Source organism: Antechinus flavipes, chromosome 5, assembly GCF_016432865.1.
Source record: "Antechinus flavipes isolate AdamAnt ecotype Samford, QLD, Australia chromosome 5, AdamAnt_v2, whole genome shotgun sequence".
Taxonomy (NCBI): Eukaryota; Metazoa; Chordata; class Mammalia; order Dasyuromorphia; family Dasyuridae; genus Antechinus; species Antechinus flavipes.
The window spans coordinates 283128711-283200799 of record NC_067402.1 but is presented as its reverse complement, the minus strand read 5'-3'; the positions used below and the strand labels follow the sequence as shown (position 1 = coordinate 283200799).

The 72089-nt window shown below is 38.8% G+C and overlaps 1 protein-coding gene across 2 annotated transcripts; it reads right to left on the bottom strand.

The window, feature by feature from the left end:
• Window positions 1-25862: 25862 nt before the first annotated feature.
• Window positions 25863-53009, bottom strand: ISX (intestine specific homeobox). Of its 2 annotated transcripts, XM_051961608.1 has the most exons (6): window positions 52924-53009; window positions 50126-51642; window positions 46961-47194; window positions 32360-32511; window positions 30696-30812; window positions 25863-27788 (listed from the first exon to the last, which is right to left on the bottom strand). In XM_051961608.1, the coding sequence occupies exons 2-6, from the start codon at window positions 50307-50309 to the stop codon at window positions 27588-27590; spliced, it is 888 nt and encodes a 295-aa protein (XP_051817568.1). In that variant the 5' UTR covers window positions 50310-51642; window positions 52924-53009; the 3' UTR covers window positions 25863-27587. The 2 variants fall into 2 exon arrangements, with proteins under 2 accessions (XP_051817568.1, XP_051817567.1); XM_051961607.1 differs by lacking the exon at window positions 52924-53009 and having other exon boundaries at window positions 50126-51924.
• Window positions 53010-72089: the final 19080 nt, after the last annotated feature.

Sequence of the window (72089 nt, the reverse complement as noted above, 5' to 3'; positions counted from 1 at the left end):
GATTGCACATTTCATTTAGAATTACCATGGTTCATTGTATTACTGAGAATAGCAAAGTCATTCACAATTGAGCATCATATGGACTGCTATTATTGTGTACAATGTCCTCCTGGTTTTGCTCACTTCACTTTGAATCAGTTCATATAAGTATTCCCAGGTTTTTTTCTTTAAAGCATTCAATACTTGAGTTCCATTGCAAGCCCACTGGTCAGCATGTACAGCCCTGGCAGTATAGTGGGTTATGGGAGAAAGAGTGCTGAGTGAACATGTTAAAAGCTAGAAGTTCACCTTCTCTACTGTGAGTTCATCAAGTTTTATTTTGTTGAGTTTCTTGGTGTCTTAGACCATGGAGATAGTTGAAATTGCTTTATCTCTGGTTAATAAATTCTATTTTGGAAAAGTTTGGGAAATTGTGAAAATCAGAGAAAATATCTAGTCTTCCAAATCATTGTTTATGTTTTGTCAGGCTTTAGCTTTTAGTATGGCCCATTCTCTGATCCCAAAGGGGGGAAAAACTTGGAATTTCTAGAAAATCAATCTATTATAAAATGTGAATCCCTTCTTTCCATGGGGGTCTATATAAGCTATCAGTCTTATAATAATATCTTAAGGCTTTGAATTCTGATTTAGAAAAAATATTGAAATTTTAGTTGCTTTTGAATCATTGGAATAATATTCTAGAGTAGGAGAAGTCCAGATCTACTCCCTTAATTGTGGCTGGGTCCCTTTCTACTCAGCTCCAGACCACAAACTTGTTTCTCTAGTTTTTCTAGTACAAATGATCCAGAATCTATTTGCTGTGGCTCACCACTGTTTTTACCTATTACCCTTCCATGCCCCCCAAAGCCAACCCACTGAAGTGCTAATTAAAATGATATAAATCCTAGTTGAAATATGAGTCTCCCCTGAAGCTCTAATCTTAGTTTCTTAAAAACACACCATCATCACCACCAACATAGCAGCAACTACAGCTATCACTATTACCCCCACCATCACATCTTCTTCCTCTTCTTCCTCCTCCTCTCTCTTATAGCACCTTCTACAAAAGGAACCCCATAAACACTAAAGTAAGAATGACGTCTTAAAGATGTCTCCCTGTGGCCACAATGAATAATGGATAGAGAATTGAATTGTAATCAAAAGGATCTAGTATTCTTTTGCAGAATTACATCTTCCATACTGAGCAGGCCTAGAAAGCTACTGCCAGTTAACTCTCTGGACCTCAGTTTACCCATTTGTAAAATGACACTATATAATTAAGACTCTATGCCATGTAAAGTCCCAAATCCAATCCAAGGGGATGAATTCTCTTTCTCTCCTTTTATTACTCTTTTGCACTAATGCTGGGAGAGCAGAAAATGTCAGAATTAGGAGGGCCAGTGGCCTAGAAGACAGAATGTTAAATTTGAGATGAACTTTGAGATCATGGAGTCCATCTCTCCAATTTGAAATATTTATTTTTGTTTGTTTTATCTAAAGAGAGACAAAATGGCATGGTGACTAGCTCCTTGTTTCTAAATTGCAGAGAGAGTGTCAGCCTACATTGGTTGGGAGAGTGTCATCATTTGAGAGTTCCTGATATCAAGAAAATCACACATCCAATGTCTTTAGTCATTAGAAAATGAGATCAGCTCCTTTCCTCTTTGGGTTCCTCACCTGAAGAAGCAGAATCCCTGGCCCATAAGAACCAAATTTGGTTCCTGAGATTTCTGGGTTTCAGAAAGTGCTTCAAAGCCAGAATAAGCTACAACAGGAACCCATAAGGCTGAACCTTAACCTGTGGGTTGGAAGGAGGCCTGTGGACTGGAAGATGTGTTCTCTAGGGTGCCGTATATGGAAGTCTGGCTGTTTCGGGGAAAGGAAATGTACTGATCCTGGTTCAACAGATAATAATTAATAGTCATGATGGTCCAACCTGGAACTTTGGACTCTGGTGCAACAAAAGGGAAAGATGTTGATTAAATAGCCCAAGAGATTCTCCTTAGCCTTGATATACTTAAGGCAAGCCCTTTCCTCTCTCTGAGCCCAAGTTACCTCATTTGTAAAATGGGAAGTTGGACTAGGTGAAAGGTTCTATTCAATCATGCCATTTTATGTGATATCATAGAAAAAACACTGGATTTAACATCAAGAGATTTGGGCTTAAATCGTGGTTTTGACTTTTACTACCTGTACATCTGTTTACGAGCAATTTAACCTGCATGAGCCTGAGTTTCTTCCTTCATTAAATGGAGATAATATACTTTGTACTATCTATTTTTTGTATGTGAGATAAGTGCCCTTGTAAATCTGAAGGTGCTATAAAAGGTGAGTTACTCTTGTTATAAGATTCTATAGTCTTTTTATTAGACAATTACAAGAGAATTGGTTAATTTTACCATTGTATGCAAATTTTGATCTATGTTATCTCTAGTCACCAAAGGGAAAAATGCTAAATTTTCAAGGAAAAGTATGTTTTAATCTTCTTTCACCAAGGCACACTGGGTGGGAAGTCTATGATTATAGAAATTAATTTTCAGTAATCTGCTGTCAGGATTTATAAAACACTAACAGAAATCCTGTTCTAATATTATGTCTACTAGATTTTCTCTCTTTTCATGTGGAGATTTCTGGGAATGTGTCACTGGGATAATTCTATTTGTCACTTTAATTGTCCGGATTTCACTATCACTTTCTACTAAATGCTGAATGACATAGTCCTTACTCACAAGGAGTTTACATGTAGTGGGTGAATGAGATAGGGCAGATACTCAAATAACTGTCAATTGAACTCTTCTAAAGGAAGAGTAGGGAACTAAGCAATGACTAGAGGAAAACCTGAGAAAGAAAGATGGTGGTCATGTTGGGATATCGGGGAAGGCTCCACAGAGGAGGTGGTATCTGAGGAATGAGAAATATTTTGAAGTAATATTTTGAAGAAATATTTGAAGTAATAAAGAGGGGCAAGAAATGAAACTGGTTATCACCATTGTCTGCAAAATGCATCCATTCTGTGGTGATTCAGTGCATCAGTCAGTAAGCCAACATTAATTAGTAGAATATGAGAGTTTTCTGCGAGGGTAAAATATATATAAAGAAGAGATAGATCCTAAAGTAGTGAACTATTGATAAATATTGGATCAAAGTGATCCCACTGAGTTGTGGGGGATGCAAGGATGATGATTACTTTTGATCCTTCTGTCCCAGAGACATACTGTTACAACTCCCATAGTTCCAGTGGTTTCTGAAGGGCTTGTGAATGGTTCTATCTCCCTACAGTGACTGATTGAGTCCATGCTGGACATGTTCCCTTCCTTGGTAGGAGGCCAGGTGTCATTCAACCACTTAGTATCAATTACCTTCTACAAAGAGCTATTTTCTCCAAAGATACAGAAAGAACAAACATACAATAATCCTTTCCCTCAACATCCGGGGTATACACTTCCCTATTCTAACTCCGTCTCTGAAGGAAATACTTTTGAAACTGAGTTCAATTCCTACATTATATCAGTCCCATCAAATTCATATCTAGATATGGCACAACGGTCAGAAGAACCTGAACCTGCATCCCAGATAGTGGTAGGCTGAGGTCTTGAAGGTCACTGCCAAAGGTTGCTTTTTGTTCTTCAGGTCTTGGTTGCTGAGCTGGCTTCAAAAGTCAGTCTGAACTCTGACTTCTAGATTACTCTAGTTCTTTCTCCCAATCTTGTGAAACTCTCAAGATCAAAATGGTCTCATCAAATAGAAATAAGGCAAAAGAGGAGGTAGCTGAAGTTTCTAGGAATTTTTATGAAAGTCTCCAAAGCCAATCGAAAAGTCTCTTCTTTAAAACATGGTTAGCTGACCAGACCCAGTTATAGAATACACATCCTCCATTATCCTCCCAAACTGTTTCTGGGCAGCCTAACCATGTGTATTGAAGAGGAAGCCACTTGATTGGCTTCTGAGTCATTCAAAAAGGATTAGAAGTTTTAGGTACTTCCTCTCTACTTCATTGGGTGACTCTTAGACTCACCAACATTGGATTGAGAGAAGAAGCCAGGAGCCTTCTATCCAGGGGGTACCCCAATGTTCCAGAAAGAGTTTTGTGGCCAGCTCAGTACTGAAACCCCAAGGAATGAGGAGTGACCCTCTAGACCCAAGTCACTTGAAAGTGAAAACTTACCCAGCATTCCTGCTGTATCTGAACATGAATTTGGTAGAATCAATACTCTTTAGGAGCCAAGCTAAATTTTGAGCCTGTTTCTCAAGTCTGGAATGGCATAGGGAAGAGTATATTCCTGAGGTCTTTTTTTTTTTTTTTTGAGAGGTGGAGAAGAATATTATTACATTTGCTCTTTCCATATCTTTGAAGTACATATTTCTTTGTAAAAATGAATTGATATTAAGAATAGGATTGGAGCACAAATTATTGTGCTCCAGTGGGGAAAACACAAATGGTGGGGGCTTGAGTTGATGGCAGTTGAAAAAAGATACTCACTAAATCCTTGGGGGATACTTAGAACCCTGAGGGGGAGATTACTAACCTGGCTCTGGGAGAAAGGACTAGAGTATATTTGCTACTTTTTTATTGTTCAGTCACTTTAGTCATGTCTGATTATCCATGACCCCATTTTGAGGGTTTCTTGGACAAAGCTACTGTATGGTTTGTCGTTTCCTTATCCAGCTCCTTTTACAGATGAGGAAACTGAGGCAAACAGGGTTAAGTGACTTGGAGTCACACAATTAGTAAGCATCTGAAGCCATACTTGATCTCATGGAGATGAGACTTCCTGATTCCAAGTCTAGCCCTCTATCCACTGTACTCTCTGTCTTTATTACCATATATAAAAAACAACATTGAGGGGAAAGGTGGTAACATTTCAAAAGATCATGAAAGACTTGATGTGAATCTTTATTTATTGATTTATTTTTGATGTGATAAACTTGGATCAAATGAGAGATTTTAAGAAGGGGTGAGGAGGATGATAATTCTAGGTACTGGAGAGAACTCATGCAGACCTTTTATTTCTCCGTTAAGCCTAGGGTTATGGGATGAGTCAGTGTTGCCTTCAGGGATTCCAATGTGGGGAGTTTTCTACAATGAGGGAAGGGGAGGGAGGTGGTGCAGTAGACAGTAGAATCAGGTTCTACTTAGTTCAAGCCTGTTATTTCCTGTGTGACTTCAGATAACTTTTATATCTCCAGGACTCAGTTTCTTTCTCTGTCAAGTAAAAGATTTAGTTAGATACCCTTTGCAATCCTTTCTGGCTCCTTTAATTACTGTGAACCAGAGGAGGAACATGCTTCTGAGAGTGGTGATTGAGGATGATGTTGATGGCCCTTTAACATATTCCCCTTGATGAAGCCTTGGACTGCCATATTTCTTCACTTGACTCCTCCTTTCCTCCCCACCCAATCACCCTTCTTCCCTATTCCCTCAACACCCCTTCTAGTTTTATGATCTCCTTCAAATAACATCTTAGGACTCTAGGAGAGATAAGAGCCACTGTGTAATTACCTGGGAGCTATAAGCAATTTAAATTGGTTAGAATTCTAATTACCCGAAATCACTTTATTGCCTCCTGGAGATAGTGGGGCTGTTCTCACTCACTCACTCACACGGGGTGTACCTTCCCCCTTCTTTCCAAACAGCCCCTCCCTCCAGCTACCCAAGGGGTCACAGAAAGGCTATGGCCAAATGCCAAGACATTGGAGGTAGGTTACCAGATTGGGCAAAATGATGATTCATAGAGCATCTTGGAGACAGCCACGGCTGGGGATGGAAGCACTTCAGGGACTGTCAAATCTTCCAGGATCAAAGACTTTGGAAATGGAAGGGGGCCTTTGTATTTCTTCCCACCCAATCTAGCTGATCAAATAAACTCTTGCCATTGTTGTTTCCAAAGCTGGAATATCCTCCTTCCCACATGTGGTCCTGGCTCTCATCGATGGCTCTCAAAGCTTAGCTCAAGAAATATCTACTCCACAAAGCCTTTTCTAATTGTCCTCCCCTCGTTAATTGGGCATATGCTGTCTCTCCAAGTAAAGTAGATACTCTTTGAAGGCAGGGACTGTTTAATTTCTCTTTGTATTCACAGTCTACAATAGACATCCAGTAACTGTATGTTGACTGATCAAGGATGTTGGATCATGTCAAAGATTGTATATCTGGAAATGATCATAGATTTTACCTGATCTGAGCATTTATAACATAGATAGATGTCAGGAAGTCCATGAGGAGTAGGAAGAAAAATTCATCTTTATTTTCACACACCCTTTATTTCTTTTAGAATTCTATTTTATTTTATTTATTTAAAAACATTATTCTGAGAATGATGCCCATAGATTTCACTGGAGTGCCCAAGGGGTCCAGTGCATACAGTTTTGGTTGAGGACTTCTGCTATATCCGATTATTTTATACCTCTCAGTTTTATGGATAAGGAAATTGAGAAATGTAGAGGTCAAGTAGCTTGCCTGTGATTTCACGGGTAATATATGGCAGAGCTAGAATATGTAGCAGAGGTGATAATTGAACTCAATTCCTTTGGTTCCAAATCCTGTCATCTTTCCACTTAGTAGGTCTTCCAGTAGGAAACCAATGACCATATTTTACATAATTTCAACTTCAATGCATAAAATTAAATATATGGGAGCAAAAAGGGAACTAAATATATTGAAATAGTTATTAAAATGTTAAAGAAAATAAGGGAATTGTGGGAAGATGGTGAAATAAGGGAGGAAACTATCTGGCTCTCCCATTTACCTTTCCCCTATCTTCAAATACCTTAAAATAATGCCTCTAAAATAAATTTTAGAGTGGCAAAAAATTGAAAGTCCGAGAAAAGTAGCTGTCCAGCCTAATACAATGTGGGAAGATGTTAGGAAAGCTCTGACCTAGGGGGAGGAGTCAGAATGGGCTAGTCTGGCTTGATAATTAGGAGTCAATAAATAGTAAGGCTCATAGTATGTGGGTTGGTAAAGCCTTAGCTTCAGGAGCTTTTTTTCCTCATGGAGGATGTGAGGATTGAGTGGCTGATCAGAGAAAGATTGCAGGGCCCTCTGTTGGTGTTAGAATGGGGTCCAAATGTACTGACTAGATAGGGTCCTAAGCTGTGGCTACAGGTGAGAAGGAGTGAGTACAGGTATTTGAGTTGGATTGTGTGTGTGTGTGTGTGTGTGTGTGTGTATGTGTGTGTTGGGGCTTTGCTCACAGGAAAAAGGAATCCTTTGTTTGGCTCCAAGGAAAGGAGTGAGAAGATGCTTGTGGCTGCCACATGGACCATAAGGACAAGAGTGTGGTGATGGTGATGCTAGACTCAGAAGTAGATAGGGCACCCACAGATTAAGCTGTTAGCCAGAGGAGCAGTGAGCAAACCTGATCTTGGAGGGTGAAATACTGGATGAACCAAAATGTCAAAGTCTCCCAAGAAATAGCAGCATGAAAAACCAGAAGCCTGAGACATTCTCTCTCACACCCCAGGAGCAGAACCTGATTAACATAAAGTTAACAACTTATAAGTAGGCTATCAAAAATGAGTAAAAGACAGAGAAAGAACCTGACCATAAACAGCTACTATGGTGATAGAGAAGATTAGGATTCAAACTCAGAAGAAGACAAAACAGCTTCTTGTCAAGTTGCAAAGAAAAATGTCAAATGGAAGGGCAGCTAGTTGGTGTAGTGGATAGAGTACCAGCCCTTAAGTCAGGAGGACTTAATCTAAATCTAGTCTCAGACTCTTAATACTTCCTGGCTGTGTGACCCTGGGCAAGTTACTTCACCCCAATTTCCTCTGCAAAAAAATAAAATAAGATAGTCACAAGCCCTTAAAAAGAGTTCTTAGAAGAGCTTAAAAAGAACTTTAAAAACAAAATAAGAGAGAATGGGAAAAGAAATAAATGTAATAAAAGCAAGAAAATTATGAAAAGAAAGTCAACCAATTGGAAAAAGAGATCTAAAAACTTTCAGAAGAAAACAACTCCTTTAAAATTAAAATTGGACAAGAGGATGCTAATGCTTTCATAAGATATCAAAGAATGATAAAACAAAATCAAAAGAATGAAAAAATAAAAGAGAATGTGAAACATCTCATTGGAGAAACAACTGACCTGGAAAACATATTGATGAAAAATAATATGAGAATTATTGGATTACATGAAAGTATGATTTAAAAAAGAATCTAGATACTATATGTCAGGCAATTATTAAGGAAAATTTCCTTGAAGTTCTAAAGCTAGAGAGTAAGATAAACATTGAAAAAAATCAATTGAAAACCTCCTGAAAGAGATTCCCAAATGAAAACTCACAGGAATATTATAGCTAATTTTCAAAGGTCCCAGGTCAAGGAGAAAATATTACAAGGAACTAAAAAGTAATAATTTAAACAGCATGGTCAAGATAACACATGATTTAGCAGCTTCTATATGAAAAGACTGAAGGGTGTGGAATGCAATATTCTGAAGAGCAAAGGAGTTCAGTTTGCAAGCCAGAATGACCTATCCAGCAAAGTTGAGTATAATCCTGCAAAAGAATATATGAACTAAAGGACTTTCAGGTATTCTTGAGAAAAAGATCAGAACTGAATAAAATATTTTACTTTTGAGTATCAAGAGAAACATAAAAAGGTAAATATAGAAGACCCCTTAGACAGGGTTTAAAATATATTTAAACCTTTTACTTCTTATATGGGAAAATGTTACATATAACTTAAGAATATCTGAAATAGTTTGAAAGAGTATACAAGAGAGAGAGAAAGAAAGACTAAGAGAGACACACAGAAAAAGAGAAAGACAGAGAGAGAGAAAGAGAGAGAGGGGGAGGAAGGGAGGGAGAGAGAGAGAGAAGAGAGAGAGAGAGAGAGGAGAGAGAGAGAAGAGAAGAGAGAAGAGAAGAGAAAGACAGAAGAGACAGATGGGGGGGAGAAAGAGAGAGAAGAAAAGAGAAAAGAGAAGAGAAAGACAGAAGAGACAGAGAGAGAGAGAGAGAGAGAGAGAGAGAATATGAGAATAGGATGGAAAGAACTATGCAACTAGCAATCATAACATTAAATGTGAATCAAATGAATTCACCAATAAAACAGAAACATAGTAGAATGGATAAGAAACCAGAGCCCAACAATATGTTGTTTACAAAACCACATTTAAAAAATGAGAGATACATATAGAGTAACAATAAAGGATTAGGGTAGAATTTATTATACTTCAGCTGTTGTTAAAAAAACAGTAGAGGAAACAATCATAATCTCAAAATTAAAGCTAAAAGTGATTTTATTGCAAGAATGGACAAGAAAACTACATTTTTAAAAAAAGGTCTCATGGAAAATGAAGTAATATTAATACTATATATAATCATATTTACCAAATGATATGGCATTCAATTTTTTAAAGGGAAAGGTAAATTAATTACAGGTGGAAATAAATAACTAAACTATAATAATGAGGGACTTCGATCCTTCGGAACATGTAAATCTAACTAAAAATGAATAAGAAGTCAAGGAGATGGGCAGAATCTAATATAAACTACATATGATAAACATCTGGAGAGAGTTGAAGGGGATTCAAAAAGAATATATCTTTTTTTCTCACTTGTGCATGGTGCCTTTATAAAAATTAATACATATTAGGTCACAAAAACCTTATAGTTAAATGCGGAAAACAGAATTATTAAATACCTCTTTTCAGATAATAATACAATAAAATTGTATTTGATAAAGGACCATAAAAACACAGATTAAAAATTAATTAGAGACTAAATAACCTTATCTTAAAAACAAATAGGTTAACGAACATGTTGTAGAATGAATAAAAATTTTATTAAAAGGAATGATTATGAAACAACATATCAAAACTTATGGGATGCCACAAAAGCAGTAATCAGAGGAAAACTTGTATTACTAAATGCTTACATCAATAAAATAGAGGAGTAGATCAATGAATTGGGGATGTAATTAAAAAAATAGAAAAATAACAAATTAAAAATTCTCAATTAAATATCAAATTGGAAATTCTGAAAATTAAAGACTGTAAATAGAGATATGATAAATAAATTAAAAGAATATGGAACATACTGCCTATCAAATTTATGGGTAGGAGAATAACTTATGAATAGAGAGCATTGTGAGATATAAAATGACTCATTTTGATTACGTTAAGTTAAAAAAGGCTTTGCATAAATAAAACCAGTGTAGTCTTCTAGAAAGCAGAAAATTGGGAAAAAATTTAATAGGCACTTTTTTTTGGATAAAGGCCTCGTATCTCTGTTACAGAGAAAATTTTGTCAAATTTATAAGAAAATGAGTTATTTTCCAATTGACAAATCTTCGAATGATATGAACAGGCAGGTTTTTTTTTTGGCAGAAAAAAATCAAAGCTGTACATAAATCATATTAAAAAATACTCTAAATCACTGTCAATGAGAGAAATGTAAATTAACACAACTTTGAAATACCATCTCATACCTATTTAATTGGATAAAGTGATAGAAGAGGAAAATGATAAATGTTGGAGGGGATGTGGAAAAATCGGCACCCTAATAATATATTGTTGGTAGAACCATGGATCGATCTAACTATTTTGAAGAGCAGAGTGGGCTTATGTCCAACGAATTGTAAAACTATACCCTTTGACCCAGTAATTTTTTTAATACCATTAGGTTTGTCTCCTAAGGTGATCAGAGAAAAAGGAAAAGAACCTCTATGCTCTAAAATATTGAGTTGTCGATCAGTTGGTTTTCAGTCATGTATTTCTCTTTATGACCTCATTCAGGATTTTCTTTGCAAAGATACTAGGATAGTTTGCCAGTTCCCTCTCTAGCTCATTTTAGAAATGAGGAAACTGAGGCAAGAAGGCTTAAATGACTTGCTTAGATTCACACAGCTAGTATCTGAGGTAAGATTTGAATTCAGATCTTCCTTACTTCAGGCCAGGTACTCTATCCATCTACCTGCCCAAAATATTTATAGCAGCTCTCTTTGTGGTGGAAAAGAACTCTAAATTGAGAAGATGCTCATCATTTGGATAAATGATTGTACTGGAATACTACTGTGCTATAAGAAATGATGAGCAGATTGTTATTATTTTTTTTTTAGCAAAATATGAACAGACTTGCATAAAATAATGAAGAATGAAATGAACAGAACTAAGAGAATGCCCAGATACTGGAACCATTCCCATTAGCTTGAATACTATTTCTGTTCCTGGAGAAAACAAGTTACTTCCAGTTGCTGACCCCTTTCTTTTCTATCTAGGAATTTTGCAAAGAATTCTAGAGAGGCAGACTGAGCCATTTTTATACCAATTCCTGTGTTAGGAAAGATTTTTGCATGTCTTCTGTTTCCTTATTTTATGTCTATGACCAAAAATGTTTAATATGACATGCTATTTGTGTCTAACAATAGCCAGGCCAGCTGAATAATGATCAAATATCAGTGAAAACTGAAAATACCCAATTCTTATATTGATTCATCTTGGATTTCTTGAATATATTTTGTCTGATGAAATAGCAAATTTGACACTTCACATCTCAAAGGTCCTCAACCCAACAGGAACAGTTATTGCTGTTTGGTTCCTATAAATCAGGAAAATAAGTAATATACAAATCCTGTGTATATATTTATATATATGTATGTTTTCACAATACTCACGTGTATACATATTTAACACAATCTAATGAATATACATTAGTTCATGAATCAATGCTTAAGAATCCTTGATATCCACCTCTTGTTACATTATCAGTGTAGTTGAGAGGCAATAACCCTAGACTAGGAGTTAAGTTATGGTTCTAGTTGGTTAACTATAACCATGATCCTGTTTAATTATCTATAGTTAGTTAATTATGTTTCCAGTGCTATCTTAATGACTACTTTGCCATATGATCCTGTAAAAGTCCTTTCTTTTCTGGACTTTATTTTCCCCCTTCTCTAATTGAAGGGGTTCTCTAATTTTAAGATCATTTAATGAATTGTGAATTACACTGACATGTTCTCTCATTTTTGTAATGTCACCATAGTACCCAGGTTAAGGACCCTTCCTACTCACATTTGGGCTCTAAGATTGTGTGTGTGTGTGTGTGTGTGTGTGTGTGTGTGTGTGTGTGTGTATGTGTGCCATACAAAAGCTGCTGTTTGGATCTGCAGTCCTTCAACCAGGATGATTCAATGAATGTACATCTTCATATCCACAAGGAAAGAAACCTTTTTCTAACCCAGATTTCCTTCTGGAGGGCTGGAGCCTAACGAGGGACAGATGGCAGAGGAAATATAACCCTAATAACATCCTCCCCATCCTTCTTTCCCTAAACTCTGTAATCTCATCTAGAGAATGGATTGGATGCAGTAGGGAGCTGGACTGGGATGAAAGATTCAGATTGAATCTCTAAAGGTTTCTAACAAGATTCCCAAACTAATCTAACTAACCGTGAAATCTGATCTTGAACATGTCCCCTCTGGGAGAAAGGAGGTTGGGCTGGGAGGGGGGGGGACGCGGAAAATAACAACTTCTTGTGAACACAGCCAAATGTAATCATGGATGGCTGGCCATCAATTGTGTTGATTTCATTAGTGTTTGTTATCTTTTAATTAAGCTCTTCTAATCTTTTTTTTTTTTTTTTTTTTAGTTTGTTCATTTGCTTTGGTTTTCCTTTTCTTCTTTCTAGTTCAGCAATTATTATGCCCTCAACCTGGTGAAAGACAAACACATATTTATCTCTTTCAGGAGGAGAATTCAGGGTGGGGGAGACAGAGGTTGTTGAATCGGAATAGGAAGATGCTACTTCCTATGGCCAAGGCTTGGTGTTCTCATCTGAAAAATAGGGTCATAACTGTCAGATTTCCTAAGGAAGAACAAAGGATCTTAGTCTGACTATTTTTAAATCCTAAGCATCACAAATAAGGATGGAGCCTGAGAGGAGGTGGCTAAAGAAGGAAGGACCAGTCCTGAGAGAGGAATATGATCAGCCACAAAATTTGCTCTTAAAGCTCAGATCAAGGACTTTTTTTCTCTATAAAGTTTTTCCTGCTTCCTCTAATCATAGCCGTAGTGCCTTCCCCTCCCCAAATTAACTTATATTTATTTGGTATATATATTCAAAATATTCATACCTCTTTGGAGTTCACTTTTATCTCTCTAGACATTTCCTATCAAGCTTTTCACCCAGTGAACCTTCTTACACCTGCCCCTGCAGCTCCTTTTTCTGATCAGCTGGTTCACATATTCATCTCTCCCCTGGTTCCAATCTTTGGACTTTCTCCTTCAGCTTCCTTTTATCCCCATTAGAATGTAAGCTCCTTGAGGACAAGGATTCTTTCCCTTTTGCCTTTGTATCAATAGTGCCTGACATATAGTTGGGGCTTATATTCTTGTCGATTGACAGTGTGACACAGACTTAGAAACACAGTAATAATTTAAATACACATACACATATAGAACCATTTCAGGTTTATAAGCACTTTCCTTTTGATGATCAATTATATGCATGAAGATTCTCATTTTCTAGTCCATGTTTCATATCAACTCCTCCTCACAGGATAAATAGAAATTCCTGTTAGTCTTTTTTCACTGGATAACATGACCGCCAGACTTTTTTTTGATGTTTTTGAAAGGAATATTTTATTCATGGTCTCATTATTAGCAGGCAGCAGTTGCTACCTTCCTGACCCCACAGTGGGACTGCATTTCTCTCTGGGATAATATCAATCTTTCTTCTGTTTTTATCAGCCAGTTCAGTCAACTGAATCTTAAAATTTTCAACCCATTTCCTTGACACACAATCCCTAAATCACATATTTTAGCTAGAATTTCAGTATGTCTTCGGAAGCACAGTGACTTTGGGTTAAATCTCTTTCAGCTCTTTATAATTTTGCTCCTTCCACTTTTCTGAATTTCTTACACTTTATGTCCCCACAAATATTATGACTGTGGTCTCCTTGCTGTTCTTCACACAAGATACTCCATCTTTCTTCTCTGGGTCTTTTTACTGGCACAGTTCCATATCTGTAATTCTCTTCCTCCTCATCTCTATCTTCTGTTTCCCTGGCTTCCTTTAAATGCTAACTACTCTACAGGAAGTTTTCTAATTTTTGTGAATGCCAGGACATCCCCCCTTGTTTATTCTTCCCAGTTTATTCTGTCTGTATCTTATTGGTACAAAGTTGGTGGGATGTTGTCTCCCCCAGATTGTGAACTCCTTGAGAACAGTAACGGGATTTTGCCTTTTTTGCACAACCTCACTTAGCACAGTATCTGGCACATATAATAAATGCTTATTGATTGACTTATTTTTCTTTTTTAATTAAAGCTTTTTATTTTTCAAAACATATGCATACATAATTCTGCAACATTATCCCTTGCAAAATCTTGTTTTTCGGTTTTTCCCCCTTTTCTCATCCCCCTCCCCAGATGATGAGTAGTCCAACATATGTTGAACATGGTAGAAATATATGTTAAATCTAATACATGCATATATATTTAAACAATTATCTTGCTGTACAAGAAAACTCAAATCAAACCAGAAAAGAAAATGATGATGAAAATAAAATGCAAGCAGATAACAACAAAAAGAGTGAGACTGCTATGTTGTGAACCACACTCAGTTCCCACAATCCTCTCTCCAGGTGTAGATGGCTCTTTTGATCACAAGACCCTTGGAACTGGCCTGAATGATCTCATTGTTGAAGAGAGCCATGTCTATCAGAATTGATCATCGTATAATCTTGCTATTGCCGTATATAATGATCTCCTGGTTCTGCTCATTTCACTTAGCATCAGTTCATGTAATTAACTGACTTACTGACAGAAGTATATGAATATGCAGGTGTTGCCAATTCTTGGTCTAGCTTTTCTTTGTATTGGTGATTGAGTTTCAGTTTTTTTTCCTCTGTAACATGAGAATAATAATACTAAGTCTATCCATTTCATAGAGTTATTTCTGGACTTATTTGTACAAAACCATTCAAAGCAGTTCTTTTTGTGGTGGCAAGGAATTGGAAATCGAGAGGACGCTATCAATTAGGGAATGAATAGATTGAAAAATGTGATTTTAACTGTGGTGCTATAAGGAATAATGAGCAGAATGCTGTCAGAAAAACTTTAAAAGACATGCACTGATGCAAAATGAAGTGAGCAGAACCAGGAGATCATTGTACACAGTAAAAGCAATTTTGTATGACAGCCGACCATGAATGACCTAATTGTTCTCAGCAATACAATGATCCAAGCCTATTCCAAAGGACTCATGAAGAAAAATGCTATCCTTCTCCAGACAAAGAACTGATGGCATCTGAATGCAGATTGAAGCATACTTACAAAAAATAATATTTTTTCTTTTTTGGGGGAGGGGGTAGTGGTCTGTGTTTTGTTTTATAATATGGAAATATGTTTTGTATGACTGCACATGTTTTTAATCTTTATCAAATTGTTTGACTTTTCAATCGGGAGGAGAGAGATGGAGAAAATTTGGAACTCAAAATTTAAAAAATCAAATGTTTAAAATTGTTTTTACATGTAATTTTGGGGAAAAATATAAAAAGAGAAAAGTACTTTTACAATCTGTACAGTGCTACAGATGATAGGATAGAGTTAACAGAAGTGACCAGGATAATGAAAGAAGACTCCCGAGATTTTGAGTGGGAGGTAGAGATTGCAAAAGATTATTCTTCAATTAGGGCTAAAATAACTTTGTAGAGCTCTGACAGTTTAGGAAAAACACTCTTCAGCTATCATCTCTAATCCTCCTTTGCCAGTCATTCATTCCTGTCTTTTCCATTTGGCTGTTCTTCTTTCATAGACATCTTTGGTAATTTAAAAAAAAATCATCATGTTTCTAATATCTCTGTGAAGAAAGTGACTTGAGTCTTTTTTTTTTTTTTCATGCTGCACCATTACTTGAAGCAATCATCCAGGGTCTGCTAAGTGCAAAGTTTTTCATTCTCTCCTGGATTTTTAGCTGTAATGTGTTCTTCCTGCTTTTTTTCCTACCTCCTTTTCCAGACCTTCATCATCTCTCCCATCCTTCAAAGGGACAGTTTTGTCAATATGTCCCTCTGATGGATTTTATCTTTTGTTTTTCATCTTCTATAATGTCTTTCCATGTTTAGAATACTATATGTTCATAAGATCTCAATTTTTCTTGACCAAAGGATCTCAGAGAGGGAAAAAGGAATCTCAGAGACTATCTAGTCTAATATCATTTTATAGATGAGGAAATTAAGGCACAGTGAAGGACAACTGCTCATAGTATTATATATTGATGGTTATATTATATATTGATGGTAGAAATATATGTAACCTCAAAGTTCATCTAGTCCCATAATTTTACAGATTACAGATTGGGGAAATTAAATGACTTGCCTCTTTGCCCAAATTATATGTCCGTAAAACTGATAATCTAAGTGAAATGGATAAATATTTTCAAAAACATAAACTTCCCAGATTAACAGAAGAGAAAGTAGAATACTTAAAAAACCTTATGTGAGAAAAAGAAATTTTACAAGCCATAAATGAGTTTCCTAAAAATAAAAATCCCCAGGACCAGATGCATTCATAAATGAATTCAACCAAACATTGAAGGAACAATTAGCCCCAACATGACATAAACTATTTGAAAAAAAATTGGTAAAGGAGTTCTAACAAGTTCCCTTTATGACACAAATGTTTTGATGCTTAAACCAGGGAGAACAAAAACAGAGAAAGAAAACTATAGAACAATTTCCTTAATGAATATAGCTACAAACATTTAAAATAAACTACTAATAAAAAGATTACAGCAATATATCACAGATCACTATGAACAAATGGAATTTACATTAGGGATACAGGACTAGTTCAATAATGAGAAAACTATCAGCATAATTGACCATATATGTAACAATAGCATCCTCCCGATAGGATTTTATCAATAGATGCAGACATATATATAATACTCATTCCTGTCAAAACACTAGAAGGGATAGGAATTAGTGGAACCTTTCTTAAAATTATATGTAATACCTAAAACCAAGAGCAAGCATTATCTGTAATAGATAAACTTGAAACTTTTCCAATAAGATCAACAGAGAAACAAGGATGTCCATTATTACCATTTTTATTCAATATTGTCCTGGAAATGCTAGTTACAGCAATAAGACAAGAAAAGGGAATCGAAAGAACAAAAGTTAGAGAAAGAGGCAATAAAAACTATTATTTCTTGCATTCTTAGAGAATCAATTGAAAAAAAACCTAGGTGAAACAATTAATAACCAGCAAAGTTGCAAGATATATCATAAACTCATAGAAATCATCAGGATTTCTATATGCTAGCAACAAAATCCAGTGGGAAAAGACAGAAAGAGAACTTCCATTTAAATAACTGCAGACAAGAGAAAATAGTTCTACATCTACCTGACGAGACAAATCCAGGGATTATATAAATGTATTTACAAAACACTTTTCATGCCTATAAAGACAGATCTAAACAACTGGAGAAATATTAATTGCTTATGGGTAGGCTGAGCCAATATAATAAAATAACAATTCTAACTAAGTTAATTTACTTACTCAGTGCCACAACAATCAAACTACTAACAAATTATTGTACAAAGCTAGATAAAATAGTGACGATTCATCTGGAAGAACAAAAAGTCAAGAATGGCAAGGGAATCAATTTAAAAAATATTAACGGATGTGGTCTAGCAGTTCCCGATTTTAAACTATATTACAAAGCGGTAATCATGAAAACAATCTGATACCAGCTAAGAAATAGAGTGGTGGATCAATGGAATAGATTAGCTACATAATACACAGCAGTAAACGGCCAAACTAATTTAGTGTTTGATAAACACAAAGATCTAAGTTTGGGGATAAGAATTCAATGTTTGTTGAAAATTGCTGGGAAAACTGAAAAGCAATTTGGCAGGAACTAAATAAAAACCAAACAAAATATCATGCCATATACCAAAGTAAGGTCAAAATGAAAATATGATTTACACCTAAAGGGTGATATCATAAATAAATTAAAGGAGCATGGAAAAAGAGGAGACTATAGGAAATAAAATTTGATTATGTGAAATTTCTTTTGTACGAACAAGACTAATATAAATGAAATGCCCAAAACAGGAAACGGCGGGGGGGAATTTGCAAAATGTTTTTCTAATAAAGGTCTATTTTCTCACTATATGTTTTTAAATTTATAAAAATAAGAGCCATTTCCTAGTTGATAAATGGTCAAAGGATATGAACAAGCAGTTTTCAGAAATCAAAGTTATCAAAATTTACATAAAAATGTTCTAAATCCCTGCTGATTAGAGAAATGAAAATTAAAATAGCCTTGATATATCTTTATATATGTTTGATATATCATTATATCTATCTATCTTTATATCTATCAGATGGACTAACATGGCAGAAAAGGAAAATAATAAATCCTACAATGGATTTGGAAAAATTGAGACACTAATACATTGTTGGTAGAGTTGTAAACTAGTCCAATCATTCTGGAGAGCATTTTTGTACTATACCTAGAGGGCTATAAAATTACTTATATACTTTGGTTCAGCAACATCACTACTAGGTCTGTATGCCAAAGAGATCCAAAGATCACTTTGTATAAAGACATTTACAGAAATGTCTTTTTTTGGTGGCAAAGAATTGGAAATCCATGGTGATTCCTATTAGTTGGGACATGGTTAAACAAGTTGTGGCATATAATCAGATTGGAATAATTGTGCTATAAGAAATGATGAGCAGGTTTCAGAAAAACTTGTGATTTGTGTGATATGCAAAGTGAAGTGAAAAGAACTAGAAGGATGTTGTACATAGTAGCAGCAATATTATATTTATAATCAACTGTGAATGACAGCTATTTTCAGCAATACAATGATCTAAGGGACTTCCAAAGAACTCATGATTAAAACTGCTATTCCCCTTTAGAGAAAGAACTGGTAAACTCTGAGTTCAGATTAAAGTATACTTAAAATAACTTTATTTTTATTATCTTATTTTGTGTTTTCTTTTGCAACATGGCTAATATAGACACATATTTTATATGACCTTACATGTAAATCAAAATCAAAGTGCTTCCCTTCTCAAGGAGGTGGGGAAGGGTGAGAGGAAAGAAGAGAATTTGGAACTCAAAAAATTTTAAATTATTGTTAATATTTTGTTAATTTTTTACATGAAAATGGGGAATATTTAATGAAATAAATAAACTAACTTAAGAAGTGGCTTGACTCAAACATCTGACTTTAAAATAATCTTATTCCAAGCATTTTGCCTTTTTGTTCTATATATAAATCACAAACTATCACAAATGAAATCTAAAGATTGAATTGAGATGGTGCGGGAAGATTGTTGCAGTTTCTTTATTGAAACAATTCAGGGACTTTCTGTAACTTCGTACATGACCTTCCTTCATGCGAAGCTGTAGCTCAAAAATTCATCATTTATGTGAGACTAGACAATGGATTATTTTTCAGAGATATCATAGTGGGATATTTTCAGATGTGGTTGGGATAAATGAAGAGGGGAAGAGAAGAAAAAAAGCATTTATTAACTAAGTACTGTGCTAAATGCTTTATAAATATTATCTCATTTGATCCGTAATGGTTGCTGCAAACCTGACCAGTTTTTAGATTTTGTGAAGCTATCATGCTGTAGTCAAGATGTTAAGGAACTTCTCTGAGCTTAGTGGGATTGGTTTTTGGATTATAGACACAACCAATCCCTGACTTCATAATCAGAACTTCTCCAAGTTGGTAGAACATAGGGCACTTTCCCTTCCACTAGCGAAACCTTCACTACCATGGGTCTCCACCATGCTGCCATTAATTCAGGCAGATTCAGAACTTAAATATGGCATCCAAACTCTAAAACCAATGACTATACAACCCCAAATTATTTTTTCTTCCTCCTTTCTCTCCAAAAGGCTTTCTTTGCCTTGGGTATTGAGAAGTTTTTGATGAAGGGAGCTCTCTCTTCTATGATACTTGTTGGTAGCAGGTTCAAATGACCTTCATTCAGGATAGAAGAACTTCCCTCTTAATGACAACAATAATCTACCATTCTACAGTTTACAAAGGCTTTTCTTCCTCAAAAGTCCCGAGGAGCAGGTAGCTCATGTATTTATCCCCATTTTACAGACGAGAAAACTGAAGTCTAGAGTTTAAAATGATTTGTCCAAGATCACATAACTGGTCTCGGTTGCCATTCACTCTCAATCCATCTCCTTTATTTACTGTACCATATGGTTCCTCCGGTATTTTGTTGTTCCCTCTCTTTTAAAGATTTTTACAGATTTAGGCTTATTATAAGTTCTGTACAAGAATGAAAAGCACCATATGCAAGTCAAAAACTGGGCAGAGACAGAGCTGGAGAGTTATTAAAAGCTATTTAGAGAACCACAGATTTAGAGCTGAAATAAAAATAATGATAATTAACACATATTGCTTTAAGGTTCGCAGACCACTTTAGGTGTATTGGCTCATTTGATTTTCACACTAATATTGTGGGGAAGGACTATGATTATTATCCTCTTCCAGATGAGGAATCAAGGATAAAAAAATCACACTGCTAGGAAGAATCAGAGGCAGAATCTGGCCCCACTTTTTCCTTGGTTTGAACTATTCTCCATCTCTATGAAATTTGAAAATTGAAAATCGCAACAACCTTGACAGGGAAGTCTAGAGAAGATTGATCATCCCCATTTCATAGAGTAGAAAATTGAAGCTCAGAGAAGAGTCACTCAGCCAGCAATGGAAGAACTGGAGTGTTCAGGGAGGATGAGAACCTCTAATAGAGATGGTGGTGTTCATCTTTCATGCATGTGAGTTGGATTTAAGCGAGGTGGAACATCGCAAAGTCATCAGCCTTCCTCTCTCTCCTGGAGTCCTTGAAGACCAGTGGCAAGGCAGAAGAGGACTTGCTGAGATCTTTTTGGGGCAGCTCATCCATCTGTGGTGTCCATCTGCCCCCCCCCCCCCAGCTCTCACCTGTGGCTCCAAGAAGCTGTAGTGGGTCCAGCAGCTAAACCTCAGTCATATTATTTGGGGAAATGGGCTAAATAAGGGTGAGGGTAACCAACAGGTCTCAAATCCACTGGTGAGTTAGAGGAATGTCTCCTCCAAGCATGTGAAGACTTCTCTGGTGGATTGGACAGAGGAGAACAAATTGTTCTGCAACCAACGGAGGTAGCTGAAGCAGGTGCTGTGGAGCTTCATCAGACATCAAAGAATCCAAGATCATCCACTGTGTCCTGGGCCAACGGCGGTTGTCTTGCCACTGGAAAATGATTACTGCAGGAGAAAGTAAGATTGACAACTTTGTATTCTCCTGCTTCCCCTAAATCCAATTCATGCATGAGTCAAGCTATCACCCCATGAAGTCATTGCCCTCTTTGAAAATGAAGGATGAACATGTAATAGGGGGAAAAGAAAATTTATTTAAAAAAAAAAGAAAATGAAAGATAAACATCAATAATAGAAGAACCAGAGTCTGAGCCCTCTTTCCCTTTCTCCAGGTCTAGCATTCTTTTGCTTTTCTTCTCTGCCCATCAGTACTGGGAAGCTATTATTATCATCCCTATTTTACAGATAGAGGCTACGGGACTAATCCATGATCATAGCACAAATAAGTGGCAAAACCAGGCCTTGAACTTCCTTGATTTGCTTCTAAGACCAGCCCTTACAAGAACACAAAATGGCATGTAGTCCCTTTTTACTGTTTGAGAAAGTTATATAGTGTTTTCTTTGCCTTGGGGGCTGCAAATCCAGCAAAAGAACACAGTGAAAAGATAAAAAGCCAATTCTCTTAGAAGCGGAAGGCTGGCCCCAGATGTGGTATCTTCCCATTGAAATGGAGTAGGTAATGAGACTGAGTCATTCCTTGGACTCCTATGAGAGGCTTTAAATTCTGACTGAGCCCCAGGTTCCAAGTAAGCCTAGGGGAGACCCTGAGAAAGAAGGAGGATTATAGGGAAGAAGTGCTATCCCCTTCTGTCATCAGTAAAACTTTGAGTTTCTACTAGATGACTGCTGAGATCTTTTCTAGCTCTAAAACTGCCTTTGGGGGAGTAGCAAGAAAGTCTAGATTTTTCTGAGGCATTATGCTATCAAGAAGGCATATAGAGACTGTGACCTATTTAACATGTAAAGGACTGCTTGCCATCTGGGGGAGGGGGTGGAGGGAGGGAGGGGAAAAATCGGAACAGAAGTGAGTACAAGGGATAATGCTGTAAAAAATTACCCTGGCATGGGTTCTGTCAATAAAAAGTTATTAAAAAATAAAAATTAAAAAAAAAAGACATATAGATAAAGTCTTAGGGACCATCTTTTATAGCAGGGAGAAGTAGCCTGAGCTAGTGGGCAGAACATCAAATGTAGAGCAGTAGGTATACTTCTTGGCTTGACCACATAATAGCTTCATGATGGGGGTACGGTAGGGCTTGGCTTCTTGAGTCTCAACTTTCTTCCTGATTGAGAGTAGGAATGCTTTCATATTTTGCATTTTTGGCTATCACTGGTGATTAATTAAGGTTTGAGGAGGGATCTGTACAAAGGGGATATTTCATGCTTTGACTATGTCTTTCTCCATGAGGCATTTTTTGGCCATCATTATGTATTGTGCGTGTGTGTATGTGTTGGTATTTACTTTAATAGTTTAGTTGTTTTCAGTTATTTCCAAGTTTCCATGACCCTACTTGGGATTTTCTCAGCAAAGATATTGGAGTGGTTTGCCGTTTCCTTCTCCAGCTCATTTTACAGATAAAGATAAACAGGATTAAGTAAGTGACTTGTCCAGGGTCACTCAGCTTAGAAATGTCTGAGACTAGATTGGAACTCAGGAAGGTGAGTGTTCCTGACTGTAGACCTGGTGCTCCTGCACTATGGCGTTACCTAGCTGCCCCTTTATTTATATTGACATGTCTTCTTGATAGAATGTAAACTTCTTATGTGACATTAGCATTTGGCAATGTGCCTGGCAAATGGCAGGTGCTTAATAAATGCTGATTGATTCTATTGCCCATTTGCAGTCTTGTCATGAAGAAAGTGATTTATAAGATTCAAGTCCCTATAGAATTGTGAGTTATTTTAATGATGTTTCCTCGGTAACGTGTATATTTTAACTGGGAGTTTTAGGAGACAATTTTAAATGTTCCATAATGTTTGTGAGAACACAAAGCCTTGGTTATCTGGGGCCATTTAAGAATAACAATTATAATAATCATGATAAATAGCACTTACATAATCCTTTAAGATTTGCCAAGTACATTGCATATAGTAATTCATTTGATCCTCACAACAATGCCTTCCATTTTACAGATCAAGAAACACGTTGAGAGAGTTTAAGTGACTTGACCAAGGGCCATATAGCTGTTAAAGGTCTGAAGCGTGATTTGAACTCAGGTATTTCTGCTCTTAGATTTGTGGATTATTGTGGATGAAAAAGACCTTTGAGATCACTTAATTATGAGATCATAGGATCACAGATTTAGATCTTGAAGGGGTATTGAGGTCATCAGGCCCAATTTCCCTAAATTTCTAGGTGAGAGATTAGGTGATTTCCCAGCGTACATAGTAAGTGGCTGAGATCATATTGAAATCCAGACTCCAATTCACTAATCATTACTTCACACTGCTTTGGTTTTATAGATGAAGTCAGAGAGAGGAAATAATTTGTCCAAGATTATAAGACTAGTTAAGAATAAAAATTAGGATTTGAACCCTTAATTCAGTTCTCTTTCTAATCTCTCATTCTCTAATCATTACTCTACACTGCCTTGGTTTTATAGATGAGATCAGGGAGAGGAAATTATTTGTCCAAGGTTATAAGGGTAATTAAGAGTCAAAACTGGAATTTGATCTGTTAATTCAATTCTCTTTCCATTGTGCCATGATATTTATAGTAGGGGCTGGTCATTGGAATCACTGGGTCCCTACCTTCTCTGATCTTCTTCATCTCCAGTCTTCTCACCCAGGCTAGGATCTCCCCTACGCAAGTCACATCTTTTGGAACCTTTGCTCTGTTTGGGATTTGAGGATTGATTCTTTAGGAAAGTCAACCAGAGAGGGATAAAGGTGATTAAATGAAATTCTAGAGTCCATGGTTTCTGGGAATTTTGGATTGATCACATTACATAGAGGAAAGGCAGCATGGTGGAATGGAGAGAGAGCTAGAAAAGGAGTCAGGATGATGTGTTCCAATTCCTACTCTTCCTCTTACTAGCTGTATGACCATTGGCAAAATCGCCGTACCTTTTTAAACCTCAATTTTGTCCCTATAGAATAGGGACAATAATATTCATAGTTCCCTCCTAATAGGATTATTGGGAGGTTCCTATAAGATCATGAAAAGAAAGTGCCTTTAGAGCAGGGCTTGGGAATGTCCAGCCCACGAAATCATTTGCTAAGACAACTGTAGGCGATGATGAGCTAAAAGCTGGCTACAACCATCTCCTACTATTTGAGTTCTATAATGTTATAAATATCCAAATGGCCCTTGGCAGAAAAAAAGTTTCTCCACCCCTGCTTTAGAGTATCATAGCAATGTCAGTTAATATCACAATATTGGAGAAGAGTAATGTTTCTTGGTTATTAAAGAATCAATCTTCCGAGAGGCTCAGATTCAGTCACTCATGGTCACGAGGTGCCTTAGAAATTATCCCAGGGGTCCTCAAACTATGGCCCATGGGCCAGATGTGGCAGCTGAGGACGTTTATCCCCCTCCCCCAGGGCTATGAAGTTTCTTTATTTAAAGGCCCACAAAACAAAGCTTTTGTTTTTACTAGGTCCGGCCCTCCAACAGTCTGAGGGGCAGTGAACTGGCCCCCTCTTTAAAAAGTTTGAGGACCCCTGAATTCTAGTCCAAACTTTTTGCTCAATGTATGACTTCTTTCTGCAGCCTGAAGAAAGTCATCCAGCCACTGTTTCAATAGTCTCTAATCATAATGAAATCCATAGTACATGAATTTATTTTTGGATAGCTCTTCTTGTTGGGAATTTTGGCATCTTGTATTAGGAACGCCCCTCATGAGCATCTGGTCTAACTGGTTTGTAGAATTCTCTCTCTACTTGTGACATGTGGTCATTTAGCCTTGACCTGAAGACTTTCAGTCATGGGGTGATGATTACCTTAGAAAGTATCCCATTCTCCTCTTCAACAACTGATTGTTCAGAAATGTTATCTTATATCAAGCCTAAACTGGCTTCTTTTCACCTTCTATCCATCACTTCCAGCTCTTTGCATTGGAACCAAACTGAACAAGTCACATCTAAATTTTACATGGCATTTTTGACAACTTTAAGACATTTATCAAAGTCATAGGCAGGCCACTTAATCTCTATGGAACTTAGTTTCCTTTTATGTTAAACAATGAGAATGGACTAGATGATTTCTAAGATCCCTTTCGGTTCTAAACCCATGGTCCTGTGATCTTATGACTTCCACTGAGGCTCTCTCTTAGTGCCCTCAGCCCTTCAGCTGATCCTAGTATGTTTAACCTCCAATCTCTCCCTTGTCCTGTTTGACTGCCTCTGAATGTACTTGGACTTGTCATTGTCTTTCCTAAAGCATGGCACCCCAAATGGAGCACAGTACTCTAGACTTAGAACCAGCTATTGTTTTATCTGGAACTTAGGCTAGTCCAGTTGGAAAGCAAGTCAACTCTGTGTGAGAAGGGTGATTGAACGTGATGTTCTGTTAGCCAATATTGATTGTATCCATGGCATATCCTTGGATCAATTCTAAATTCTCTAGATCACCATGTTTAAATTAAGGGCTAATCTTGGTTAGGGGACCTCCCTTCTCTGTTACTCTCAAATTTCTTTATGAACTTATTGTAGTATAATGATCAATGACAAGAATACTGACCATGATCACCATAACCAGATATCAATAAGCGCTTCCAATAATAACGTTAATAACAGCAACAACAATATCATTTGTAGAGGGCTTTAATTCATTCATTCATCTAACCATCCATCCATTCATTTAAGTCTTGAAACATTCCTATGAGGTAGGCGGGATAGAACAAACACTTCTGTTCCCATTGGCTAGATGAAGAAACTGAGGTCCAGAGACACTTGAGGCCTTGTCTAGAGTAACATAAAAGCAGTGACAGAATCCAGATTAGAACTGAGATCTCTTGAACTGCCAATTCTTTCCATAGAACTCCAGCTTGGCGGGTTATGATGAAAGGGTCATTTGGGTAGACAAAGGTGTCTCTTCTTTTGGGTAGACAAAGGAAGTCAAAGCGGTTCAGTATAATCAGTGTCTCCTCACAAAGCACTTTATAGTTTGCAGAATTCATTTATATCTGACTCTTACAGCATCCCTGAGAGGTATACATCCATTAAGCAGATGAGGAAACTGAGACTGGAGAAAAGACATGAGTTCCCCAATGTGACATAGGGTGTTAGTTGAAGGGCTCAGGTTCCATTCATGATCTCTAGATTTCTAGTTACTACTTCATTTTGCTCTGCTCTGCTTATCTATCACCGGGAGTCAGGTAAATTCATTTGACTTCCGAGGGGGGGACAATCACTTAGATACCCCTTTCCACATTTTACATGGAGGTGTCTATGCGTAGGTGGCAGTCAACTCTTGGGGCATCCTCCTTCCCAGGGATGGACTGTGGCAAATCAGTTCTAGCTTAAAAGGAAAGCATCAGTTATGAGTCCTGTAAACACAAGCCAAAGTTGATGATGGAGAGGATGGGTGAGATCCATTTCCTCTCTGGAGGAAATGTTTCAATGTCTCTAATGTCATGGACGTGTACATCTTCCTCTTCCTCTTTAAACCAGTCCACTTCTGCAAGTATTATTTTGCTAATTACTTAGAAGTCTTAAGATGGCAGATCTCAGGGGCTTTTCCAACAAAATATCAGGAGGGTTTTTAGCATAAGATCATCACACAGGCCAATGGAATATCCCATTGGGAAGACTCAACCCTCAAATCAGCCTATGTCCATTTCTTTTATTCTAGTTAAAGTCCACATTTCTGGATAGAGTAAAACATTTGTCCAAAGGCCAGTCTGGACTTTGTCTCAGGAAGCCCTTGTGGTAGCCTTGTGAAATGGCTTAGAGGAGGGTGGAGAATATTAACCTCTCTTTGGGGATTGACCTTTTCTTGTGCTTTTTCTTTGGAGAGGAACATTGATTTATTTTCCAACCAGACTCATGATCTCATGCTATGAATGTGAAGAAATCCCTCTGACAGCATAGATGTGGAGCTTTTTTGTTCCCTGGCAAACAGTTACCTGCGACATTGAGGAAAGACCTGACTTGCCCACAATCACACAGTCAGGATGTATAAGAGCTGGGTCTCGAACCCGGATTTCCCTTTCTCAGAGGCTGGCTCTCTGAGCACAACACCAAAGATAATGGGACAATTGTTCTGAGAATCTTCTTTGTTGAAGGGCTCACCTGTATCTCCTCAAAAGGAAGTCCCAAGCCACTTCCCTAAGCTTGGATATGGTGGTTTTGGGGAGGAAGCTGGTGGTTTTCAAGCTGTCAGATTCATATTGTGCTAAATGGGTCCACTTGACTTCTCCCCAGGGTGCCATCTAGCTTGCCTCATCTGCCACTTGGCAGTGGTGCTCGAGATGTTAGCCCAGAGAGGGGGCTTTCTTTTCCTATTAAAACCAGCATAAATATTGCCCCGTTCAGGATGTTGGGGGGAAGGAATGCCAAACATGGGGACACAGTCCAGAAACAAATGAGGGCTGGGAAACAGACAGCATGTTCCATGGATTGGGCACGAAGTAGGGAGGAAGCCAGGCAGAGACCAGCTGTCCTTGAATGGGAAAATGGCATCCAACTGGGGATACTAGGCTGGGGAGCACCCTGGGCATCAGACTGGATCCCTGTTTCAAGGAGAGAAAAGAAGAAATTAGTTCATGGATCTTCTTCTGGTATATGTTTGACCACTGGTTATCCCAAAGATCTATTTATTAATATTTATTATTAATTATTATTAATAAATTAATAATATAATATTAATAATAATTATTAATAATTACCAATAACAAATGGTTCTCTCAGAGACTTGGTTTTCCGGAGTTGCAAATCCCCATTTAATTATTCTGTCTGGCTCCAGAAGACTGGACCAGGAAGGACAGGAGGAAGTTATAAAGAGCAAAGTTAGCCGAAATGCCAGGAAAAACTTCCTTCCCATTTGAGTGGTCCAAAGCGGGAATAGATTGCCTTAAGAGGTGGGATCCCCATCACTGGAGAGAGTTTAGCAGAGCTGAATGTTGATTTGCTTTTACTCATACAATTCCATAAGCATTAGAACAGGAATTCCAATGCAAGGGTCTCTGTCTTTTCCAAAGTCATCATTGAATAGTGGGAGTGGATAGAACACTGGGCCTTTGCCCATATGGACACTTTTCTTTTGGGATCCTAGATCTGGAAAGGACATTGGAGGAAAGGACATGGAGGATATGGAGGTCAACCCCATCACTTTAACATATGAGTAAAATGAGACTCGCAGAGGTTCAGTTGACCCCAAGACCAACCAGGTATGAAATGGCTTCATACTCAGTGAAGCTTCAAATTCATGTACAAGTTCCTCAAATCCATCTATTTTCCCACAACTTATTATTTTAATTGAGAGATTAGCACATGAAAAAAAAATGAGTTGTTGAATCTGGGAACCTTCAATTTTCTTTTTGTTTCTCGGGATAATTGTGAGGAATCTTATAAAAGACCACTCTTCTGATGTGCTGAGTCTCTAATGAGAGCAAAGTATGTTAAGATATTATTAGGTCAAGGTCTGTAGTGTCATTGTGGGTTCAGCCTGTTCATTTATGGATCATTAATGGACATTAGCAGAATACTGGACTTCAACTCTGACCATTAGAAAGATGCTGAAGAGGAAATGAGCCAGGAAGAAGCTCTGTTCTTTCTAGAACTGTGATCCAGAGAATGCCCTTTGGATCAAAATCCAGGCAATGGCTTTGATGTGGGGCAAAGGGGGAGCATTAATGCCAATCCTTTATGTGTGTAGAGAATCTCTTAATGTTTCAAAGGCCTTTGATGTTGCTCTTCTCATTTGATCTCTCAACCTTCCCCGAGGTGGGCAGACAGACCCCAGGACCAGACATTTAGGTTTCACATGGGCAGTGTGAAATTTTTCAGTGGCTCTGGGCCTTGATTTTCCCATTTTAAAATGAAGGGATTTTAAGAATGAACTGGCTGAGTTCTAGCAAACTATGAATCTATGATGATCATTTCCCTCCCATGTGCTGAGAGAGAGGGACATTGATTATAGGAATTAGTAGGAATCTCATATGGGACTAAAGTCCCAGAGTTGTGTAGGAATGGGGCCATTGCCAGTGCCTCGGTATCCAGACTTCTTGATTAAGGCCCAGGTGCTCATTGAGGCCTTGGAGGACTTGTCATGGACATCAAAGGCTGAAGGAAGGGAAGGGGATATATTAAAGGGACTTACCAGAATCAAAGTAAGACCTGGGCCATGGACAAGAAGGAGTGGTTGAGGAAAATGTACCAAGCTTGGGTTGAAAGGGATGCTTAAAGCAGGACTGAGGCTATTGAGAAGAGGAACTGGAGTGGAAGAAGTAGATGATACCTTAGGACAGAAAAGATCAGAGGTGAAAGTATCCTTAGGACAGACTGTTATAGCTTCAAAGGCTCATAGAACAGAAAATCTGGGAACTGGAGGGAGCTTAGAAAATGGAATATCAGAGCTGAAAAGGGTGTTAAAGAATGTTGGAGCTGGAAGGGATCCTAGAACACAGAACATAGAGCTAGGAGGAGTCTTAGAACAGAGTCTTTTATAAGACTCCTCACAATTATACTAAGAGACAAAAAGAAAATTGAAGTTTCCTAGATTCAACTCATTCTTTTTTCATGTGCTAACCACCCCAATTAAGAGAATTAGGCCCGGGAGGGACCTAAGAACAGGAAATGTCAGAGCTGGGAGGGACCTAAGAAGGGGAAATGTCAGAGCTGGGAGAGGTCTTAGGAGCTAGAATCTCAGAACTGGGAGGGGCCTTAGGAGCTAGAATCTCAGAACTGGGAGGGGCCTTAGAACAGAAAATATCAGTGTTGAGATGTTTCCTAGAACAGAATATATCAGTCAGGAGATTTCTTAGAATAGAGAATGTCCTAATTGGGAGAGGCCTTAGAACATGTGATGTCAGAGTTGGGAGGGATCTTAGAATAATAAATAGGAACTGAGATCTTAAATAAGGAATGTCAGGCCATAGAATTTTAAAATTGGAAGGGGTCATCTAGTCAATCAGTCAGCATTGTTGACTGTTAAGTACCTACTATGTGTTCAAACTAAGGTAAGTGCTGGTTATCGCAAAAAGAAAAATGATGTCCTATTTGCCTCCCGAGAACTTCCATTCTACTGGGTTGAGATAGAACATAAATAAATAAATCTACAAATTAGGTAGATAAATAATGAAATAAATAGTGATTGGGGGGGGGGGCGCTGAGAGGGGCCACTAATTATCATAAAAGTTCTTTTACTCCAATCTGTCCAATCTCCCTCAGCATTTTAGGTCTGTGATGGTCATTTTAGGTATGAGAAGGTCAGTGATGACCCATGGTGATGGCCCTAGCCCCGAATTTATGACTAGTGCTCTAAGCTCCTGATAAAGTTCTTGATTGTTGCCACCATGAAAGTCCCTCTCATTTTCACTCTGGAATGGGGGAGTGCTCCTAGGGAGGTCAGCCCTCCCATCTGGGAGTCTCTTCTCCTTCTCACTGTCATTCCTGTCCAGGACCTGTCTGCCACTCACAGATACGTCCGGCTTTAGTTCTGGTGTGACGTCCATGTCTGTCAGGGACTGCAGGTCTCTGACGCTGCTAAGTTTTTCACGCTTCCTCCACTTGGCCCGCTGATTCTGGAACCAGATCTAAGGGGAAGGAGAACAGGAGAAAGTGACCAAGACAAAATCTTCATCATTATCTTGCCAACTGGCATTCAGACATAATCTTGTGACTTCAGAACATTTAACTCACATTATCTCAACAGATCCTTAAACCACCCTATGGGTTACATGGTACAGTTGTTCTTATTCTCTTTTTATTGCTCTAGTTCTCTCAAATGAGCTTCCTATGGCATAAAGTCAAGGCCTTGCATCCCACTACTTTCAGTTACCCTCCTTTAGATGCTCTCAAGCTTATCAATATCTTCCCAAAGCTCCAGATAAGCTCTAAGAAGGACAGAACAGTCTTATTCTTGCAAACTGCCTCAGGAGGGAGTGGATTGTCCATCACGTAGATGGTTTTTAAAAAAAATTATTAATTATGTTATTTTTTCTGGTTCTACATGTATATTAACTTTTTAAATACACATTTCTTTATGAATCATGTTGGGAGGAAAAAATGAAAACAAAAGGGGAAAAACATGCGAGAGGGAAAAAAAAACATAGAAAAAAAGAAGTGAACATATATGTGTTGATTTACATCCCTGCAAATGTTTATGCAAAGTTTTGTTGATTTGTTGGGATTATTATAGAGGAAGTCATTTTTCAGATATAGGGTGGAATAGCTGGCATCTGAGTTCCCTTACTGTAGAGGACTGAAGATATTGGGGAACTCTGAAACAAAGATACTTACAGCAGGGTGTTAACTCAGGATGACTGATGAGATGATGGTTCTCTAGTTCACATATACTTAGTACTTAGTATGGTGATGTAATGGTTCTACAGTTGGCACATGCTCAGTGTGCTGTAGTGATGTCATTGTACTAAGGTATATAAGGGCTGAAAGGACTTGAGGAAGAGCAGACTGCAGACAGATTCGAGGGTATGTGTGCTGGAGCTGGAGTTAGACTCCAGACTCCAGAGAAAGCTAGCCTGGACACTACTCCTTACTATTCTGAATTCTGTGATGCTATGAAAAACAGCAACAGTTTTATCTCAGGAAACCATGCAAGAGGACCTGGATGGAACTCCTGTAGATTCTTAAACAGGTCCCTTCCTTTACTTGAGTTTGGTCCTCTTCTAGAAAATGAAGAAAGAGTTTGAACAGTTGACCTCTGAGATCCCTTCTAGTTGAATCCTCTAATCTACATTTTTGGCCAAGAGAACATGGGGTAGGACATTTGGAATTGACCTTTGGCTTTTTGGAGAACTCAGGTTGCATTAGTGCTGTGAGTGTGATTAAGTGTGAGCTTAGCCCAGTAGGATGTGTGGCTGTTGAACTGGCCTTCTGTGATGGAGAGTGTGCAGGGGAAGGAATAAACTTGTCAGTCTGCTCGGACCTTGAGTAAGCCACATGGTACCGAGGAAGAATGTGGGTTGTGGAGTCAGGAGACTTGGGATTACCACTGCCATCTCCTTCAGCCCTCTCACTTTACAGATCAGGAAACTGAGGACCAGAAACACTGACCAAATGCTTTCAGAAGTAGCCCAAGCACTTTTGAAGCTTGAGCATGGGGCAGACATGGAGCACCCACCTGTATTCTGGCCTCTGGAAGATTGATTTTGGTTGCCAGTTGATTGCGGACGTGAATATCCGGGTAGTGGGTGAACTGGAAAGTCTTCTCCAGCTCCTGTAGCTGCTCTGTGGTGAACGTGGTACGGATTCTTCGCTTGCCTTTCTTCTCCTCTGCATTGTAAAGAAAGTCTCTTTTTAACAGCCATCCTTTTCCCTTCCCGTTCCCTTCCTTCCCACCAACTGGAGCGTAACCTCCAGATTATATAAGGTAACAGTGGGGCATCATACAGGATAGCTCCATACAAAATAATTTTGTCATAACAAGATAACTCTACAGGGACAGTTGTTTCCTCATTGGAGCTCACTTAGATACTGCTTTGCTACAGTCTTTTGTTGGAGTCCATTCATCCCATCAGTATGATGGAAAGAGCCCCAGCCTGGGAGCTGAAACCTGGGTTCTAATTTCTGCTTTTCATGTGACATTGGATAAATCATCTAATTGCTCTGACCTTGTTGGGACTTCAACATGTTGGGACTGGTCTAGGTGATCCCTACTTCCTTCAAATGCTAAAATATCCTTTTCTTCCAGTTCTCTCATTCTGTATTCCAAGTACCCTTTGATTTGTAACATTCAATATTCTAACATTCCTTGTTCTAAGGTTCCTCCCAGTTCTCGCATTCTAAGACCTAAACTCCACTCAGTTCTAGTGTCTTAACTTTAGTTCTATCTAATATTGCATGTTATAAGAGTCTAATATTACATGTTCTAAGATGCTTCTAGCTCTATCATTTCGTATCTTCTTTTCTTCCAGTTCTCGCATTCTATATTCCAAGTATCGTTTGACTTCTAACATTCTTTGTTCTAAGGTTCCTCCCAGTTCTTGCATTCTAAGACCTAAACTCCACTCAGTTCTAGTGCTTTAATTCTAGTTCTATCCAATATTACATGTTCTAAGATAATATTACCTGTTCTAAAATCCTTTTAGCTCTGCCATTTTGTATTCTATGACCCCACCCAGCTCTACCACTAAATGTCCTAAACTCCCTCCATTTATTGACATTCTGTGCTCTAAATTTCCTCAGGTCTCTGACACTTTCTGTTCTAAAGCCCTTCTGTTCTCCGACATTCCTCACCCTAAGATCTCACCAGTCTCGGTTATTTTGGGTTCTCACAGCCATGGTGTTCCAAGTTCCCCCTTCCATCCCCATTCTCTGGTAGAGGCTCCAATGATTTTCCAAGCATCAGCAGTAACCAGGAAGAGGGCAAGGTTTTCTAAGACAAGGACCATATTGTATCTCGTATCTTTGTCACCATCGGACTCCCCACACCCAGTGGGAAGTGAATCATTACTTCTGACTTCCTGGCTAGTAGCTAATCCTAGAATAATTGAGAGTCTCTGGTTTTTTTTTTCCTTTTTGGATTTGACTCAAAAGGGAGCAAAGCCTTTTTCTCACCTCCCCCATCTCTCCTTGGATGCCTGTTTAGAAAACGTGACTGTCCAGAAAACCATCTGCTACTTGGCTCCACAAATTAAGTAATTTGAAGGTCATGCCGTGGGCTCCGTGGTGAAATTTGTTTGGGGGTGGGGGGCGAGAAGTGAGAAAAAATACATATGGAGAAGTCGGTTCTGTAAATAAACTTGAAGGAAGGGGAGCCAAAAGCAGGCTTGTGGTCAAGTGAAATGTATGAGTCAGAAGTGTGGAACTGACCACCTGAAGGGATTGCTGATTTGGCGAGGTTCAAGCTCCGAGCCCCCAGTGGTGTAGCAGAGGGTTCCCAGGGCTGGCAGGGACCAAAGTGTGAAAGGAGGGCATCGGAGGCTAACCTGGCTTCAGACTAAATGGTCCTAGGAGCAGGCTGACTGATGATGATGGATGGTCCCTGCTGAGGGCTGCTGCTGAGGAGACACATCTCCTGCAGTAGGACTGGGATCAGATGTAGAGCTGGAAAAATTTGCAGAAGCCCTGCAGTTCTCCTCCTCCCAACCTTCATTTTTTTAGAAGAGAAAACCAAAGCCCAGAGATTGACTTAAGTGACTTGTCCAAGATCACACAGGGAGCAGAAGTTACTTTGCACTTATCTTCTACAGAGGCAGGGCGACACAATAGTTAGAGAGCTTGTCTTGTGATCAAGTGTGTTCCTTTAGTGTGTTCCACTTGGGTGATTCTCAGCTTAAGTCACTTTATCTCTCTGTGATTAATTAATTTTCTAAGACTGGGTATCAATATGCTTTGGTAGAGGGGATCCCTCCTAGGGACTTCTAAGGACTCTAGTTCAACTCAATGCCGTCATTTACCCAGGTCCAAAGGGGTACAGTGACTTGTGCAGAGTCATATAGGCAGGATATGTAGGAGGCAGGATTGTAACCCAGGTTAGAGACCAGTTCTTCATTCACTGTGTCACTCTGCCTTTTTTTTTTTAATTAAAGTTTTTTATTTTAAAAATATATACATGGATAATCTTTGACATTTACCCCTATAAAACCCTGTGTTGTAATTTTCCCCTTCCTTTTCCCCTATCCCTTCCCCCAGTTAGGAAGTGATCCAATATATGTTAAACATGTGTCACTCTGCCTTTTATCTAAAGATGGACATATAAGTTGTGTAGACATGTTACATCATGGACAAAAAGCGGTGGAAAATGGTCTGGTTAAAAAACAATTTTTCTGCTCTGTTGGTGTTCACATTATTCCCCTCCCACAGAATGTAAGCTCCTTAAAGATAGACAGGCTTTTTTTTTTTTTTTTTTTTTTGTAGTTTACTTTTATTTTTATTCTTCTGGTCCATGGCAAGAAGACCTTTCAAAGAAAAATTTCTAGCACTTAGCATAGAGCCTGGAATACTGAAGGTATTTAATAAATGCTTGTTGAATGGATTGAATGAATGGACTAGGATTTATCCAGCCTTCCTAATCCCTTTCATGCCTACATATACCTGAACACTGTAAGGATTTCTTATATCTTTATTTATATTTATACCCATATCTATATTTATATGTTCTAGATCTCTATATAATCTATATCTATATTCATCCTTATATCCATAGATGTAAATATAGATATAATAATAAATATAGATATATCGAGGTATATTGAATTGAATTGAAAAATACAAAGACATTTGTATATTTATTTCTACACATATATATGTACGTACCCACATGCACACATTAAACACAAATGTATATTTATGTGCCTTGTAACATACATATCTATATATAATGTTTATACATATATATACATGTATATTGAGGATGTGTATATATATATATATATATATATATATGCATGCAGGTGTATACATGTGTAGATTTGTCTATTCCCTGTCTATATAGACATAAAACCTTACATGTTTTAGGAGCTGATTTCTTGTGGCCAAATTTGTCACCTGGGGGCGACTTTTTAGCGATGGGCTAAATGGACTAAACGGACTAAAAAGTGATGGGCTTTTTTAAACTTTAAGTGATGGACCTTGGACACTAGATACACAGGGTACCACTGGACTTTTCCAGAATGGAGGGGATTGCACCCTGGTGGGAAAGCCTTTAAGAGTCCAAGGATACTTCAATTCTTGAATAAGGCAATAAAGAAGGATGATAGCCACCATTTTGTACACTGGTGAGGGCTTAATTCAATTCTCAAAGTGTTTATTAAGTGTCTGTTGGGTGTAAAACCGGTGTGTAAAGTTAGGAATACACAGGAAAAAAGGCACTGCCCTCAAGGAGTTTGCATTCTCCTGGGGGAGGTAGCAGAGAACTAAGAAATAAATACAGGATAATTTGAGGGAGGAGCTAAGGCTGATCACTAGAGGGATGTGGAAAGGCTTCCTCCTGGGGATGAGGTTTGAAGGAAACTGTATATATTACAAGATGGAAGCCAGGAGGATGTACTTTCTGGTCCGTGAGCAAAGTCCCAGAGGTTGGAATTCTGCTGGTAGCCAATAGGCCGTTTAGCTTGTTCTTGTGTTGTCAAGAGAGAGCAAAATGGATTAGGATTGGGGAGGTTAGAGCAGGATGGTAGAGAGAAATAGACTTGGCTACTTGTGCCACGACTGGTAGCTTGAGGGTGGGGAGAATCAGGGATAGTTTGCCCAGAGAGAATTTTGTGCTTGTGTGAACCAAAGCTGAAAGCAGCAAATCCCACCAGGAAGCCCCAAACCCCTCATATTCAGAGATCTGTGTCTCAGGAACCAATCAGGTCCCAGATGTAGTTGTGCTGGGAGCAGGATTGTGAGAGGAAAGGCTTTTTCCCCCCCAGAAAACCTTGGATAGTATAATCTGGGTGAGGATGCTCTGCTTAGGGCATTCCAGAAGAGAATCAGGAGGCAGAGAGAGACTGCTCTCTGAACCATGATGGAAGGACTATGATGGGAGGAAACCTTCTTTAGGTTGGCACCCTGGGAAAAAGCCCTGATGGCCCCCTCTTAGTTACAACTCTTTCCCTTCAAATCTGCTATAGACTTTTCTTACCCTCCATGAGCAAAGGGAAACTTTGTTTTTTGCCTGTGCAACTCCAAATTTTTCTGTTGCTGTGTGATCTCCCCTTTGAGGAAGAAAAACACCCAGAGCCAAAGACCAATCAGATGTATGGGGGGGAGAAAAACAAAGTCAGAGAATGGAAGAGTTATGACTCTGGCTTTTGAATGAGTCACCAGGGGACTCGAATATCTATTTGTTCACAAAGTTTTTCTCTTTATAAAAGCTGGAAAATTCCAAGGCCCTTTGAAATGTGCCAGAGACATTCCCTTTATCCAGGCAAGGGGGGGGGAGGAGAAGGACATGCTGTGGTACATGCCACATGGTGGGCATGGCCTGCTGGTTGGCAGACCTTCCAGGGGAAAAAAAAGAGAAAAGAAAGCTTTTCGGGCTCTTTATCTTTAAAGAGACAAGCAGCGGGTCTGGCCACACACAGAGAGCGGAGTGTACTGAGAGCTGGGACCCAGGCTCACATAGCCAGACCTGGAAGGACCTCTGGAGATCATCTGAGCCAGCCCTCTCATTTTACAGAAGCAGGAAGACTGAGACCCAGAGAAGGGAAGCTCTTTGTCCGAGGCCCCACAGTATTAGTGTAGAGTTAGGGGTGTGGTGCAATGGAGAGAGCAGAATTGGAACTCAGATGATCTGGGTTTGAATCCCAGGTTTGAAACCATTTATAACATGTGGGACTTTTGGCCAACCCCTGGGTCTCGGTTTCCTCATGTTAAAATAAAAACAGCAATGGGTGAGGTTGGACTCAATGGTCTCTCTTCTAAAAATCCAAGTCTATGATCCATGGCCTTTGTCTTACCCAATAACTAGAAAGTAGGACTCATGATTCATAGTATCACTGAATGCCAAAACTGGACCCTCAAGGTCACTTAATCTCCCCACCTTCCCTTTTCTTTGGAGATGAAGAAATCGAGTCTCATGGCCATGGTCACCTAAGAAGGAAATAGCAGAACAGGTACTGCTAACTCCCAAGTCCTGCTCTTTCCACTATACTAACCTTTCCCTGGGTTTATTTTTACTTGGCTATCCACACGTCCTGTGACCAGGGTAAGATCCCTCCTCTCCCTTCTCCTCTCATCATCATCAATAGGGCTTAAATGGCAACTATGTTGAGGGCGCTCTGCTAGGTATCATGGGGATACATAGGCTGTGCCCTCAAGGAAATTACAGCCTAGATCTGATGAAAGAAATGGTTTGTATACTCAGAACTATGGGCAAGGGGAAAGGGAGATCTTAGAGGGAAGGAACTAAGCTATAATATCAGTTCAAGTCTTGGGATAGAAAGACTCATCTTCATGAGTTCAAATCTGTCTGCAGACATGGGCTAGTTGTGTGAGACTGGACAATGCACTTCACCCCATTTACTACAGTTCCTCATCTGAGAAATAATCTGGAAATGAAAATGGCAAACCCCTCCAGTATTTCTGCCAAGAGAATCCCAAGTAGGGTAATAGAGAGTCAGCATTGACTTAAAAAACAATTTAACAAGAAGCTGAAGGAAAAGTCAACAGGAACACAGAGTGGGGGAAAAGGGTAGAGAGATAAGGCAAGGCAGAGCACAAGAAATTGAGCCTGGGAGTTGGGGGAAATGGAATAGATTTAAATTCATTGATACTATTTAATTTAATTTAATAGATTAATTAAATTAACAGATTGAATGGGAACTGTTGTTTTTAGCAGGAGATGATGAAGATCCTTCAGGAGAGAGGAAGAGGGAGGAAAAGCTGGAAGGGGATGACTAAGAGTTCAGTGGCTTAGAAAGAAAAGGAGTTCATTCAGAATTCCTGGAAAAGGGTTCAGTCTCAGCAAGAATGGCCATTTCTCCCTCTGAGATAAGAAGGGAGGGAGGGAAAAAAGAACAACAAGCATGAATATTTGTGGGGCTAAGAAATAGATAAAAACTCAAAACAATTCAGATGTTCTTTTGGGTTCTTTTTGCTCAAGTCATTTTTCTGTAATTCCTATGACTTCAATACTCATCATAGAACTGGAATTATTTGTTTGGAGTTAGGAAAGGGCAGGAGAGATTGAGGAGCATGGAAAAGATCTGAAATAACAGTGGAGGGTAATTAACTTATGTGATCAATGCTATTATGGTTTGTAAATCATAAAATACCAGATTAGTGGCTTTTATAATTCTGTTTTCTGAGCAGTCTGTCCTCTCTTAGGTTAATTGCAATAATATTGCTTCAATCTTTTTAAAATTTTCTCCCTAAGGATCTTCTCTTTCTCTAAGATTTGGCTTCTCCTTGTTCAAAATGGGCAGACAGAATTTAAATCCCAATTTAGGGAGATGGGGAGACAACTATGTTATTCCAAATCTATATCACACACGGTATAATTTATGTATCTATGTATCTGTCTGTCTGTCTATAGTATAGGGTAATAGGTTATATAGTATATCTATAATATAGTATAAAAGATTATAGTATAATCTATAATCAACACTATATCAAGCCATCAATTGATCAATCAACAAATACTTATTAAGCACTTTCTATGCCTAGACACTGTGCTAAGTGCTGGGGATACAAAAAGAGGCAGACAATCCTCACCTTCAAAAAAGTTACAATCTAATGTTAGAGATTATTTACAAATAGATATATTCAAAACAAGTGATATACAAGATAAATAGGAAGTAATTAAGAAAAAAGGAGACAATGGAATTAAATTGGAAGGTTTCTTGAGGAAGGTGTAGTTATAGTTGGGATTCAAAGGAAGCCAGAGAGGTCAGTTAGAATTGAGAAAACAGGTCTATACTTAAGAAAACCCAATCCCAACTTCATGAAGATGGGGAAAAAGTAGGCACTCAGTAAATATTAATTGACTAGACAATATTGACTGTGGAGAGTGCTGTGAGCTACGAGTCAGATGTCCTGAAGTTTCGTCTCAATCCTACCACTAACTCCCTGTGGGACTCAGGACAAGGCACTCTCCCTCTCATCTTCAGTTTGCTTTTCTATAAAATGAAAGAATTTAGTTAGATGACCTTTGAGGTCCCTTCCCATGCTGACATGTGGCAACCCAAGATGCTATTTCAAGACAAGTAGAGATTAATAGGTTAAAACTCCTTACCTATGGCCTTACTTTAAGAATGGCTTCTGAGCCAAAGAACCCTGAGAAAAATAAGGGATAAAGATAAACTGCTGTCTGGAGAGCTGAAGCGACTTCTCTCATCCCCATTTAATCAACCAAGCCCCATCACTTTGCTTGTGGAAACAAGATTTCATGGTCTGCCTTTGCCCTCATTCTCTGGCTGCTCTCCTTTCCTCTTTGCTATTAATCTGTTTTTGATCTCCTGAAGGCCTTTCAATCAAAACTGGTGTCTTGGACCCTTATACTTATACTTAACAATCCCTGGTCTCATTTCTTGGCAGCAGTGGGTAAAAGCTCTGTACTCACAAGGACAAACAATTAGGTGGTTCATCTTTAATAATGATGGCAATGATAATGATAATAATGATGATGACTGGCATTCATATAGTTCTTTAAAGCTGGCAAAATTCCTTATATGTGTTAACTCTTTTGATGGGAAAACTGGATTTAGTATCTCTCCCTCACAATCCTTTCCTCCAGTTTCAGAAGTGCCAACATCTTTTTCTAATATCTTTGGTTTTTATTTTGCTTTCATTTCCAAATATAGGATGTCTCCAAAATATTAGTGGTTTTAAGCTATTAAAATTTAAAAATTAAAGCTTTAAAAATATAGTGTTCCATACCCACAGACTCCAGATTTTCAGAGAGGGTGTCCTCTTGTTCTTAAAGAGACTTATTATGTGAAGTCATATCTTACTTTAAAACTATTAAAGCTTTAAATATACAGTGTTCCATGCCCATAGATCCTAGCTTTGCATAAAAGAGAGGGGTGGTTGTCATTTTGTTCTTAAAGAGACTTATTATGTGAAGTCCTCTCTTGCTTTAAAGCTATTCAAGCTTAAAACTTAAAGCTATTAAAGCTGAAAATCTAAAATGAAAAGTTATTAAAGCTTAAAACTTAAAGCTATTAAAGCTTAAAACTTAAAACTATTAAAAGCTTTAAATATGCAAGGTTCTATGCCTGTAGATTTAAGTTTTCTTTACAAAGAAGAGAGGTAGGTTTTCATCTTGTTCTTAAAGAAACGTATCATATGAAGTTCTCTCTTTAAAGCTTAAAATCTGAAATGTAAAGTTATTAAAACAAAGTTATTCGATCAGCAGGATGATTTCAAAGAGGCCTAGAGAGACTTACACAAACTGTTGCTAAGTGAAATGAGCAGAACCAGGAGATCATTGTACATGGCAACAACAAGATTATACGATGATCAATTCTGATGGACGTGGCTCTTTTCAACAATGAGATGATTGGGGCTGGTTCCAATGGTCTTGTGATCAAAAGAGCCATCTACGCTCAGAGAGAGGACTATGGAATGTGAATGTGGATCACAACATAACATTCTCATTCTTTTTGATGTTCGCTTGCATTTTGTTTTCTTACTCATTTTCTTTCCTTTTTGATCTGATTTTTTTTTGTGCATCAAGATAATTGTATAAATATATATGTATATATTGGATTTAACATATATATATATAATATATATTTTTACACTGTTTAACATATATTGGTTGACTTGCCATCTAGAGTAAAGGGTGGGGGGAAGGAACGGGAAAATTGGAATGCAAGGTTTTGCAAGAGTTAATGTTGAAAAATTATCCGTGCATATATTTTGAAAACAAAAAGCTTTAATAAAAAGGGAGACAAGAAAAAAACCCTGAAATTTATTAAAGCTAAAACCTAAGACCTTTGGAACACTTTATGCTTTCCCTCCTTCCTTTCCAAGAAACTCATGGACCCTTGTAACAAAGAATTAAAAAAAAGGCAAAATAATCTCCTCAATTGAATCTGAACAGAAGATGTAATGTTCCATGCTCATGGACTTCAAAGAAGGGGATGAGGTTGCTTGCTTGTTCTTAAGACTTGTGTGAAGTCATGTCTTACTTTTGAAATAATAAAAATAATTCCCTTTCCACTGAGATCAGTTTTCACATCTTGTGCTTGTGATATAGGTAGTATACAGGTATAAGGCCTTTTTTAACTGATGAGGAAACTGAGAGTTCAGAGAAGTTAAATTGTCCAAAGTCACAGAATTAGTAAGCGGTAGTTAAAACTCAAATCCAGATATTTTGGCTTCAAGTTTAGTGCTCATTTCACTGCACTCTTGCCTTAAATATGTAAGCTCCAATTGAATGTAATATCTTTGAGGGAAGGGATTGGTTCATTTTTCTCTCTTATCTCCGGGCCTAGACCCAATGCCTTGTACCACTGAGAAGGTGTTAATAACTGGTGAGTCGAAGTGGATTGTTGAAATTTAGCATTCAAGATGTTAATTCTCTACTCTTGGGAATTTTGCCTCTAGTTAAGACATGCTGTCGTCAAATCAGCAGCTGTCCCTTGGTTTTTAAAGCCTTATGGTTAAAACAGCCAGTTTCCTAGTCATGGCCAATAGCAGAGAGTACCCACACTTTTCCTCTTAATTAGGCTTGTTTTTTTTTTTTTTTTTTTTGGAACCAAAAATATGCTTTACTAAGCGACCTATCGGCATTCGTGTATGAAGTAGGTATCCCCAAAGCATCAGTTTATTATATAGTCATAACTTGTGGTGTGGCTCTTAGGGGAACGACTGGGGAGCCAGACTAATTGGGATTGATCAGCGTAAGTAGCATCATTAATTAATCCATCAATCAAACAAATGGCTATTGCTGTCTTTGTGCTGGGTCCTAAGTCTATGATATGAGGCAAATGGAAGAATCAGTCTCAGAGGGCTTTAGAGCCAGAATAGGGGACTTATAAACCACCTAGTTCAGGCCCTTTCATTTTCTAAGGTCTATTTCAGTCCTGACATGGTGAGTTTTAATATCTCTCCCAGCCCTGACATTCTCTACATTACCAGGTCACAGCTTTAGGATGAGAGGAGATCTTAGTGGTTATGTAGCCTAATCTTCCCATTTTATTTCCTTCTGTATAATATTTCTGTCATACAGAAACCAAGGCCCAGCAAAGCCAAATGACATGGGGAATAATGAGGAGGAGAGCCAGGATACAAAGCCTTTAACTCCAAATCCAGCCCTCCCTCCACTATTCCAGCCAAGAGAGGAAGATGTAGAGGACATAGCCTGCCTGTCCCTAAGCCTCAATCATTTCCTCAATCAATCTACGAGCATTTATTAATAAACTTATGCATCAGGCACTGTCCTAGGTACTGAGGCTATAGATGCTTTAAACAAATGCTTCTACTTGTTAGGGGCTTACAGAATAAGATGGAATATAACCAAAATATTAAAGTGTAGAGTGTAATTGAGAAATGAAAAATGTTTAGTAAGAGAAGAAATCAATGTGACCCAGAGCAGCCTGGGACAGCTCAAATGGGAGTTGAGTTTTTATAGGACATAGAAAGTTAGAAGCATGGAAGACCACAGTACATACAATATAAGAGTCAGAAGGTTCCTTATAAAAGAGAACACCAGAACTGGATGGGGCCTTAGAACAGTGGATGTGAGGGCTGGGAGGGACCTTAGAACAAGGGATGTCAGAGCTGAGAAGTATCTGAGAATAGGAAATGTCAGGGCTGGGAGGGATCTGGAAATACAGGTTATCTCATGCAAGTTTGAGTCTTATTTTTTACAGGAGGTAACTGAAGCTAAAGGATACCTACTTGTATGTGTGTTTCTGTGGAGCAAAGGAGCTGTAGTAGGAGGGGAGGGAAGAAGGAGAGAGACGCCAGCAGGGAAATGCCTCCTTCTGAGTTTCTCCTGTACTTTTATTAATTGTGAGAGCTGTGTCATCACACTCCAGTGGGCCTTCAAAGGGAGAGAGTCAGCAAAGCTTAATTAAGCCTGAGCCATTTAGCACATTGATCATAAGAAATACACAATTTACACAGGTGATTAGGCCATCTAATTATAGACCAATGTTTCTCTTGCTCAGATCTATTCCTAGTGTGGTTGCTCTGTCTATCGGTCTATCTATCAATCATTTATCTATTCATATATCTATCTATTATCTATCCATCTATCTAAATATCTTACTATCTATCACCTGTCATCTATCCATCCATCATCTATGTCATCTATCTATCATCTATTTATCCATCTATCTAAATATCTATCCATTATCTATTTATCTATCATCTATTTATCCATCTATCTAAATATCTATCCATCTATCAATCTATCATCTATCCATTATCTATCTATCTATCTATCTATCATCTATCTGTCTGTCTGTCTGTCTGTCTACCAGTGTTTGACAGAGATACAGAGTGAGGTTAATGCCATAGCAGAGAATGAATGCTGACCATCATGGTGGGTTCAGGATAGAGGATTCCTGGCTCCTCTCCTATAGAACCCCCTTTTGGGCTCTCGATGCTACTTTGAGAGTCCAAGATTCTCTTGAGAGTATTTCTGGGTTTTTTGAGGTGAGTCTGCAAATTATGAAGCCGTTTAGGGCTAAGTTAGGACCTTGGAGGTCATTTTCCATTTTGGAGCAAACTGAGCTCTAGAGTTTGTAGTGACTTAGGATCCTAGAACTAGAGGTGGAAGAGACCTCAGAGATGATCTACCTTAACTCTCTTATTTTACAGATGAGGAAACTGAGGCTTAAGAACCTTGGGTGCTTCCCCAAGGTAACCACGGAGAGGGAGTGGCAGAGCCATATTGGCCCAAACCATCCTGCCAAGGTCTTTTGCCCCAGTTTGACCCCCATCTGACTCTCATCTTGGCTTTAGTGCTTGGCTTTAGTGGAGGAAACCAGAACTGAGCTCATCCTATGGGGTGATCCTATGGGGTACCACTTTCACTTCATGGCATTCAGCTCTGGTGGGATTCTGTTTAAATTTTTCTCTTTAATACATGCTCACTAATATTCATTTTTATTGACTCATACTTTCCTTCCCTTTTCATAGAATAGAATCAGTGTTGGGTAGTGGATAGAAGCTTAGCTTTGGAGTGAGGAAAACTGGTTCAAATTCTACAGACACTTATTATACTTACTACATGCGACTCTAGCCAAGTCACTTCACCCTGTTTGCCTCAGTTTCCTCACCTGTAAAATGATCTGGAGAAGGAAATGACAAACAATCTCTGCTCAAAACACCAACTGGAGTCACAAAGAATTTGAAGTGACTCAACAACAACCTCTGAATGATATTCATCAAATATTTACAGAGTAACTGCAGGATCTTATTCTAAGGGATCTTGCAAAGATAAGAGTATGATACCCTATGTGGACAGAGTGACGAAAGGAGGGAAGGAGGAAAGGAGAGAAGGAGGGAGGGAGGGAGGGAAAGAAGAAAGGAAGGAAGGAAGCAAGGAAGCATCCTTTGTCCATAGCCATTCAGGCAATTATGAAGAAGTCTCATTGTTCTGGTTTTGATTACTTATTTTTTCTTCAGATCTCTTACACACTCCAGTCATGGAGTCCTAGAGGTGAAAGGGGCCCCAATCTGGTCTAGCCTCTTCACTTTACAGGGGTGGGGAAACTGAGGTTTAGGGAGAAAGTATTGTGAGCTCATAGCATCCTAGATCTAGGATGGGTTCTGAGAGGCTGTCTAGTCTGCATACTTCATTGGACAAGCTCAGAGAAGTTACTATTGAGCTTGGACATTTCTCTTCAGCAAATCTGTCTGGAAGTTTCCCCCTTCTTCCTACATAAAGTCCACAAAAGGGAAGGCCCCATACTGTGCCCCCTTATGGGACTGTTGTCTTATTTCTTTTTTTATCTTATTCCTTTTTTTTTTTTTTGTCTCCAGGCATATAAACCAATCCTTACTTCCAAAGCTGTGCTCACACCTATCTCCGTTGCTTATAAACAGAAGTGTTGAATGCACAGCATGAAGCCAGAAGCACTCCTGAGTGCAGTCCAAATGTACCAGGGAAATATTGAACACAATAGAAATACAATAAAGCATAGATAACATTACGTTTCAAAATTAAATCAATATGGCGCCCTCCAGGATCCTCATGTGTGTATTTAGTGGCCAAATAGGAAATCCAACTGTGCATGATAAAGCAGGGAATGAAATAATTAAAGCTGGGGACAGAAGATCTGAGTTCAAATCCTGGCTTTCTTTTTACTACCAAGATGGTTTTGGAAAAGTACTTTCTCTCCTGATTTGATTGGTAAAATAGGGGCTCCTTTCAGCTCAGAAACCCATGATTCTCTGGATTCCAGGAAGCAAAAAGCAGCTCCCAATGCAGTCATGCGGACTGCTCTGAAAAAAAAAAATCAGCTCGGGGTTCCATGTGCCCCAGTGCCAGAGGTATTAATCACCATTCCTGGAGATAACATTATCAGTGCTGTCCCAGTAGGGCTGGGTTGGGCAGAATGGGGCAGAGTTGCCGACTTCTGTTCTTGGCCATACTGGCGGAAGATTGAGCTTTGAAGCCACATCTACCCATTGGCCCTGTGCTCTCTGGGCCATCAGAACAGTATTCTAGCACCAACACACACCAAGCCCTTTCAGAGATTTTTGAAGAAAATTATTTTCCTGCTTTTTCCAGCCTTGAGACCTGATTGTTCAGAACATACTACCAGCAGAGAATGAGAATTATAAGATCACAGATTTATAGATATAGAATAGAAAAGGACTTTAAAGGCCTTCAAGTCCCTTCATTTTACAAATGGGGAAACGGAGGCACAGGAAAGTTTATTAACTTTACCAAGGAATTCAGTAAATATCTGAAGTGGGATTTGAATCTAGGTTTTCAAGATTTTAAATATGATACTTTTCTCCAATATTTCTAGGTTACTTGATAAAAACTTGCCTAAGGTCATACTTGTGGAGCTTAAGTATAGTAAGGAACTATGATGCAAACACAGAAAATGGAAAATATATTACATAAAAATAGGACGCAGGGTGGTATAAGCGAATATATTATTTTTTGAATATATGTATATGTATGTATCTACAAACATATTTACATACACACAGATATGTACACACATAGGTATGAGGCCCACGGAGTTAAAGATTAAGTAGCAAAAGCAACATTTGACCCCTACTTTTCTTGATTCCTAGCCCAGCACTATATAAGATCAGAGGAAGGAATGGAACGTCTTTCTCACTGTTCTACTACATAGAGCACCATGGCCCTACTTACCATGTAGGGAGTGGTCACTAAGGAACTTGTGATCATGATCTTCTTCTCCTTCACATTTCCTGTTTCCCCTTGAGGGATCCAATCCTGGGCTTGTAGCTGGGGAAACCATCTCTTGGGGTTCTGGGGAGCTGGCCGATTTCCCTGGGATTGTCTCCACAAGGAGTAGTGGTCTGGGAGAGGGGGCCGGTGTCATCTGCTTGGGGCCTTTTTCCCATTTTCCCACCAGTTTGGGACCTGGAAGAGGCAGATTCATGAATTAAATGGGATCATCTCTTAAAAAAACTTCATGTCCCATGTTTGAAGAAGGAAATATATATATGTATTGGGGATAGGAAGAAGGAAGTGGTCTAGAAAGAGAGAAAAATATCTAATATTCCAAGAGACAATATTTCAAGGGAATAGTGAATCCAAGACAACCGCAGATATAAGTGGCAAAAGTTTTAACAAATCATTTTTCCCTCTCTGGACCCTTTGTATTATGAAAGGTTGGTCATTTTTTATCTGCTTGTCACTTCTGACTTTCCCTCTTTTGAGACCTCTTCCAGCCCTGAAATCCCTTGTTCTAAGCTCCCTCCCAGCTCTGATACCCCCTGTTCTAAACTCCCTCCCAGCCCTGACATCCCCTGTTCTAAGCCTTCTTCCAGCTCTGATATTCCCTGTTCTAGGCTCCCTCCCAGCCCTGACATCCCCTGTTCTAAGCCTTCTTCCAGCTCTGATCTTCCCTATTCTAAGACCTTTCCCAGTTTTGACATTCTGTATTCTGAAGACCCTCCCAGCTTATTTCTAATAGTTTAGGTTCTTTTACCTCCAACATTCTCCAATTCTCCAATTTTTCCAGTAGTTCAGTTGGGTGGTCACCTGACTTTTTTTCCCCTTTTAATTTTGACAAAGACTTGGGATGGGAGCAAGAGTAGACAGAGACCTAGACAACCCATTTCCTGGCTTGGCTTTCTCTGGTTTCCTGAGGACTTCATGGGAGCAGCCCCCAGACTCGCAGGACAGGGTCTGTTTCTATAAGGACTTTCAGTTTCCCTTCTATTCCAGCAGCTACACAGTTAGTCCTGGGAAAAGTGGATGGACCTAACATCCCAGTCCCCTAATGGATGAGTGGGGACAATGATGGTCTTATACAAAAATGGAGGCCACTGGGAAGGCTTTCCTGTCCTCACCAAGAATTTTTTGGGTGGCTGATATTCTATAGGCCATCACTAGACACTCATTGCTTTGGGCTGAAGTCTCCCAGAATCCTCTGGGAAAATATAAATATTCTTGGTAAAAAGAATGGTCATTATAATAATCACAGGTAGCATTAAAACTGAATTTAAAGGTTTGCAAGGTGGTTTATAATCAAGATCTCATTTGAACCTTATAATAGATCACCTCATGCTCCAGAGACAAGTCCTATAGGAATTATCAACCCCTTTTTATACAGATGAGAAAACCGAGCCTTAGGAAACCCAAGTGATATGCCCAATGTCATTCAGGTAAGCGAGCTACAGAAATGCGATTTATACTTAGCTTCCAAAGTCCTGCTCTAGTCGCTCCACCATGAAGATATTAGTGGGTCAGGAGCTGTTAACATTTAAGGCAGCCACAGTGACCTTCAGGCTCTGAGACCTAGTTCCTTTATATATACACCCCTTTAAGTTTACTTTTCCCACAACAACTCATGAGGAAGCTACTGCACACATTATTCTACCCATTTTTTAGATGAAGAAGCAGCTGGCTGGAGAAGCTAATTAACTTGTCTGAGGTCGGACAGGCAGAACCTCTTAGTGCTGGGATTTGAATTCAGATATTCAATTCTTTTAATACTTTCTGTACAGGACACTGCCTTCTATTTAGAATCTGTGCTCCTCATTTGGAACACAACATCTCTTTCTCTCCTCTCTCTTTCTCTGTTTCTGTCTCTCTCTCTCTCTCTCTCTTTCCCCTCTCTCTTTCTCTATGTCTCTCTCTCTTCTCTCTTTCTCCCTCTCTCTCTCCTTTCTCTCTCTCTCCCTCCTTCCCTCCCTATCTCTCTGTCTCTGTGTGTCTTTTTCTCTCTCTGTCTCTCTCTCTGTCTGTCTGTCTGCCTCTCTCTCTCTCTCTTTCTTTTTCTCTCTCTCTCATCTCTTCTTCTTTCTCTCTCCCCTATTCCACTTTAACACACACACACACACACACACACACACACACACACACACACACACACAACTGCCCAGCAATTGGGAGACTATATAGCATAGTGGATGGGCACAGGGGGACAGAGCAGGGCTTCCTGAACTTTTACCACTCATGACCCATTTTAGCCTGAAACATTTTGATGTGACCTTGGGTCATAATAAGTATACAAATAAAACATTTACTGATAATAAAATGTAATTTTGTCATGCCCCATATTCAGTTAAGCAATGGCGTCGGTGTCCACAGTTTAAGAAACTTTGCATTAGAGCACTGGACCTGGAGTCGGGAAGACTCCTCTTCATGAGTTCTATCTGATCTCAGACACTCATTAGCTGTGTGCTCCCGGACAGGTCACTTCACCTTGTTAGCCTCAGTTTCCTCATCTATAAAATGAGCTGGAGGAGGAAATGACAAATCACTCCCGAATTTGCCAAGAAAACCCCAAATGGGGATACGAAGAATTGGACATGACTGAAAAGCGGCTGCCCATCACCACCACCACCATGGGGACAGAAACTAGAATCGCAGTCCCAGGGCTCCAATTCTGCCTTAAATATTATGTGTAACTTTGAGCAATCTCTCTGTGACTCAGTTTTCTCATTTCTCAATTGCATGTGTTTAGACTTGATGGCTTCTAAGGTCTCTTTTACCTCTAAATTTATGACACTATGATTAACTTGAGCTCTTTCAAGTAATTTAAGGCCTTTATAATTTTAACATTCCGAATTTTAAATTCTAAGCACCAGGAGCCCTTGATTCTAGCACCAACTCCCCCTCAAATTACCTCATTATGCTTTAGGCAAATCACAACCTCTCAGTTTCCTCACTTGTTAAGTGGGCAGATTGAATTCTGTTAAAAAAATAATTCTAGGATCAAGATCTTTACGTTGATACTGGAAATGTGAGCTCTGTTCAGGGGCTGTAGGAGTAAAACCTGGACTCTACCAAATTCCCTTTTATTTTCTAGGGTATAAAAGCAACGAGTAACAAGATACTTACCTTGGGAGAAGGCCTGGGAAGTGTTCTCTTGTTGTAGGGGATCAGCAGCATCCTGGTGGGCATCCTTTCTGCCTTGCTCTTTAAGCTCTCTTTTATTTGTTGATTTCTTCAGGATCTCCTCAATGGAGAAGGGCAGACCCAGTTGCTTTGGGGTACCACATTTGTCCAGAATCTTCCCCTCCATCTCTCTGACCCAAAGAAAAGTCAGGCAGTTTCAGCTCTCCCTTTGAGAGCGAAGGCTGGGGGAGTAAGGGAGTGAGGGTTTGGAGTTGGCAGTTGAAAATGAAAATGAGATAGGGAGGAATTACTGTTTCCTCCCGAGCAGTTCTTGGGCTCTTAACTACAGATCTGGGGAATGGGGAGACATTGGAGCTTCATGCTAGAGGCTCCTGCCATCTCCAGTCCATTCCCTCTGACTTTCCTGGAACTCTTTCTCCTGGAGAACAATGACCTTTGAATGGAAGCACACATCACATCACAACAGAATGGGCCACTGCATGGCTGGGCAATCTGGAAGGTGGGCGATTGGTCACCCTGTGGTCCCGGAGGCTGCTCTCTTAGGGGAGGGGTAATCTAGGCATGGGAGAGCCAGCACATCCCCCTGGATCCTCCGAGGCTAGGTTCACAGTCTTTTCCAACTCCAGAGTCTTCCTTTTTCTTTCATAAATTAGTTATCAGGAACAAGATCCCAAGATGAAAGGGAACAGGGACAAGAAAGAATGAAGAATTGAAGGGAAGAGATCAATTTTGGGATCCAACAGGGATGGGATCCAAATTCCCAAGGCTTTGTGAGTTTCATCCAGGCCACTGAACTCAGTCTTGGGGAACGAGACTACTACTTTTCTGGAGGCTGATCATGTTTCAGGAAGCTAAAATTCACCCTTTACTCATCCAACAATCTCTGCAGAGATGGCCTATCAATCCCCATTCCAGAATAAGTGATCCTGGATCCTCCTCAGGAAGAGGTTTGGTCCTTGATCATTGATCCTTTCAGAATTCAAATTTTTCTTTTTTCCTTTTTTTTTAATCAGCTAGTCACTGGGAACTCAGAGAGTTCAAAGAGAAGGGAAAGAATGGTAAGATGAGGTACAAGAACCAAATCTTAGTCACTGAGAAGAGGTCCTCATCTTCTCTCTGAACTTGTTTTTTTTTTTTTTTTTTTTTTTAGGCTATTATCTCACCCTTCAAAATTCATCTCTACTTTGCAGCTAGTGCAAAGACAAGGTGTTTCTTGCTCCTTCTCTGGGATTAAGTGATTCGGCTCAGCTTTCCCTAGAGAATTTAGGTCTCTTTATCCTTTCGAGTCCACACCATCCAGGGTACTGTTCATAGGAAGGTTTAATTGACTCTCCAATATGACGCTCTTTCTTCCAGTTGAGGCTTTGCCAGTCTTGAGCTCCTTCTCTTTGCTTCCTTATGCCTTCCTCCGTTGGGCTTTCCTTATCTGTCAGTGTTGGCAAGACCTGTCCCCCTCTGTTCAATGGGCAGATGGTTCTGGACCTGATAGGCTGGGGTCCCTGTAAGGAATTACTGTGTAACCAGGGTGGGGGTAAGGAGATAATAAACCGCACCCTATAATATGGAGGAGTCCATTCCCTTTATGTGGCTGGGACTTCTGTGAACAAGAAAGTAAGCAGGGCAATAGGAAGAGGGAAGGAAGAAGGAATGGGAGGTGTCAGGGAGGGTCTGAAGAAGAGAGCCAAGCTAGAATGAAGGGAAGAGAAAAGAAGGGGACCCTAGGCTAACAACGCCCCATGAAGACTTTAAGTTGTCATAAAAAGGATTTACACAGCTCAAAGTATTTATGGATCATAGATTATTGCTATATAGACAGGAAGGCTAAAGCCCTGGGAATAGGAATCCAGGTTCCAGCTGTGGACACTCCCTGCCAAGTGAACTTTAGTCACTACACATGTGGCTCTGCCACCAGAACAATGCTAGGGGTAGCGTCCTAAGGGATTGCTGTGGATATTCCATTTCCACTGACTCCCTGTCATGAGGATGTACCTGAGGGGCAGCGAAGGTGGCAGAGGGATGGGGGGTAAGGCAACCCCTAGCCAGGAAATGAGCTTTTATTGAGTCACTGGTAAGAAGTTTAATGGAACTTGGCCAACTGATTAGATCTGATCACAGGCATTCAGTCATTCAGCTGTTTTCAAGTCATGTCTGACTCTTTGTGACTCACTGTGGGGTTTTCTTGGCAAAGCTACTGGGATGGTGTGCTATTTTTCTCCCCAGCTCATTTTGCAGATGAGGAAACTGAGGCAAACGGAGGTAAGGGATTTGTCCAGGTCATCTCAGACTCCAGATCTGGTCTCTAGCCATTGTAGCACCTAGCTGTCCCTCAGTAAGCATCGATTCCAGGTAACTGAGAATAGGAAGAATAGCAAAAACATGGTCTTCAAATAGCTTACATTCTAATGGTGGAACAACATCCCCAAAGCTTTGTACTTAAAGATATGTCGGCCCCTCCTTTTAATTGCATTTAATTTAGCAAGCATCCATTAATATCCTGTGAAAGGATAGTCAGCAGGTGCTGGGGATATAGACTTATACTGCTCACTCACTCTACAGCTGCTTTTCCTCTTTGCTTCTTAGATCCATGGGGAAACGGGGATGGGCAGAACAAGGAGAGGGAATGTGATATCAGAGGGTCAGAGAGAAAGGGATCCCAGGACCTATGAGGGCAATGATGCATCTGGGTTCTTAGCTACCATTAACTCCACTCATTTTGCTGGCTTTGACCACAAAAAATTGGACTTCCTTGTTAGGACAAGACAGCTGGGGGAAGAACGTACCTTCCACGGAGAGTGGGGTTGCCCTTTTCTTGAATCTACCTGGTTCTCCTGCTCATTCCTTGTGCCTCGAGTTCCCCCAGACTTCCTGCCTTTGCTTCTAATGACTGGTTTTCATACAGGAAGTATGAGTCAGACATCCTGGGTAAACAGTACTCTCTTATACTCTTTGCCCATTTGAAGGAGAGGGCCTGTGGTGAATCAAAGAAACTCAAATTGCACATTTCCTAGAACCCAATTGGCGCAGTGGATAGAACTCTTGATCAGAAATCAGGAGACCTGAATTTATATGTGGCGTCACATACTTATTGGTGTAGGACCCTGGGCAAGTCATCTAATTGCTGCTTTTAAAAACATTTTTAAATGTTTTCATCCATAAAATGGGGATAATAGTAGCATCTACCTCTCAGGGTTGTGCTGAGAAGAAAATGAGATAATATTTGTCAAGCACTCTACAAACATATAAAAAGCTAACTAGATCAATCAATTAATCAAGAAGCATTTACTAAGGAAGAATGACACAAGATACTAGGGCTACAATTGTAAAAAATGGAATGATTCCTATTTGCAAGAAGTTTACATTCTGGTGAAGGAGACCAAAAAGTAGCTGTAAAATATACCCAGCATAAAAATAAAATAAATTAATACAAAGCAGGTGAAATATGATTTATTCTGCTCTGGGCTAGGCTAGCTTTGGCCAGAGGTAGCTGAAGTTCTCTTCCAGGAAAGGACGACCAGGAGGAAGAACATTATCTTCCGTGCATGTTAAGGATGAATGATAATTTGGGAGGGAGGATACATGCTGTTGGGGAGGGAATGCTTTTTAAGATGCTTGAGCAAATCTTAAAGGAAGAGAGAATGGAGGATCCTAGCATGGAGAATGACCAAGGCAAAGATACTGAGGTGGGAGACAGAGTGTCACGTGGAAGGAATAGACAAGTCTAGTTTGTCCGAAACAGATGACAGGAGGTTAGGTAATGTCCAATGGGATTGGAAAGGTAGATTGGGTCTGGTTTCTGATGCTAGGGGATTTCCTTGGTTTGAGAGAAAGGTAAACTCATGGTGCTGGTTGATAGGTATTCCCCATGTTCATTATGCATGGTCTTCTGGTTTTACTTTTTATTCTTTTTCTTATTCTTATTTTTATTCTTTTTATTTATTTACTGATAGATGCTACATACGGTATCCAACTATCTGAGTCTGCTTCTTTGAAGAGCCAGATATAACACATCTAGAATAGAGATTACCAAAATACAAAAAGTTCAGAAAAAGAGACAGCAGTTCTCTAGTAGATGGAGATTCAATATTCAAAAATTTATTTATTCAATATTCAAAATATTGAATATTTTATTCAATATTCAACATTTATTCAAATATCAATATTTCAGCATACCCACTTGACAATGAGTTGGTGCTGCCCCACACTTAGAGAGGTAGTGCTGAGGGATAGAAAGTCATTGACTTGTTGAAAACCAGAATGTCTCTCTCAGCACTTCCATCCAGGTGGGTTTGATGATTAAGATCTTTCAATGGCAAACAATGCCATCTGTATCTACATAAAAGTATGTGCTGAAACAACAAGATTGTATGATAATCATCTATGATAGACTTGGTTCTTCTTAGCAATTCGGTGTTCCTAGGCAATTTCAATAGATTTTGGATGGAAAATGCCATCTGCATCTAGAGAAAGACTTATAGAGATTGAATGTGGATCAATACACATCATTTTTTAATCTTTTCCCCTTCTTTTTTCCCCCTTTCTCATGGTTTTCCCCTTTTATTCTAATTTTTCTTTTTCATCCTGATTCATATGGAAATATGTAAAAAATGAATGTGTATATATATATAACCTAAAAAATAAAAGTATGTGCTGATGATCAGAAATAGTCCCAAACAACTAGAGAACTATGACATGAAGAAATAAAATGGTTCATATTCTCAAGGAAAATGAGAAAGAAGGAATCTTAGAAGCAATAGATAAACTATTATACAAAGCAGTAATCATCAAAACAATTTGGTGGATTGATCAATGGAGCAGATTAAGTATACAACTTATAGAAACATATAAGTATAGTAGCTTACAATTTCATTTGTTATTTATATAAAGTGCAACCACTTTAGTGGAAAACTGGAAAGCAGTTTGGCAGAAACTAGGTATTAACTAATATCTTATACTTTATACTGAGATAAGCTCTAAATAGTTAATCAAATAAGGATGACATCATAAACAAATCAAGGGGGTGAAAAATAAATTGTCTTTCAGATCTAGGAAGAGAGGAAGCCTTCATGACCAAGTACGGGGATATAAAGGATCTCAGAAGATAAAATGGATAATTGTGATTAAATAAAATTGACAAGTTTTTTTTAATTTTTTTTTTATAAAGAGTGCACTAAAATTACAGAAACAGTTTACTAGAAAAATTCTTTGCAGGAAATTTCTATGAGAAGAATCTCATTTCCAAGATATATAAGAAGCTGATTCAAATGCACAAGAATAAGGGCCATTCTCTAATTGGTAAATGGTCAAAAGATATTAAAAAGATAGTTTTAAGAGGAGTAATCCAAGATATCATCAGATACATAAAAGTGTTCCAATCACTAATAATCATAGAAATTAAATCTGAAAAACTCTGAGGTTCTACTTCATACACTTTAGTTTGGCAAAGTTAATACACACAGACACCTCCCTGTCCCTCCAAACACACACAGACGAAAATAACACATAGTGGTTATGGGAAAACAGCCGCATCGACTTACTTTTGGTGGAATTGTAAATTTGTTCATTAATCCTAGGAGACACTTTAGGAATAAAAGTTAATCAACTGAATATCCTTTGACCTAGTAGGACTATACCTGAAAGAGATCAAAGAAAGGGGAAAAGAACCCATATTTGCAAAAAAAGTATAGTAGCTTTTCTTGTGGAGGCCAAAAAACTCTGGCAACCAAGTGGTAGCCATCAACTGTGGAATGGCTGCACAAAATCTGGCACATGAATATAATGGAATGATGAAATGTTATAAAAAGACACAAACACAAATAGTCATTTTCCTCAAGGAGATTACTGGGAGGAAATAAATGCACAGTGATAAGGAAATCAAGCTATACACAAATTAATTTTCAAAGTGGGGGAGAGGGGAGGGATGAGTCATACCCATACTATATGAGGAAGCAATCAGAAAAAGTCTCCTGCAGGAGATGATGCTATCTGGGAAATACCAAAAGGCCATCCTTTCCCTGCTCCCCTATCCCCCCCCCGGAGTGCCTAAAATTTCACCGTAATTTCTCCATTTTAAGGCAATTTTTCATACAATCACAAAATTGGAAGGGATGTCAGCAATTATAGAGTCCAAGTTCCACCCAAAATATTAGCATCTTTTGTGACAATTGACTAGTGCAATTAAACAATAGTGAGCATTTATTAATGGTTATTAATTTTTATTGTTATTATTTGCCCAATGCTCTGCTAGGTGCTGGGAAAATTAAGATAGACACGATATAGTCTCTGCTCCTCAAGGAAGTTACATTCCATCGAGAAAGAAGACATGTACATACATATTTAAGTATATATAAAATATTCAAAGAATAAAATAATTTTGTTGCTGAAAGCTCTAGCTGGAAACTATTTCTTTTACCTGGACTATTGTAACAGGGTATCTCTACCCCCAATATATCCTTTTTCTTTTCCTTTTTTCCTTGTTTTGATCTTCTCCAGAAAGTTACTACAATATTATTTTTTAAAAGCAGAGATCTGTTTCCCTCAAAAATCCTGTGTCTTTTGTGGCAGCTCTCTTTGTTGTGGCCAGAAACTGGAAACTGAGTGCATGCTCATCAATTGGAGAATGGTTGAATAAATTGTGGTATATGAATATTATAGAATATTATTGTTCTGTAAGAAATGACCAGCAGGATGATTTCAGAAAGGCCTGGAGAGACTTATATGAATTGATGCTGAGTGAAATGAGCAGGACCAGGAGATCATTATATACTGCAACAACAATACTATATGATGATCAATTCTGATGGATGTGGCCATCTTCATTTCCCCACCTTGGTACCTTTGTTCAAACTTCCATTCATCCCATACTTCTCTACTTCTTGGAATCTTTGTCTTAATGCAAAACTTAGATCAGGTACCTCCTCTTCTGTGAAGTCTTCCTGGATCCTTTTGGTTATTCCTCTTCCTTTACTTCTCAAATATTTCCAGAATTCTGTGTCTGATTGCTTTTATTTATTTATTTTTTTTACATCCTCGACTGTGAATTATACTAATCTGTTTACATACTGTATTCCTCCAGCAGACTCTAAGCTTCTTGAGGACATGAAATGATGTTTTCTCACTTGTCTCTAACTTCTGCATCTAGTACAATGCCTAGCACATAGAAGGTGCTTAATAAATATTGTTGAATTGAATTGAATTTCAGGCCAGATTGGTAGCTTGAGTAAGAATCTTGAAATCCCCAAATCTCAAAGTTGGAAGAGATTGTTTGATTTGCCTTAAATCTAAACTAAAAGCCTTCTATAATATTCTTGATAAGTAGTCAATTGGCCATTGGCTGCTGATTCCAAGTTAAGGTATATTCATTAGCTTCCGAGACAACCCATTCCACTTGTGGCCAATTCTACTGGAGAAAGATTCCCCCTGTCTCTAACCCTCTCTGGATTCCTGTTCTAGTTCTCCTGATCTAGACCTCCAGATCAAAGCTCTATGTATTTTGGTATAAGTCTATGGAGGAACGATGCTTTCAGTTTTGTATCTCCTTCCCTTTACCTGAGCTGTCTTGATGAGTGAGGGAGCCAGCCAAAATGCTCTCTCTAAGCAGTGGGTGTCCAGATCAAACATGCCCACCCAGTCGGTTCCAGTTGTCCTCCTTGACCATCTTGCCACCAGCTCTGCTGATTTCTTTCCTACAACTTCCTTTAGACTCAGTAATCAAACCAAATCTCCTGCTACTTCTGGAAAGAGCATTTCCACCAACTAACTCAACACCTCTGCACCTTCCCAGACCACATCTCCTTTTCTTGGTCATTATTCCTCAAATATATTTGTCTCCCAGATTAGAAAGAAGATGAACTCCTCAACTGTATCATTTTGGGCTTGCTATTATTAGTCCTTAGCACAGTATCTGGAAGAGTAAGTGTCTAATAAATAACTTTTCATTCATTGCTTCATTCCACATATCAAACTTAAAGCTGCCAGTTGTTTATTTCTGGTTTTGCCCTTGTTTTCAGGCAAAATACATTTCATTTCTTCTCCTCGTAGCAACTTATCAGATATCACTTTTCTCCCAATTCTTCTTTTCTCCAGCCAAGGGGCCATCTTGTTCCTACCCATCCCTTACCATTACTCTTAGGTCAGCCTTGCCACTTTGCCTTGAGCTTAACCTGTCTGTGCTTTTGATTCAGTGATTTTACCTACCCATCTTGTAGTGAGTAGGCTGTTAGCCAAATGTCTGACCCTATGATCTTCTCCTTACTATGGGGAGATGGATTGTGGCCTTTGAATTGGGAAAGGGAGGACAACTTACATGATGAGAGCCAGTCCAAGAGTTGGACTTGTGAAAATGCTTCTAAAATCTGGGTCCTGTTCTCATTAACCCCGGCCACCTTATTTGTTGTGGTTCTCTGGGAAAACACAGGGCTGTTCTGACCTGCAAACAGAGAATCTTGTAAGGACTGATTGCTTTCATTTGAAAAACCCAAGATGCTCGAGAATGGCCTGACCTCTTGTCAGTGAATGTGACCGATATCCTTGTCTTTGCTTTGGGGGAGAGCCTCCCATGCCTTGTGACTCTCTTGTTCTCAGGAGCTGTCCACCTGTGCCTTATTGTGTCCTGACCGAGTGTGTTGGGGAGGGAGGAAGAAAGGGGAGAAGGATACTACTAGTGCCTAAATTGGAGACTTCCTTAGGTCTTTGACTTAGATTGTAAGTTGGGGTGATCTCCATGTACAGGCTGAGTATATCCCCAGGAAGTCCTTGGCTCAGTGGGTGGGACACCTCCTACAGATGGACTGAATATATCTCCAGGAAGCTTCTGGCTTAGAGCGTGGGGCTCTAGCCCCATAGATTGGCTGAGTAAATTTATTCCCAAGGATTGGTGACTGATTTAGAATGCGGGATAATCAGCAGGCCCTCAGGATACCTTGGCATAGACTAGAACAGCCTTCTATATGGATATACTTAGAATGGATATACTTGGCTTAGGGTTGGGGACAACATCCCATGAGTAGCCTGAGAATACTCAGGAGATCCAGGAAGTTTTTTACTTAGAGGGAAGGATACCATTTGCCAAGTAGCTGGAGTATAGATTTGAGGGCCATCTCTAGTTATCCTAATCTATATCTTTTTAAAAGATTTTTTTTTGCTGAGGCAATTGGGGTCAAGTGACTTGCCCAGAGTCACACAGCTAGGAAGTGTTCAAGGTCTGAGACCAGATTTGAACTCAGCTGCTGCTGCTGCTGCTGCTGCTGCTTCTTCTTCTTCTTCTTCTTCTTCTTCTTCTTCTTCTTCTTCTTCTTCTTCTTCTTCTTCTTCTTATTTTCTTCTTCTTCTTCTTCTTCTTCTTCTTCTCTTCTTCTTCTTCTCTTCTTCTTCTTCTTCTTCTTCCTTCTTCTTCCTTCTACCTTCTTGTTCTTGTTCTTGTTCTTGTTCTTCTTCTTCTTCTTCTCTTCTTCTTCTTCTTCTTCTTCTTCCTTCTTCCTTCTTCTTCCTTCTACCTTCTTGTTCTTGTTCTTGTTCTTGTTCTTGTTCTTCTTCCTTCTTCTTCTTCTTCTTCTTCTCTTCTTCTTCTTCTTCTTCTTCTTCTTCTTCTTCTTCTTCCTCCTCCTCCTACTCCTCCTCCTCCTCCTTTTTTTTTTAAATTTTCATCCCAATCTATATCTTACCTCTGGATCCAGATACCTCTGCAGGACAAAGTGATGCTGGTGACTTTCTGCTTAAATAAAACTCACTTGCATGTCATAACATCACTTTCCCTGATGCCATAAATCTCTTTGAAAATGAAGGACAAAAACATCTCGGTATAGATTTAAGAGATCAGATCACCAAGTAGACTTTCCAAGGATTTAAAAAAATCTAGTTATTGAAAATCATCCAGAGCAAAGGATCCCTCTTAATTTGACCTTGTGGATAGTCTTATTGTCCAATGAAAGAATCTAGAATTATGAAGCAGTCTCCTTTCTCAGTTTCTGATCATTGAATGCAAGCTGGCAAAATAGAAGGAGGGAATGCTCATTGGTCTCTTCAGTTATATCCTTCTGGCTTGGTAAGGACTAGAATTGATTTGAAGCTTGGAACAGGGTCTATGCAGCCACTAAAAAACACCACCAGATGTATTCATCCATCCATCCATTTCTATAGCATTTAGGGGGCTCATTGGATAGAGTTCTGGGTCTGGAATCAGGAAGACCTCAGATAGGGACTAGCTGTGTGACCCTGAACAAGTCACTTAATTTGTATTTTTTTAACTCCACTGGATAAGGGAACGGCAAGTCACTCCAATGTCTTTGCCAAGAAAACCTCATGGATGGTATGGCCCGTGAGGTCATGAAGAATTGGATGAATCTGATTGATTGAACCACAACAAAAATGGGAGGTGTAATGTAGCATAGTGGAGAGATTCAGGCAAGCAAACTTGATTTTAAATTCCATCCCTGGTACATGATGAAGATGGTCCTGGCCAAAAATCACTCAGCCTCCTGCTGCCTCAGGCAATTCTTTACCACCATCAGTGTCAAAGATTAATAATAAATAAATCATTATAATCATGAACATTGATGAGATAGCACTTCGACATTTGCAAATCGCTTTCCGTATGTGATCTCATTATCTCATTTGTGAAGTAAGTGCCATCATCCTTTTCCACATAATGAAACAGACTGAGAAATGTGAAGTGATTTGCCCAGCGCCACACAGCTAATATGTATCTGAGGCAGTTTTAGAATTCAGATCTTCCTGAGTTTAAGTCCAAGACTCTTCCCCACCATGCAATCAGCTCAATCCCAAAGAGGAATAGTTAAAATAAGTATAGAAAGTGTGACTGGCCGCAGACTGTGAAAGGCATTTGGGGGTCTCTAGAAGAATGGGACTGGGGAACTCATTTTTAAAAAATTCCTATGGGGGGCTGCATACAAAGGACAATAAGCCATGGTTTCTGCTTTGGGAAGGCTGACCGACGGGCTGGACAGGCAGGGGGGTTAACTGGCCCTCTGTAGCCTATCTGACAGCCACCCATGATTCCATGCCTGCAGACCTGTCACCACAAGGACAGAGAAGGATCGGGGAATATTTCCAAGACTACTTTGCTTCCAGATGAGGTCCAGAAAAAGTCACTGGCGGATTTCTGACTTTTATTTCCCTCTATGACTTGGCTATTTTCTCCTGACATGTGTTTGATTTTCCTCCCTTCGAAGAGAATTTCATCCTTGTTAAATGAGTCCACAAGGAGCCATTCAGAGGTAATGATTTTGAGTAACTACTGACCTGGGTCCGAGGCAGTTTTGGAAGTAGCTGTCTAAGCTCTGATGTGGCTTTAGGGTCCTCTCCTGGGATTAAAGCAGGAAGCTAATGAGCTCCAGGTCACAGGTTCACACCCCATCTGGGCCAATTGACTTTTTTGTTATTGTTCTGAAAAGTTCTGGCACTTCGGATGGGAAATCAGAGTGCTTGGGTTTAAATTAAGGCTCTGAGAGCTGCTATTAATAGGCTAGGTGATTTTAGGCTTTTTGTTTTCCTTCTCATGAATCTCAGTTTCTTCTTCTGTAAAATCAGGGATTGGGATCAGAGACCTCTTTTTTATATTCCATAATCTTTTTTTTAAGTTTTTATTATTATTATTATTATAGCTTTTTATTTATAAAATATGTGCATGGGTAATACTCAGAGACCTCTTTAGCAGACAGTCAGCATTTATTAAGTGCCTTTTATATGCCAGATAACTAGGTGGTACAGTGGAGGAAATACATCTAATAGTGAATCCAGGTCACTCACCTTTCACCTGAGGGGAGGAAAGTGGTGTGCATCATCATTTGCAGGTTTCTACCCTTTCTTGTAGCCAATTATTTTGCCAGAATGTACTCTTGGAAACACTGGGAGCATCCTAAAGGCTGTGGATAAGTTTTCATTTCTATATATTGTTATTATATGATATATATTATATTTCTATATATTTTATTGTCTTATGGCAAAAATCATGCCTTCAGATGGAGACTTCTGAGTGACAGATGCCAGTTGACCATTTCCAGGAAAGGATAAAAAACAAACAACACATATCCAGCGATCCGAATCAAGAGACCCATATTAGATTCCTCTTCTAGATTATATTCCTAACTCACAAGTTAATTCACCTTATACAACTTCACTAAGTCTTTTGGGACATCTTGTATAATAACAACAATATTTCTGTCCCATTTGAAAATTCACAGCTCTCACTCTCTCCCCCTAGCAATCCTGTTTGGTAAATAGGATTCCAATTTTATAAAAGAAGAAACTCATGTCTGTAGAGATCAGAATTCAGAGTTAATAGGTGAAGGAGCCTTAGAGATTCTGAAACCCTCTTCCCAATTTACCCATAATGGAACTGAAACCAGAAGAGATGACTGGTCCAAAGTCACACAGGTGTTAGTGGTTCGAGCTAGGATTGAATCCAGATACCTTGACTTCAAAGCTGAGCTTTTTTTTTTTTACAATGATTTTCTCATCATCTCTCTAGATGCTCCTTGATTTTAAATGTATCCCTTCCTAAGCAAGGGTCTGCTTTGGGGATACAAAAGAAAAAATTATTGTTCAGGTGCAGTATAGACTTGCGACCTGTAGTTTTCCTTCTAACTTTGAGATTCTTCTACTCCACTAATGAGCCCCAGAGTGGCAAATGCCAGTATGAAATGTTTCTAAGGGCAACGGGGACCAGAAAACACTTTACCTGAATGCAAGTAGAACATAGAGTTGAGACGCAGACATCTTGGCCTAGATTTCTTAAAAAAATTTTTTTTAAATACAAAGCCCTTCATATTGACATTTTTTTTGCATTTATATCACTTGAAAATATTTCACAATGCAGCTCTATTCTCTCTTTCACCCCGAAAGTATTTCCTTATGACAAAAAATTTAAAAAAGGAGAAAAAGTGCAGTAAAACTCAGAAAATATAAAAAGTATGAAATTATATGCAATGTTGCATATTTCTATTTTTCCCTACCTCTGTAAATAAGAGGAGGAAAGAGACCTCTTTTCATATAGCATCATTAGGACCATCATTGGGTTTGTTTTTAGAAGTTCTTAGTATTCACCTTCCATTGGTTCATTGGGGTTTTCCTTTTCATTTAGATAGTTGTATCCCTCTCTATATTTTGAGATTGTCCCTTCTTCTCCTATAAAAGGCAATGTCCTAGGCTTGGAATACAAGAGCTTTGGGTTCTGAGGTTTTGGCTTTCTAAAATAGTTTCAAAAAAGAAAAACTGATTTAAAAAGCCATCTTTGGTTGCACTGAAGTCTTGTGCTTAGCACATGGTAACTATAAATACAATATATATGCAGAAATGTTCGTAGGTGTGTATATGCTTGTAAATATGCCTGGTTTCTATATCCTTCTATGTGTGTGCTATTTATATTCCATAGAATGTAAACTCCTTGAGGACAGCAATTATTTGATTTTTGTCTCTTCTGTGTTTGGCACAGTTTCTGGCACATAGTAGGCATTTATTGTATTATTGGCACATATTTTGTATTAATTTTAATGTGTGGATATTGTCTCTTCTAAGAGAACATTGAAAGCAGAGATCATTTTATTTTTATCTTTAAATTTTTAGTGCCCAGAATAATGTCTGGCACATAATAGGTGACCAGTAAATATTTATAGAGTGATCTATTGATGGTAATCCATCTTTGTTCTGCCAGGGTGGGACCACATATCTGTGGCTATTGTGAGCAGTTTTGAGCATATTGTGGAAGGAGCATTGAACAGTTGGAGGACATCCAGAAGTGCTTTGGATGGTGGAGGATCTTGAAATCGTTTTATGATTACCTGAATAAATTAAAAAAAAATTTATTAAGCATTTACTATGTGCTGAGCACTGTGATAAGTACTGGGGCTAGAAAAAGAAAAAGTGAGGCAGTCTCTCCTCAAGGTGCTTACATTTTAATAGAGAACACGGAGACTCTTCTCTCCTCCCTCTTTCTGTCTCTGTCTCTGTGTCTCTCTCTCTGTCTCTGTTTCTCTTTCTCTTTATTTCTGTCTCTGTCTCTGTCTCTCTGTGTTTCTGTCTATCTCTGTCTTTTTGTCTCTGTCTCTTCATCTCTCTGAGTCTCTGTCTCTCTCCTCTCTCTTTTCTCCTTCCTTCCCCCCATACACACACATCAAGAGGAATTATCTGGTGAGGTTTGGAAAGTCACAGAGATTGTAGGTGGATTCATAGGAGAGAAAAATATTTGGCTTTAAGAAGACCCAGTTTTTTTCACATTCTAACTATCTTCAAGTATTTCAAAAGTTGTCAAGTAAAAGAGGGAATAGCTTTGTGATCATGCACGACTATTTAGGGTGAATCTAACTCTAATAGGTCAGAAGTACAGTGAAGATGATTTTGGCTCAATGTATGGACAATCTTCTCAGCAATTAATAATGTCCCCGAATGGAAAGGGCTGTCATGGGAAGTTGTGAGTTCTTTGGCACTGGAAGTTTCACGTGGGTCTCTTGTTGCATTTGTTTACGATCTCATTTCATTTGTTTATTATGTCTGGGTCTCTCAAACTATCCCCAGTTTGATTGTGTGACATTTCAGATGAGAGCCATATCAGGGATGTCGTGGAGGGCTTCACAACTCACTTATTGTCACAAAGCTGATCCTTGGTGTAGATGCTTAATAAATTCTTCTCTCTTACCTTTCATCCTTTAAGGAAGCCTAAGGGAATCCAAGATATTTAATTTCTAATACAATATATCAATAGATATAGCCTAGGTAAGCAAAAGCTCTCTGGGGTCTTCAATAATTTTTAAGAGCATAAAGAGACCAAAAAGTTTCTGTACTAATAGAGAATTCTGACGTGCTATCAGAGCCATAGCCAGAAGGCAGGAGGCAGCTGAGAACGTTGGGCTGAGTCAGCACTCAGGCAAAGGACAGCACCCATCATTCATAAGCGAGTTATTTTTCTTGGCTTTGTGGGGAATAAGGGCAGTGTATGGTAGTGACTTAAAGGGTAGGAAAAATTGATCTGAACATCAGTAGTTAAGATAGTATTAAAATTGGTGTTGAAGATGCCTAGAACAGTTCTAACACTTCCGAAAAGAGAGTCAACTGTTCTGGATGAGAGAGATAGGTTGCTGAGGTTTTATTGTGTGAAGTTTTTGATAAGGATGAAAAAATACAGAGAATGGAAGTGTGTATGTTTGCATCCACACAATTGTGAGCATTTAAAAGTGGCCAAGGAAGCCCTGATTGCATTAAAAAATTCACAGTCCATTCCACTGGTTTAGAAGAGATTTCTATAGTAGACTCGAATGAAAAAAGCAGCTGGATATAGTCAGCCTGGATTGGTGTCTTATCTCCTGCTGAGGCTCCTTTTAATATGCTGCCATATTTTTGTGTTTGTTTTACCTAAAAACTTGACCTAGCTGAGAGAGTATGGGTGTGGGGATCAGAATCTTGGGTTCCTAGTCTCAGCTCTGCTACTAACAAACTGTGGTACCTCTAACGAGTCACTCCTAAATCCCGTGTTTCAGTTTCAATCACTGAAAAATGAAATAGATGATCTCTAAAGCTTCCCTCAGCTCTAACTATCTATTCTTCCAATTCTCTCTGGGCTGTGATATCCTGTGTTCTAAAGTTCTTTCTGTATCAATAGCTAGCATCTATACAAAATATTAAGGTTGGAAAAACACTTAGATATGTTAACTCATTTGATTTTCACAATAATCCTCTGAATAAGATGATATTATTATTGACGCCATTCTTACAGATATAAAAACTGAAGCATTGAGGGATTAAATGAAACACCCAGGCTTGCCTTGCTAATAAGTGTCTGAAGCAGGATTAGAACTTAGATTTTTCGCATTCTAAATCCAGCACTCTATATAATTAGCTGGTCCGAGTCTGAAATTCTATAATTCTACAATTATAAGATGTGGAGAGGGAGAGCATTTTGATATTCCAGTTTTTTCTTTTTTTCCCTTTTTAATTATTTTAAATTTATCTTATTTGAAAAAACAGAATAAGGAAAAAAAAGAAAAACAGAAAAGAAATAAAAAATAAAATCAAGCAAAACAAAAGAGAACATTGTCATGTGCCCAACAGAACATCAGGGAGGATTCAAAATACACAACCACAAATTACATATATATATATATATGTATATATATGTATATATATACATATATATATATATATATGTATATGTTAGTAGAAAAAATTATACTCATGAAAGTTCATTTTTTCTTTACTTCCTTGTAGATCATTCTTTGGTTCTCTGCTGTGCATCTTATTTACTTTATTTTTTCATCTCCTTTCATTCCCCCAAGCAAGTTACAGTTAAGAAAAGATAGATTTATGTACACATATGTAGATATATACATATGTACACAACACTTACACCTCCACCTCCCACATACACACTTATGTTTTTCCTATCCTTGCTGCTTCTTTGATTAAATTTTGCTTCATAACTTGCTTTGCTATTACTTAACCTCTCTCTCAAGGATCCCTCCCTTGTTTTCTTCTCTCACCCTTTACTTTCCCATCTGCTCATCCCTCCTCCCTCTTATTTCTTTATAGATTTTGGAGGAGGATCTACTCTTCATGGTATATATGTAGTGCTGCCTATTGAACCCATTCCCGACATTCCAGTTTTAAAGGTATAATCAGTAGCTGCGCCCTCTAAGCTTCCAGTCTCCCTAGAACTCCAAAGAGGCAGTTCAGCAAAGTCCAAGGCCTCCTGCTTCATTCTATCAGCTCTTGGAGGAACTTCTCAGTCTATCATCTCCTATCTTTTCCAAGCTACCTCCCTCCACTACTCACCCCTCGACAGCTGCTCTGATCACCCCCAAAGCTCTGTAGCTGCCACCCACCTTGACAAAAGCCCGATGTGCTACCACCCAGAGGTCCTTTAACCTAAGATTAATTAGGTCTGTTGTCCCTGCTGACTTTCCAAATGAGCCCATCAATTAGGAATATTAATAAAGTAGCTGTGAGGGCTTAAACCGATAACATTATTAGGGACTTTTATGGGACAATTACGATCCATTGACATTTCCAACCACATAGCAATCCATCAAGGAGCAATGGACATTGAGGACAATTGCTCTAAGGGAGAAAAGGGAAACACGGCTGAAGTGTTACTTTCAAGGCCTCCATACCACAATTAGGGAGGGAGGGAGGTGGAATTCTGGGGGTGGGAAAAGTAGAAATTGCTACCAGTGGCCCTGATGAGAGCACTAATCTGTCTCCACTTTACATCTGTGGCTTGTTAAGAGCTTTCCTCTTTCTCTTTTCCCATATCCTACACCTCCTCAACATTTTGCACAGCAATTTTCACTCACCCCCTCTTAAGATATCTGTGCTAATGTGGACTCTTAGAGCTTTTTGCTTTTTTATTCATCACCTTGGCTACAACCTCCTTTTTCTCCAATGTCTTTTTAACCACCTAAATGATCTCCTACATGCACTTCTCTAAGCACATAATTCCTCTGCTCAAAAGACCTTTTGTGGATCCCGTGGGCAAAATGTCCTAATCCCATCATTCAAGATGTTTACTGACTGTGGGACCCTAGGTAAAATACATAATCCTTTTCAGACTCAGTTTCCTTGTCTGTAAAAATCCTTTTCCATAAAAAGGAAGGAACAGCAGCACCTCATTCAAAAGGGTCTATCAAAGATCAATTGCCATAATACATGCAGAGTATTTTGCATACTTTAACATGTTTTGTGGCTATTTATTTTCTTTGAGACTACTTAGCAGTACTTAGGTAGGACATTATAGAGGAAGCTGGAGTTGGAATCAGAAAGATCTGAATTCAAATATGGATTTAGATGTTAGCTGTGTGACCCTGTTTGCCTCAATTTCCTCAATGGTAAAATGTGGATAATAACTGTCATTGTTGTTGTGAAGATCAAACGAGACTTAGTATAGCGAATGGCCCTTGGGAGATATTTTGTAAATGCTTATTCCCTCCCCTACCTTCATTTTGCACAGCAAGCACAGCATATAGTCAGTGCTTTATAAAAGCTTGCTGCCTGCCAGTCAGAGTTAAAATTAATTAAAATATCCCACTGGGTGGCCCCAGCCTATATTTCCATTTTCATTTTGTAATTTTCTTTATGAACTCCAAAGTGGACTTTTTTCTGTCCCTTCTACACACTCAGCCCTTTTCTGTCTCCTTATGTGCCCAGGCGAGAGGGATAGCTCCTTCCTCCCCCGTCTCTATCTTTGGGAATCCCTTCTTTTGCAGTAGAACTCAGGTGCCATGTTTTCCATAAAGCCTTATGACCCCCTCTCCTTTGGGAGTATGAATTCCCACTTTAATTTCCTTGACCTCTTCGCTGAACTCTCTTTTGTTCTCATCTCATTTTCCTTTGTAGCATTTGTGTCCATTTTCTCTCCTCTCCTTCATCTCAACCTTACGTTGTAAGATCCTTCATCATAGGAAATCTATTTTTGAAATGCTAATCTTAATCTAGTACCCACTATGGTACAAGTAACAAAAACTCACCCCTCAGAGTTTTGGGGTTCTCATTCATAGCCTCCTGGTCACTCCTTTCCCACCAACCACAGCTCTTTGTGACACTCCTAGTGGTCCTCTGATATTTCTCCATCAAAACCCAAGATTGACTGCTGTTAGTAACCATCTCTGATATCTGAGCACAGATTTGGTCAGTTTGTGCTATAACAGATCCAGATGGTCTATGGACCATGGAGCTTTTAAAAATCTATCATGAAATGTTTGAAAAAAAATTTTAAGTGGTTCTTTTAAAAGCTCTTAGTGGCAGGACTCTGTTGATGCAACTTATTCCCATTAGGACCAATTCTAGCTCTCAAGAACTAGTTGAACAACTTGATCATGTTTATTCTGGAGGAGGAAAAACAAATGAGGGAGGACACATGATAGCTGGTTTCAAGCATCCAGAGGGCTATCATGTACAAAAGGGAGTCAGTTTTTCTGCTTAGAGGGAAGTAGAAACAATGGTCAGAGGTTTCAGATTTATTGGCAGTGAGCTACAAGCAGTCCACAAAACTCCCAGTTCAAATCTGATTAAAATGTAATTGAGATATGTTGAATAAAATAAATAAAAATGCAATACAACATAGATTATATTAATTTGTGGTTTTCTGAGCTAATACATGACTCCAATTTAATTTGAAACTGTTTAGCTCTGTTTATACTCCTGCTCAAACTTAATAATGTGTGGAGGTGACTAAGTGACAAATTTAAGCATAATTATAATAAAAATTAAAATTATCTCAACAAGGAAGGGGAAGTAGAGGTCTCTTTCTATAGAAGAAAGATGAATATCTGACTGGGATATTGTAGGAGAATTTTCTGCTCAGGTACAAATTGGGCTCAATTAATTTTAGTTCATCTAATTAAAGCTAGACTGGACTTAAGATCAATTCTTTTATTTTATAGAATGAGAAAAATGAATTAGAGAGCGATTAAATGAGTTGTGCAGGGTAGCACAAATAGGTCCCTCCATTTGAATGCATATCTTCGCGACTTGAAGCCCAGTAGTCCCAACACTTGAGTTTTGTGGTTCTATGAGAATAGGAAGAGAAAGACAGGAGAGAAGGAATAGAATAGACTCAGTCAAGAGAAAGGAAGAGATTAAGTGGAACTTTCAAGGCTGTTAAGCCCAGGGCCAATACTGACTAGAAGCTGCTCTGGTTCATCCATCACTTTAGGCAGAGTGAAGTCAGCCAATGTGGGCATTATTGGCAGGAGGACAGCCGTGAGTGATGGACGAGTTTGACAGGATTTCTCGGGGAGGTTTTCTGCAGAGTGGCCAATGCAATCCATCATTCACTCTGTGCAGGCCCACTGGAGCCTGCCCAGCTTTCCTGGAAATGGCAGCTTTTATTGAATCAAATAGAACTTTAGAGCTGGAATGGATGGCCTTATTTTATGGGTTCTGGGAACTGAGGTCCCAGACAAGTCAGGTGTCTGATCTAAGGTCCCGGGGTGGGTAGAATTGGACTCAAGACTAGCTTCTTAAGGACTGCACAAAGATTTTTCAACCACGCCATATTTTGGAGAAGTTTTGCCCGGTCTCAGAGAAAACATAGGAATGAGGTTTCACCTACTTGTCATCTTAGAGTCTTTGGGAAGTTATGTCTCCAGAATCCAGCCCCTTAAAACTCGAGATCTGTAGCTCACTCAGGTCCACTACTTTCAAAAAGGGAGCACAGGTACCATATTTGGAGTCTTCTTCTCATGTAGAATGCTCTTCTTTCCCCATGCCCTCTATGCAAACTTCCTATCCCCATCTTTGGGGACAGCAGTCAGACTAATATTACTATTCTTTTTTTTTTTTTTTTTTTGCTAAGGCAATTGGGGTTAAGTGACTTGCCCAGGATCACACAGCTAGGAAGTGTTAAGTGTCTGAGATCAAATTTGAACTCAGGTCCTCCCGACTTCAGGACTGATGCTCTATCCACTGCACCACCTAGCTGCCCCTAATATTATGATTCTTAGAAAGGCTAAATCAGTCATTTTTACCCATGGCTGCACTCATTATCTCTGTGTCTTCCCACACAAAATAATCCTCTTCAGCCACCACTTTACATATGCTGCAGTCACCTATTAGAATGTAAGTTCAAGGATGCTGTCCCCAAAACAAAATGAAATGAGTAGAACCGGAACATGGGACACAGTAAGTAACAGCAATATTGTAAGATGATCAATTGTGAATGACTTGGCTATTCTGAGGAATATGATGATCCAAAACAATGCTGATCAAAATACTGTCCACTGCTAGAGAAAGAACTGATATCTTATCAAAACGTACTTTTAAAAACCTTTCTTTATTTTTCTTGTTTTTCTTCTTTGGTCTTTTCTTTTACAACACAACTAATATGGAAATATGTTTTGTGTGACTGCACATATATAGTCTATATTGAATTGTTTGTTTCTCAGTGAGGAGGATGGGAAAGTAGGGAAGGAATTTAGAACTTAATTTAAAAAAATGAATATTAAATTGTTTTACATGTAATTGGGGAAAAATAAATAAATAAAAAAGAATGTAATCTCAGGGAAGGCAGGAACCATCTTTCTTTTTCTATTTGTATTCACAGCACTTACCATTGAAAAAGGGAAGAGAGGAGAGCTTCCAGTACAGAACTTTAAGGGATACCTACAGTTAGTGGGCAGAACTTAGATGAAAATCCAGCAAAGGGGATGGCGAAGAGGCTGGTGGTAAAAGGAAGGTGATTAAGTAGCTCAATAGGTCCTGAATATATTTAGAATAGCTGGAGGCAAAACCAGTTTGCTTCATGCAGTCTCCTACCTCTGAAATTTTTCTACACAATTCTTGAATCATTAGTTTTCTTCAAGACTCATTTCAGATGCCTGCTCCCATGGGAGACATTTCCTGATTCTTCCAGTTATTAAACTCTTTCTCTTCAAGTTATCTAACATTTAACAAATGTGTGTAAATATTCCATCTCCCTGGAAGAATATAAGTTTCTTGAAGTCAGGAACTAATTTTCATTTTGTTTTTGTATCATTAATGTTTAGGTCAGTTTCTGGCTCATAATAGGTCTCCAATAAATGTTTGTTAGATCAGTGCATTTTTTAAAAATTATTTATTCTTTTTGTTCTGGTACAGTAGACACTTGCCAGCAAATACTGAAACAACCTACTTTCCAAAGCACTTCTCTTCTTCCCAAGTCACTTGACTATTAATATAAAGGAGAGATATATCCTTTAATTTATAATAATAACAGCTCAAATTTATGTAGCGCTTTAAGAGTTGCAAAGAGTTTTACATATGTTATCTCATTTGATCTGCAAAATCCTGACAGGTTGGTGCTATGACTGTTCATTTTAGAAATGAAGAAATGGAAATTAAGAGTGATTAGGTGGCTTTCCAAAAATCAAGTAACTAGTAAATGTTTGAAACAATATTCGACCTCCTATATGAATGATTCAAGTCTTTTGCTCTGCCCACTGGTCCACCTCCCTACTTAACTCTAGTA

Excerpts from the sequence above, each read along its gene's own strand:
- ISX (XM_051961608.1), bottom strand. The coding sequence starts at position 50,309 with ATGGAGGGGAAGATTCTGGACAAATGTGGTACCCCAAAGCAACTGGGT. Across the intron at positions 30,813-32,359 it reads TTCCAGAGGCCAGAATACAG|ATCTGGTTCCAGAATCAGCG; the intron begins GTGGGTGCTCCA and ends CCTTCCCCTTAG. Across the intron at positions 27,789-30,695 it reads AACTAAAGCCGGACGTATCT|GGATCCAGTCTGATGCCCAG; the intron begins GTGAGTGGCAGA and ends TCCTTGAAACAG.